This window comes from Mytilus trossulus, chromosome 9, assembly GCF_036588685.1.
Source record: "Mytilus trossulus isolate FHL-02 chromosome 9, PNRI_Mtr1.1.1.hap1, whole genome shotgun sequence".
NCBI classification, from domain to species: domain Eukaryota; kingdom Metazoa; phylum Mollusca; class Bivalvia; order Mytilida; family Mytilidae; genus Mytilus; species Mytilus trossulus.
The window spans coordinates 14,621,148-14,693,236 of record NC_086381.1 but is presented as its reverse complement, the minus strand read 5'-3'; the positions used below and the strand labels follow the sequence as shown (position 1 = coordinate 14,693,236).

The window sequence follows — 72,089 nt, the reverse complement described above, 5'->3', positions numbered from 1 at the left end:
GTTATCAATGCAGTTCATGACCTGCATTGAAAAAAAAAGAAATATGAGGTCATAACGCAGACAAACATCATTTCAATTTCAGTATTAAGGGGACATTTCTTTTTATCTAAATCTTACACTTTCCAGATAATTCTCTGAGGTGTATTATTTTTCCTCCCATGCCTCACTGTACCCTCTCTCCTAGAATCATTCATTGTATTATATCAATTAACAAGCTAAAGTACCTTAGTGTTTTTTGGTAATCTCTATCCATATATTCAGCATTTACATACAATATATCTAGATATGTTACATATTATACATAAATATTAACAAATCAGTGGTAAAAAGTATAATGACAAAGACATCAACACAAAATTAAAAAGATAAATGCAATGACAACTTTAGTCGCTTGCACAAGAATATTTCACTTTAAAAAGTTTTCCAAAACATTTCTCATAAATTTTACTCCACACGTGACATATTCACAAAGGTCATTTGTTTAAACTGTTTATTTGAATAGTTTTATAAAATTGACATTACTATTTACATTTTAAAGTAAATTCCTTCTTGTTAAGATATCTCACTATACATAACTTGACTAAAGTGCTTGCGTCTCAGTATTTATCATGAAGTGCAACCTCTACTTAACTGTGAGGGTTTCCAAACCCCTTATCAACCCAAAGGATTCTTGTTATTACAATAATAAAGCATGCAAAGAAAGTAGAGATGAATAAAATACAAATCATTTAAACAACTTGTTCTTTTTCTTAACAAACAGGTGTCTATCTTTTCTCTGTACTTTCACTTTCACTGTTGTTGTACATCTACTGGTCATTGTGTAGGTTGTGTTTTAACGTGTTGATTATTGCTAAGTAATTCTTCTGTAGACGTATTTTATAAGCTGGAACATCTGGTAGTTCTAAAATAATGTAATAAATGTGTTATAAATAAAATATTCAGTAACATGTTTTCTTACTGTCTTTTCATTCTCTACTATAACAATAGCTTCCAGGTAAAACCAATACATTGATTAAACTAACAAAATTTAAGACATTTGTAAGAGGAACATTTCTGCTTAAGAGCCAATTTGTTTTTATTTTACAGCATCTGTCTGTAGAACTAGGATACTCCGAAAGGAGGGTAATATACCTTACCTAACAATGACTTTACGGTTCAGCTGACAAGCAAGCTAACCAAAGATATAACCTTTAGCTACATACTCATTGAAATTGGCTGTAATAGTATGTATCTGATAATGCATAATGAAAATAGTTTCTTTTTGTATGAGATTGTATTTTGTAATTTACCCCTTGTTTCACATGTCAATGTGACGTAGTGTTTTTGAAATAAAGTATATTGTATTGTATTGTATTTAAAAAATATTATTTTTAAACCATTTACAAATGTCATGTTATATAGTTCAATGGATATTGTAAAGAAATATGCCATCAAAGAAAGCATTAAGTAGTTTCAATTCTATTTTTTTTTTTTTTTTGACATGCCTGATTATTTTTGGAAGTATGTCCAGTGCACACTGTTTTGTCAATATTGTCAACATCGCAATGTCAACTTTATAGTGTCGTTATTGTGTTAACATTAATTTCTATCTTTATGTTCTGACATTGTATACATCATGATGTTGACAATATCGTTTTTACATTTCAACATGTTGTGAACCAAGTCTTTACCTTTATGTTTACATCGTTCACATCGTATACATCGCAACATTGACAAAATCGTTTCAACATCGTGTTTATGTTGTATATCGACTATATAAATTTCTGTTTACGTCCCTAACATCGTTTTCATCGTAATGTTGATAATATCATTAATACACCATTTACATGATACATACATACCTCGTAATGTGTATCAAGTCTATACCTCTGTTTTTATATACATTGTGATGATGACAATATAAAAAAAAGTTTGTTTATTCATTTATATAATAATTGTTCAAGTTTGTAGATTACATGAATATAGTTTGCATTTTTTAAGGTCTTTTTAACAACAAATCTTTAAAAAAACATGTGATGTAATAGCTCTTATTTGACACAAAATAGTGCCAACATAGTTTATATGGCAATGTAAGCTATGTAAACACAAAATCTTTTTAACGTTTTCTTGTATACTAAAGATGTTAACGATGTCAACGATGTAAACAATATATAATAGTTAGGACAATGTAAACGATGTTGACACAACATCGTGTTAACATTGTATACATCGCGATGACAACGATGTGAACGATGTAAACAATACATATAAGGGTTCAAACAATATTTACGATGTTGACACAACATCGTGTTAACATTGTATACATCGCGATGTTAACGATTTCAACGATGTAAACAATACATATAAGAGTTGAAACAATGTATACAATGTTTTGTCTATCTGACGAGTTAAGCCTTTTTCAACTGATTTTCTTCTTATGTTGTACTGTTATACCACTGTCCCAGGTTAGGGGGAGGGTTGGGATCCCCCTAACATGTTTAAACCCGCAACACTATTTATGTATGTGCCTGTCCCAAGTCAGTAGCCTGTAATTCAGTGGTTGTCGTTTGTTTATGTGTTACATATTTGTTATTTGACTAAATAAGATATCTCGAAATTGAATAAATATAATAACGGCGTGCCATAATATTGCCCCTTATTTTAGCATTGTTATGAGCGTAACAAAAAACAATTTTAGGTACCTTAGCTATATTTTTCTATTCACAATTTGTTCAATGTCGTTTTGATACGACTCGATCATATATATATAAAATCAAGGACAAAATTAGATTTTTTTTAATCAGTGTCAAAATGTCAGTTATGTACAAGCATGCACCATTATTTATACAAATAAAAAACTATCCCAACAATTTCAAAATGTTAAATATAGACGTACATTTTTTTTTTATAATATTGCATATTCTTATAAAAACAAAATATAGACAAATTATGTATAAAAAAAAAACAAGATGGGCAATTTATTTCCAGATACTGACTTCATCAGCTGGAATTACATCTCTCTCCTCAAGGAGTCGTTTGATATGTTTGTTGACAGAATAAGTGGAAGTAACAAAATAATTATGTAATCCTGGCAACAAAGTGCTAACAGTGACATACAGGTTGAAAACCGCAGATATGGACTTTCAATTTATAATATGTACCGCACGTTGCTGCATATACTACACTATAAAATTGAAAATGGATATGGTTTATAAGAGATATATTTAAGTTTGATAAAAAGTAAAATCACAAAAATACTAAACTCAAAGGAAAATCGAATCCGCAAAATTATATGACAAAACAAACGAAAAATGAATGGACAACAACTGTCATATTCCTGACTTGGGTCATGTTCCTGACTTAGAACAAGCAATTTCAAATGTAGAAAATGGTGAATTAAATCTGATTTTATAGCAAACAAACTCTCACTTTGTACGACAGTTTTATCAAATTCTGTTATATTTACAATGATGCGTGAACTAAACAGACATAACAAATAAAATAGTCAAAAGATGGATACAGCACACCAGGGATCTCCATGATCTGTTTTATGACGACACATACACATCTTACCTGTTTTAGTGGTTGATGGCACTGAGCTTAATGAATCAGACTTCAATTTTTTTGAAAGATCTTCGTACCCAACTTTGTTCTTTAAAATTTTAATACATTCAGATTTATAAGTTCTCCCCTTTTAATCACTATATCTAGCATGGTGTTTTCCGGGTCTGTATGTTGTTCAATGATTCGTCTGTCCTCCACTGATATCACTAACTTTGTCATCATTTGATCCAAGATATCACTGAAGTGTAATTTGGTATCTACAATCGTATAAATTAACACTTTAAAAATGAGTATTATATACAATAGACAGCATTAAATAAGAAAATGTGGTCACAGGTGTTAATGAGACAGGTATTCGTCGACTTCATGACAATTCAGGTTATTGCAATGCCTTATTTGCTGGCAATCAGCAAAAACTCACTTATATCAGAAAATACGAAACTATTCAAATGAAACTGCGACCTACTGCTCACTGATGATACCCCCGCCGCAAGTGGATAATATTAATAGTGTAAAAATATGAAAGTGTTTGGTAAACAGGAAGTTGTCGAGTGATGAATCTGAAAATGCATCACACGGTATAGCTGACTTATATAAATCCTGAAACCAAATTTCAGAAATCCTTGTATTGTAGTTCCTGAGAAAAATGTGACGAAAATTTTCAACTTGGCTATCATGTGTAAAATCATACAAGTGTTCGGTTAACAGGAAGTTGTCAAGTGATCAATCTGAAAACGCATCACACGGTATAGCTGACTTAAATAAACCCTGAAACCAAATTTCAGAAATCCTTGTATTGTAGTTCCTGAGAAAAATGCGACGAAAAATATTCATGGGACTGACCGACTGACTGACGGAAGGACAGACAGAGGTAAAACAGTATACCCCCCCTTTTTTTAAAGTGGGGATATAAAAAGAAAAAAATACAAAGTCTTGGTTTCTACTTGATTGAACAAAATCAATAGAAAACAGACTGAAGTATGACATCACTAGAATTATCATGTATTGGTCACATTCATTAATTATTGCACAACTTTTTGGAATTTTGGATCCTCAATGCTCTTCAACTTTGTACTTGTTTGGCTTTATAAATATTTTGATATGAGCGTCACTGATGAGTCTTATGTAGACGAAACGCGCGTCTGGCGTACTAAATTATAATCCTGGTACCTTTGATAACTATTTGTTTACAAAACTTTGGACAAGAGGGAGAACTTTATAACAAGATTTACTTCCGGAGGAATATATTGATTGAGTGTATTTAATAAATCCTATTGAAGTTTTGGTACTCCAGGCATTTAATCTTTGTTGCTTATTTAATATTTCAACTTTATTAATTCGAGTGTACCTGATTAATTGTGTGCGTGCATCTTACTGTATGACTCCGTTATCGTTGATGAGTTATTTTGCATGTTTCCGGACTTATGAACTTCAAAGTCAAATAAGGAATGTGACATGTTTAAAGACGTTTATGTGAGCTCAACCCACCACTGAAATCAGGAAATACCTGATAGGATATGCAAGCACAGGAATATCATATCAATTGGGAGATATATAACCCGTATGCACGTGCTGCTGGAATATTGCTCCTTAGAAATGGAAGTACACAATTGGAAAGCTGAAATCATCTCTTTTGTCGTAACGTTTGTTTTTAACCGACCCTCATTGTCAATTTCTAGATCATGTAGATGTAGGTCAAGATATGAGTTATTCTGTAATGTAATATTATGTTCTTCTTTGATATGTATGTATCTACTATATTCCATAGGTTCTTAAATGTTTTGTAATAGAGAACTGTGCTCATTTAACTTTAGATCTAAATGCTTATAGATGAACGCAGTTATGTATTACACATTGCCATAGCATCATGTAACTTTTTAAATGTGGTTAAAACTGAGTTTAGTATTAAATCTATTAGGTAGTTCGTGCCTCGGTGACAGAAAATGTAACACCAATACATATCAGCTTAAATGTAACCTTACCTGCTGCACGTGGGTCTAACTGTATTTGTTTCTGTAGAATAAAAGAAGGGGGCTTTTAATAAAAGAAGGAGGCTTTTTAGAGTTTGAGATAGGAGTGCACATGCTAAAATGTATTGCCTGCTTTATTGACTATTATTTTTTTGTTGATATTTCTACAAGTACCACATTAACTTTTCATGATTCAAGAAAAAGAGTTCAATGTCATATAGATTAAGCCTGAAATACATATACATCAAATGTAATCCTTCCTTCCACAACATATAATTGACGTATTGCTTATACTATAAAAGTAACCTACCAAATCATGCCAACTTGATATTGACCAATAATCTATTAAACTGAGACCAAGGTCCAATAAACCCTGTCAGAAAGATATGTTCACCTTAAAATCATTCCATATATTTAAAATAGTTGACATATTGATTATAGTCTAATAAACAAGCGTACCAATGATACTTTACATTCCTCAAAAGACCATAAAAATACAGTGAAGGTCGGATGATACCTGTTAGACACACATATTCATGTCACAATAATTGCATACGCCAGATGTAGTTGACCTATTATTTGTAATGTAAGAAAAACAGACCAAAATCCAAAACTGAACACTGAGTAATGAACCTTGACAATGAGGTCAAAGTAAATCAAAACATGCAGACTAACATTGTACGACACTTCCATACACCAAATATAGATGACAAATTGCTTGTAGTTTAAGACAAATAGACCAAAACACAAAACCTTGATTAGTTAATGAGGTCAAGGTAAAATGCTAAATGTCAGGCTGACATACTTATTGTAAAATATTTCCATACAACGAATATAAGTAACCTATTGCATACAGAATTGTAAAAACAATCTAAAATACAAAACTTAACTTAAACCACTGCACAAAACGAAGTAAGGTAAGATGACAGCTGCCATTTGAACATGCACAACTCCTTATATACACCAAATAGTAGAACTATTGCTCATAGTATCTAAGATATGTACTTTACCACAAAAACTTAACCTTATTCACTGATTCATGACATGAGTTTGAGGTCAAGTGAAAACTGTATGACAGCCATTAGAACCTTGCAAGGTACGCACAAACGAATAAACGGACACACAGACAAAACACAGTATACCCCTAGGTAGAGCATACAAATAGATGTCACTATTATGTCAAATGTCCACTACTAAAGTTTGGAATCACTGTTTAAATTTTCAATCACGATCATTGAAACTCCAGGCATTGAAAAAATACTAAAAGTTCTCCTGTGAAAAATAATCCCTTTATATTATGTAAACATAATTGATAGGAATGACAGTGCCTTCTATGGAGCCTTAATCATTCATCTAAACATTTTTTACAAAATTGATAGAGACCACCAATAACCTAAGTGATATACTTAAAATATCAGGTATAAACGACAAGAAGGGGATTATGTACAATGTGATGCCGTCAAACAAGATATGATCTGGAAAGAATCGGTCACCGGAGAAAGGAGATGTCTTCAAAACTGGTAGGTTCTTTTAAAATCAATTTTTTCCTATGTTTTTTTTTATAACGCTAAGTATTCGAGAATGTGCGAGATGTATTTATTTATTTAGAACAATCGAAATATATTTTTATTAGAAAAGAATATTTGAGATATTTTGTTGTTCTCTGTCTTATTCCTAGTACGGGAAAGATTCCAGTATAGGAGTTTTCGGGAATTGCGAGATATATTTATTTATTTAAAACAATTGAAATTCAATAATATCTAAAAGGAATCCATTTTAGATATTTTGTTAGTTGGTAAACGAAATGCAAAATCAAATTGAAATAAAAGTTGAAATTGTCTTTGCAATTGACCGATATTGAATAAAATAAAATAAATATATTATTATACTCTTTTGTAGTCAGGAATATTAATTGTAGGGTGATGTTGTTTACCGAACCTGTAAATTTAGATACGATCTGGGTAAAGTTATCTTTCCACTAGATAAACTTATTCTTAAGGGTTATCAATTCAACAATTATTAAATAGTTGTATTTTGTTTTAATTGATATGAATATTGCTTTTGATATCAGTAAATTAAAACAAACCCAATAACTTCAACCATAGATTGAATATAGTTTAAGCTAGCAGAAAAGTCAATCTATAAGGAAAATACAGATAGATAGGAATTTTGTTTTACAAAAAAAAAATGATTAAAATACTGTAGTTTAATGCTAAACTCCTTTAATGTCATCCAATTGTTATGGGTTCATTTTGCTGTATTATGTATACAGTATGCTGATATATATTATAGTTTGGTATAATAATTCAAAATACTGAAGTAATTCAAAAATTGTCAAGTTAAGATTTTAGGTTAAAACACATGAAAAAGAAAGAAGCTAGAGGCTCTAAATAGCCTGTGCCGCTCACCTTGGTCTATGTGAATATTAAACAAAGGAAGCAGATGGATTCATGACAAAATTGTGTTTTGGTGATGGTGATGTGTTTGTACATCTTACTGTACTAAACAGTCGTGCTGCTTACAATTATCTCTATCTATAATGAACGTGGCCTAGTAGTTTCAGTGGAAAATGTTAATAAAAATTTATAAATTCTATGAAAATTGTTACAAATTGACTATATTGCTCCTTAGGGGGTCAATTGACCATTTCAGTCATGTTGACTTATTTGTATATCTTACTTTGCGAAACATTATTGCAGTTTACAGTTTATCTCTATCTACAATAATATTCAAGATAATAACCAAAAACAGCAAAATTTCCTTAAAATTACCGATTCAGGGGAAGCAACCCAACAATGGATTGTCCGATTCATCTGAAAATTTCAGGGCAGATAGATCTTGACCTTATTAACAATTTTATCCCATGTCAGATTTGCTCTAAATGCTTTGGTTTTTGAGTTATAAGCCAAAAAACAGCATTTTACCCCTATGTTCTATTTTTAGCCGTGGCAGCCATCTTGAATTGACTCTACTGTCGTAGGTGGAGCATAAAAACAGCAAAATGTTCTTAAAATTACCGATTCAGGGGCAGCAAACCAACAACGGGTTGTCCGATTCATTTGAAAATTTCAGGGCATATAGATTTTGACCTGATAAACAATTTTACCCCCTGTCAGATTTGCTCTAAATGCATTGTTTTTTTAGTTATAAGCAAAAAACTGCATTTTACCCCTATGTTTTATTTTTATCTTTGTTGGTTGCCCGGGTCACCGGACACGTGAGATAAAAAAAAGAAAATCATCAATTTAGGACAATTGCTCATTGTTAATGAGTCATCTAGTAATTTTAATGCAAACAAGGAGTTAGATCTTGATATTCTAGTTCAAAAGAAGAGGACCATAGAATAGATTCTCTATAGCGACCGATCCTAATTGATAACAATATATTTAAAGCCCTGTTTACCAGGTAAGCAAAAAGAAAAGACAATAATAACATTAATATAACAACTTGAATATGTGTCAATGTTGATAAAGAATTTTAATTTTCCATTGCTGACGGATATCTTTGACTAATCATGTATTTTTCATGGATGTCATTCAACATGACATCCGTCGTATAATCAAGTAGAGGCTCTAAATAGCCTGTGTCGCTCACCTTGGTCTATGTGAAAATTATACAAAGGACCCATTTGAATTCATGAAAAAATTGTGTTTTGGTGATGGTGATGTGTTTGTACATCTTACTTTACTGAATGTTCTTGCTGCTTACAATTATTTCTATCTATATTGAACTTGGCCTTGTAGTTTCAGTGGAAAATGTTAGTTCGAATTGACAAATTTTATGAAAACTGTTAAAAATTGACTATAAAGGACAATAACTCCTTATGGTAATAACAAAAAACAGCAAAATTTCCTTAAAATAACCAAAGCTCTAAATGCTTTGGTTTTTGAGGTATAAGCCAAAACCTGCATTTCACCCCTAAGTTCTATTTTTAGCTATGGCACCCATCTTGGTTGGTTGAACAGGTCACGGGACACATTTTTGAAACTAGATACTCCAATAATGATTGCTGCCAAGTTTGGTTTAATTTGGCCGGGTAGTTTCAGAGGAGAAGATTTTTGTAAAATTACTAAGATTTACGAAAAAATGGATAACAATTGACTATAAAGGGCAATAACTCCCAAAGGGGTCAACTGACCATTTTGGTTAAGCCAACTTATTTGTAGATCTTACTTTGCTGAACATTATTGCTGTTTACAGTTTATCTCGATCTTTAATAATATTCAACAAAATAACCAAAAAAAGCAAAATTTCCCTAAAATTACCAATTCAGGGGCAGCAACCCAACAACGGGTTGTCGGATTCATCTGAAAATTTCATATCATATACATTTTGACCTGATAAACAATATGTCAGATTTGCTCGAAATGCTTTGGTTTTTGAGTTATAAGCCAAAAACTGCATTTTACCCCTATGTTCTATTTTTAACCATGGCGGCCATCTTGGTTGGTTTGCCGGATCACGCCACACATCTTTTAAACTAGATACCCCAATGGTGATTGTGGCCGAGTTTGCTTTAGTTTGGTCTGCTAGTTTCAGAGGAGAAGATTTTTTTAAAAGTTAACGACAACGGACGCCAAGTGATGAGAAAAGCTAAAATGGCCCTTTGGGCTGAGTGAGCCAAAAATATGATGAGTATTCAAAGGATTTTATCTAATCTTAAAATAATAATAATCAAATCAAGCTATTGCCTTTTCGATATAGAACGTTGACAATATAATGTTATTTCCTCTGTAGAAACTTACAATCAAATGTGTCTATTTAGTATCAAAAGTCACTTACCTTTGGTGCTTTTTTGTGTTGATTTGACCATTCGTCAATGAACATGTGTTGAATTTGACATGCATCACATTGATATTCTTTTATAGACTCTTCCATAAAATTGTTTGGTCCTGTCACACACTTTGGCCTAGTAAGGCCACATTCCCAGGTTTTCTCAAATTTAACATTTGACATCTTGAATCTTGTATGCATGATTGCGTTTAATTCCTTTGTCACAAAGTCCGCAATGTATTTGTACAAACCTTTTTTAATGTCTTTCCCAAATTCCCATACCTGAATCTGAATAACATTTGGACATGTCATTACAAGTAGTTTTCTACATTTGTTTGCCTCTTGTAACTCAAAAACAACAGTGCCTTTGAAAAGAGCAATTTGTCTTTTTTGCTGTTCAGTGACAACCCTCTCTGCAATGTTATACTTCCTGCTGAGTGAAGCGATTAAATGATTATTCAGATGTGGTGGTAGAAATGTAAATTTGAAACACAACCACGTGGATCTTTTACATATATCTTTTGGAACATTAAACATTTCATAAATGTCACCCTCAGGTTCTACTCTGATCATACAAGGTACATAGTAGTAAGGGTTTTGATCAGCACCTGATTTGTTGGGACGTATAATGATATCAAATTTCTCCATTACATTCAGGATATATTCTTTATGTTCATACAAAATAGTTGTCTCTTTTTTAAATATATCTTCTAAAACGTCATAATTTAATTTGCCTGTATGGTAAAATTCATTCCACCTTATTTGATTTTTAGTACTAGCTTGAAATTTCCTTGCTGTTACTATACATTTAAAAGCATCAGACAACCATTGTGTATCTAAAATAATATTCTCTGGGAGATCTTTGAAATAAACTAAAGATCGGAGTTCGTGGTGAAATTCTAGAAATAATATCAGTTCTTCTTCAGTTAATGGCTTTGGTGTAACAGAAGAAATGTTCTTCATTTCCTGATAGGTGATAATCGGTAACTCTTTCTTCTTGTCTTGAAGTCGTTGCTCCAGTTGTATAAATTTTAACGGATAATCTTTGTTCCATGTCCTCATTTCTCTGGCTAAGTTTATAATGTCTTGTCTTATTTGCTGGAATACACTGTGATCATCTTCTTTATTAGAAATAAAGTATTCACTCCTTATATGTCCACGTTCATCATCTGGCAGATTCTCGGTGTACACCAACAAACTTTCTCTGCATGCCTCCTCAACCTACAAAACATACTATTTAGGTTCTTGGTATTTTGTGTGGTTTTCTATTGCTTTAACAGTTTAAGTTTTTAAAGAAGAATATTAGAAACAAGAATGTGTCCAAAGTACATGGATGCCCCACTCGCACTATCATTTTGCATGTTCAATGGACTGTGAAATTTGGTAAAAAATCTAATTTGGCATTAAAATAAAAAAGATCATACCATAGGGGACATGTGTACTAAGTTTCAAGTTGATTAGACTTCAACTTCATCAAAAACTACCTTGACCAAAAACTTTAACCTGAAACTCCCATTTTCATTTTCTATGTTCAGTGGACCGTAAAATTGGGGTCAAAAGTCTAATTTGGCTTTAAAATTAGTAAGATCATATCATAAGCTACAAGTGTACTTAGTTTCAAATTGATTGGACTTCAGCTTCATCAAAAACTACCTTGACCAAAAACTTTAACCTGAAGCGGGACGAACAGACAGACAAACGGACCCACAGACCAGAAAACATAATGCCCCTCTACTATCGTAAGTGGGGCATAAAAACTGTTATTGCAGCTTAATATTATGAAAATAATACAATAATACATACTGTTATATTATATCTTGTTGAAATACTACAATTTATGTACCCTGTGTGTAATTAAGGTGAAATACTATAATTTATGTACACTGTGTGTAATTAAGGTGAAATACTATACATTTATTTCCTGTGCCTGAGGGAGATATGAAGATTTGTTCACCCAAGAATATCCATATTTCACGAGGGCTCTGCCCGAGCGAAATATGATTTTTCGAGGGTGAACAAATCTTCATATCTCCCGAGGCCAAGGGAAATGAATGTTTTATTCCACTGCCTTAGCTTTGTATACTATCTGAACTTCAAATATTAGTTTGAATACCAGCATTTTTTCAGACTTATGCTTGTTTTTATTACTGAACACGACATACATATTGATAAACAGTACGGATAAACATTGATTATTTAATTAGTCTTTTTGTTTTAACGTCTGAAATAAATTTAAACACGATAATGATATTTGCTATTGCTATTTAGAAAATAAGAAGTTCAAGACGTTATGTACATAAACCGTGCATAACGTCGCACGATTTAGGTCCGACATGTCAGAGGGGAATATAATACTCAGAATTGAATATGAAGTTTTGTTCGACGTCACGTGTCACTGTTTGTAATTAAGGTGAAATACTATAATTTATGTACACTGTGTGTAATTAAGGTGAAATACTATAATTTATGTACCCTATGTGTAATTAAGGTGAAATACTATAATTTATGTACACTGTGTGTAAAAAAGGTAATTTACGTACACTATGTGTAAGGATTTAATTTCCATGAAGGTATATTTAACAAAACTGCTCTAGCTGTGATATCTTACCAACTTTACTGATCATGATTGAATTTTTATGTTAAAAGTCTTTAAGTTTAAGGTTAAATTATAGGGATACATATTGTCTTTTATTGAATAAACTTAACACTATCGCAAGGTCCATGAAAAGGAAAAGAAGTGTCCAAGAAAATATGAACCTTGCCAGAGGGACATGTACATCTTATAATAATCCTATCCACAGATGACATCTTTCCTGCCAGTATCTGAGAAATAGGTGAAACAACAATCACTTAATATTGATCAATGAAAAATATAAATGGTAGCAAGGTCAGATGAACCCTTCTAGACAGATAAGTATCCCTAGCAATCACTATTATGGAAATCCAGGTCCAGGATTATTGCTTCTGCACTTCATACAAAATATTTTTTTATACCCTTAAAAAAACACAAAAAGAATTTTTAAATAATATTGGTATGATTCCACTTCATAAACAAAATAATATAATCCTTTAATAAAATGGTTTGCTGAGCGCAGCCTGATACGACCGTAGAGGTCAAACCCTGAACAGTTGGGTCAAGTTTGGACACAATATTCAAGCTTGATACTGTCTGAATTTGGATTGTAATCAAATTTTTGACATAATATAGGTTTCTGACACAAAATAAATGTGGTCAAAGATCTTAAAAAATTGAAATGGGACATTTTATTTATTTAGAATGGTCTGATATCAAAAATCTAACAATATGGTTAGATTCAGCATATGAAAAAACACCAAAAATTTAATTTTAAGTGAATTTAAACAAAGTTAAATTTTGGACCCTATAAACCTTATGGACTAATTTGAAAACAGGGTCCAAAATAAAAAATATAAATGCACAATAAGATTCAGCATATCATACATCCGCAATAATTCAGTTTTTGATGAAATCAAACAAAGTTTAATTTTGGACCCTTTTTACCTCAATGTAGACCAATTTAAAAATGGGGCCCAATATCCAAAATAGTAATACAAGGTTAGAACCCCCAAAAATTAAAGACTTTAAATTAATCCCATTGAAATTGGTTAAAAAATTTGTATTTATTTTCAATTAAAGATTTCTTGCTATTGCGCAATGCATTGCTGTTGTGCAATACTGTTCAATTTATAGCTTGCTGTTCAGTGTGAGCAAAGGCTCCGTGTTGAAGACCGTACTAATAATGGTTTACTTTTATAAATTTTGACTTGGATGGAGAGTTGTCTCATTAGTACTCATACCACATCTTCTTATATCTACCAATTGAAGATTTCTTGCTATTGCACAATACTGTGCAATTGAAGATTTCTTGCTATTGCGCAATAATGTGCTATTGAAGATTTCATGCTATTACCCAATACTGTGCTATTGTGCAATACTGTGCAATTGAAGATTTCTTGTTATTGTGCAATACTGTGCAATTGAAGATTTCTGCTTGAAGCTTTTTAAAAATTTGGAAGAAAAAAAATATAAATCCCCAAAAAATTGAAAAAAAAAAATCCCCTCCCCCACCCCCTTGGAGAAATTACCCCAATCCCAGCCTTCCCTTTGTGGTATGGAACCTTGTAGTATAATCCCAAACTTCCTGTTGTTAAACCTTCTGGTAAAATTTCATAGAGATCCATTCACTTAAAACTAAAGTTATTGTCCGGAAACCAAATGTGTCTTCGGACGACGACCACAACATGATAGCATTATACGAACGCAAAAAAAAAATGCGGTCATATAAAGAGCAGAACAAACAAATGAAACAATATCAATGTGTCTAAATTTATACGAATGTGTAAACATCATATACCGTGTCTGCTTCTGAGGTCACAGCATCTTTCCATGTGCCAACAATAACTACTGGTGGATCAAGATCACCTGACATAGTCGTCTTGTCATCAGATTTAATATTTTTCTCTTCCAGTCTACTGTAGCAATGTATTGAGTCAATCCAAAGTCGGAATAAAGCTATAAAGTCAAAGTACAACGATTTTAATTTGAACCACACATGTGACATCATGTCCATTTTAAATAGAATAAAATCATCAAATGAATGATAAATACACATTTTACTCCTTCAAATATACATATTACAATCCACCACTTTGACACTTTAGTAAGGCTTTACATATCAGCCCATAATGCAGAAGCTAGATTACATTTAACAAAATTTATAATTACAAATGAAATAATTTATTAATAGATATAGGAAGATGTGGTCTGAGTGCCAATCAGACAACTCTCCATCCAAATAACAATTTATAAAAGAAAACCATTATAGGTCAACGTACGGCCTTTAACATGGAGCCTTGGCTCAAACCGAACAAAAAGCTATAAAGGGCCCCAAATTTACTAGTGTAAAACCATTCAAACGGGAACACCAACAGTCTAATCTATATAAAAAACAAGAAACGTGAAACACTTATAACTTACATAAACAAACAACAACTACTGTACATCAGATTCCTGACTTAGGACTGGTGCAAACATTTGCAGTCTGTTTGAGGACAGGAGTTTTGGTAAATATATCTTTAAATCTAAGACAAAAAATGAACTATCATTTTATAACTTACTGATTGATCAATATGATATATTACCTTGTGCATTAGGGTCATCAGCTTCATTGAGTTTTGTAACAACAAGATACATTGCATCTTGGGACAGAAAGGTTTGATGAGTGTGGTAAAATTCTTCATCTCCCGCAAAATCCCATAGCAAAAATGTAGCATACTCCTCTTTGTCATGTACATCAACTTTAGATTTAGCGGTTAGCATAGTTTCGAAATCCCTTGCTGCTTGTTCAGAGGGCTGCTGGGGAGTTACTTGAGGTTCTGATTGAGGTTCACCTACTTCTGGAGGTTTTATTATTTTATGTTGCTTGGATGCTGTCTCTGATTTCTTTGATTCATCAACAGATGCTACTGGTGTGTTGTCCTTAATGGCTATGTGGGATTCTACTTGTTCTTGATTTGTTCTTTTGTCCTGAAGTTTTCCCATATATTCTTTAAAAAGTCTTGCTTGAGTTTCTTCATAGTTTTCTATGATTAGAAAATAACAATATTAGTTTTTGTCTTATATTTTGTTTTAAAAGAAATGAGAAAAAAGCTTAAGATAAAGGTATAAAATAAGCATTATACACGGCGAAAGATACCAAAGATATATGCCATTAAAATAAAAAACAACGGAAGGCTAACAGCAAGAAAGAAAACACAACATAGAAAACTAAATGGTTTAAGAGAAAATAAAAAATGCATTAAACTTGGCACCTTTTAAATTTTCGTTGAAAAATATTATATATTTACTATCAGTATTAAAAATTTAACAGTTTCACAAATATTCCCATTTTGCAATGTGTTGATCTTTCTTGGATAATCTATTTAAGCGTTTATCATCAGCTTTCAGTCATCAATTGAAAATTTTGTTTTTTATGTATATCAATGCGTGTTACAATATGCCTTGAAAATTTTCTCTCTATAACTATCACATTTTCTGCAAAATACTAAAAAAAAAAGGTAAAAATTGTCTCTCCAGGCCAATAACTCCTATATCAATGATGAATAATTTGTAGAAATTATTTCTGTTTAAAGTATCTGTCTACCTATCGTTGCTTCTATAAATAACTAAACTGTTGACAGAGAGATATGTCTCGCCTAGAAAAAGACACCTGCACTTTAGCAACATTTTTGATTAATTCAAAGTTACTGGACCATATTAGGTAAAGGATAGCGCATCAACATGATCTTCAAACTGTGATGTACTGATATAGAAAATAGCATTGTCTTACATTACAAGTTCATATCAAACATTTATTCCAAACTAACTTAACATTGAGAACTGCTAATTTATTCAAAGTGACTGGACGACAGAGCTTCAAAAAAGTCTTCAAACTGATATATAGATATAGGAAGATGTGGTGTGAGTAGTACACGATTTCATACAAACTAACATTGATCAATCACAAGTAGATCCTATCAAACTTACTTAGCAGAAAACTTTGTCACTCATGATAGTTGTCAAACTGATATACACTGATAATAATGCAACTTAATATTAAATATCAACGATCTTTCTTAATTAGTAGTTGCAATCAAACTAACTTAAGCAGAAATTTTAATAATTGTTGATGCATCCACCCCAGCCATCACCCGAAAAGCAACCTATAAGTTGCAGGCGAGACAAAAATTGTTGATGTAAAGTTTGATTCAGATTGACCTAGTAGTTTCAGTGAAGAAGATTCTTGTAAACGATATATGCACATGGTTCTATGGGTCAGGTGAGGTGAAAATAAATAGGTGGTCTAGATAAAAACAATAAATTTGCACAAAATGGCCATTTAAGAGAAATCCTTCCTTTATTGGGTCCTTTAATAATGTTGTTAGAAATGAAAAGGTGTAAATTTTGACATCCAAAGGAATTTGCTAAGGGGTAAAATGAACTTTTAACAATAGTGCAAACACTAAAATGTCTAGTCTGAATAAAATGCAAGAAAAGGCTATCAAATTCCTGAAAGGAATTGCACATCTTGACCCATCTGAAATAGAGATATTATCAGGAATAATTAAAGTATCACAGTACTTTGGTTTGATGAGGTTTATGTCACATGAATCGTTGTCTGACTGCCAGGAATGTCTTAAAACAAAACTTTACAGAAAAAAAGAAAAAAAAAACAATAGATATTTGCAAGACTATACCATCGGACCATTATGATCAGTATATATACCAGATAAGGACAAACCAATTTTTTTAATTATCAACATCATACCATCTAACTTATTCCATATACCATCATCTGACATTGCTTTGCATTTAATTTTGTGAATTTCGATTCCATTTGTACTGGTTACATCTGTTATGTCTTCACCAAACAATCTTCTAATCAATGACGTCTTTCCTGCACCTTTTTTCCCAACAACTACTAAACGTATGTCTCTCTTTTTCTCAGAGCCTGACTCAAGTAATTTGAGGTACAAATCAATAGATCTTTTGTCAGCCATTACTTTTATTTCAGTTGGAACCATATCACCTAAAACGATATTTTTCATAAATGTTTTATTAAAGCATAACATAACTTTACTCATCTATACACATATAACTATTCTTTTGAGTGCCTGTTTTCATTGTATGTTAGTTTTAGAAGTTTTTTTATAGTTTTAATTGGAAGTCTTAGTGAGTTGAATTGTCATGATTCGTTCAAAAATTTAATATTTAACTTAAGACCTAAGCTCGGACATACAGATGGACACGAGTAACACATATAATGCCCCCTTCTCTTCTATTTGGGCTCACAAATCATAACAAAGTAAACAGCTATACAGCAAGATTTGTCCTTTTTATTCATATCAAAATTGGTGAAAAAATCAAACAGAAAATTAAAGTAGCATACCCTAAAAAAAATTTCGTGATTTGTCTCCTTGTTATAAAAAAATCTTTTTTTCACACAATAAATTCTTTGATAATTTAATACTTTGTATACACATAATACCACTTAAGTTTTTACACATTCATTCTATGGTCATCTACTTTTTAAATCCACACAAATGATTAAGCTCAGTCACTTGTTGAAAAAAGAAACATATGTCCAATATCACTACACAAAGATTTCCAAACAACTATTTTTTCGCAAATTGGCCCAAAATAGACTCAGTAAAATCAAAAGCACTTATATTAATACCCAATAACTTATATTCCATATGATCTGCATTTTTGTTTCATATACTGTGGAATAAATAAGCATTAGCACATCTTATTTCAATGGAGATTAGTTTGTCCCGCCCCTTTCAAATGTAGTCAATTGGTCCGAGTACACAGTTATCGTCCCTTGATTTTTGTTGTCGATTTTCGTTGTCCACGAATAAAGTCCCTAGTGTGGACAGTGTGTTACTTGCCAATCTTTTTTTATACCCCTTCCAAATTTATTTCTTCATATTTTATGCCTCAAATAGCAAGTAGTGGGATAAAATTACACTGTGAACAAATTTAATTCATGAATTTTAAAGTAAAGTAGTGATTTGGTCCAGCTGAAAAAGGTTAAAAATAAGCATTTCTGAAGCTGTCAAAAGATTTCAAGACCCATGGAACATAAAATTGTCCATATTTTGAGTTAGAGCCGATGAATTTTCTATAATTTTGATTTAATTTGTCCCAAAAGTAGTATATTTCAAAAATTCAGATACCTTTCATAAATTAAAGCCTTGTTGTGTTAATATTTTCGACTGTTTAAAGACACCTGCTACAAGTGAATCAACACCTATCATTTCTTCTTGTAAAAATAAAAAAGGAAAAAGGAGCACGTGTAAGACATGTGATATATTATGTTAATCACGACTCCTGATTTTACTTGTAATTTAAAACATCTAAAACATATTATACTAAATCTTTCGAGCCTCTGGACTGTTCCACGGACAATGTCATGTACGGAATCAAATGTACTTTGTGTGGACTACTTTATGTTGGTGAAACTCGTCAAACTTTGCGTAAAAGAATGAATCAACACCGGTCTGATAATAAAGATCCTCAATTTAGGGTTCTTTATAACCATTTTAATCAACCAGACCATGATCCTTCTTTATCTATGAAAGTACGCATCATTGAGAAAATTTATCACCACACAAATAGCCCTGTACTAAGTACTCCTTTCCGCAAAGATAGAGAAAATTTCTGGATAAGGGAGTTAGGGACTGCAATGCCATATGGTTGCAATGATAATTTTGAAGGAGTAGGAAATTTGTCAAGTCCTGCCTGCAGTGATGTTAATGTAATGAGTTTATTTAATACTACCATACGACAACAAGGTAGTCATGGGCAAAAACATTACCATCGGCCTAATGTAAAAAAGTCTTCCAAATCTAGATTACTCTCTGGGAGCTTTGATGACCTTCTTTCACATCTTCATCATCCACTAGGGTTACATTACATAAGAACTATTCTCTTTTCACTGCCAGTTACTTTTCTAAAACGTTTGAGAGACTATGCACTTGACAAAGGAGGCACCAATACATTTTCTGCAATATACAGACTAGTCAGTATTATATGTGATGTAGCTCTTTTCCGTCTTTTCAAACCAGTAAGATCGGAACCTTTACATGAGGAAAAGAGGAAATTTCTTCCTGTTGATTTTGCCAATAGAGGAATTGATGCAATCAATATCTGCAACGTTCTACATCACAAGGAGGTAACATCTAAAATTCCTATTTATTTTCAAAATCAGTCTGTTCCTATTGTATCCCACAGTTATACCAAAACCATTGCACCTAAAATATTTAACTATAAACAAGCATTGCAGGACCTTGACTTAAAACAATACATAAAATAACCTCCGACATGGGACTGTTCCCACTCGCCTTATAATTACAGCCCCTCTGGTCATGGTATAACTGGGGATCTAAACATAATTCAATTTGAAAATCTCTGAAAGGTGATTTCTCATAGTCCTAAGTTTAGAGAACCCCAACACATCAATTGGAACCATAACTTCAAAATAATTATGAATTCCATTGAGGACTACGACAGAGCATGGGCTAAGCGAGAAGAAATTGACCTGGACACTTTGTCAGAATGGGTTAAAACTATAAGAACTCTGATAAAACGTCGCATTCACAAGTTGAAAAACTGTGTGAACGATCGACCAAAGTCTGTTTTCAGAGACAAAGAGGCCATGAAATGTCTATCATCTCTTCATGATAAGTATGTTGTTGTTCCTGCCGACAAAGCTTCAAATAATATTGTCTTTGTATGCAAATCGTATTACTACGAATGTCTTGTAAAAGAATTGGGTATAAAGGAGCAATCAGGTAATCCCACATACAAAGACATATCATTTGACAAGGATGAGATTTTAGCAAATCATAAGTCCTTCATGGCTTCAATGAACATTACATTGAACACCAAATCGGAGGACTTACCTTGTTTGTATTGGATACCAAAGCTTCATAAAATTCCGTACAAACAACGGTATATTGCTGGCTCATCTTCATGTTCCACTCACATGACTAAAGAATTGTCCATTAGATTGACTAAAATTCTGTCCGCAGTTAAAGAGGGTCTTCAGAAATATTGAGAAACTGTTTACTCGCGTAGTGGTATTAACCATATGTGGATTCTTAAAAATTCTAAAGAACTTCTAGAAAATTTTAAATCTCGGCCTTTTTTCTGAAATTAGTTCTATCAAAACTTTCGATTTTTCAACCCAGTATACCATCATTCCCCATGTGAAATTGATAAAATTGCCTTAAGAAATAATCCACAATGCCTTTCAACATAAAAATGGTAGCATACGCTATAAATTTATTACTTTGGGATTTCATAAGGCATATTTCCTTAATAGTGACAAACAAAAAGGTAAAACATGCTACACGGAAGAACAAGTGGTCAGTATGCTGGAGTTTCTTATCGACAACATATTTGTTGAGTTTGGAGGTAGACTTTTCCAACAAATCGTCGGCATTCCTATGGGAACAAACTGTGCGCCTCTTCTTGCCGACCTCTTCTTATTTTCTTACGAATCAGAGTTCCTCCAGACACTTGTCAAAAACAAGAAGATCAAAGAAGCCAGATTATTTAATTTCACTTTCAGATATATTGATGATGTTCTTTCCATAAACAATCCGAACTTTTCTGATTGGGTTCAATTAATATATTCCCCAGAACTAGAGATTAAAGAAACAACAGACACGGCTTCCTCTGCCTCATTTTTAGACTTATATCTCGAATTTGACTTACACAGTCATCTCAGTACCAGAATCTATGACAAACGAGACGATTTTAATTTTGAAATTATAAATTTCCCCCACCTTAGTAGCAATATACCAACTTCACCTGCATATGGGATATATATTTCCCAACTTATTCGATATTCAAGAGCTTGCAGCTCCTACTCAGACTTTGCAAAAAGTCATCAGTGTCTGAGTTATAAAGAAAGTTAATGAAGCAGGGGTATGTCAAAGAACGTCTCGTCCTTTTTCTAAAAAAGTTCATCGGAAGGTACCAAGACCTTGTTGATAAATATTCCGTATCAATTTCACAAATAATAAATGATGGTCTTGATGTATAGATTCTGCGTACTGATGTTGTTTATCATCTTAACAACGTGTTTTATAGTTCTTTCATTTGTCTTTGTTCTATTATTGATGTTACTTTTACTGTTGAATGGTTTTATGTGATATCCGTTTGGCGTGGCTCTTGTACATCTCGTCAGTGTGTTTGTATTATCTTTCAACTTTTAGTGTCGTGCTTTGTATATGCAACTTTTTTGTATTTCTGTGGTTCTTATAACATGACTCTGTACTTCAGAAGATCCCGTAAGTATGATATTGTTCTAGTTTATGTCATTATGATATATTTCTATTATGAATTACAAAATACGTTGAACCATAAACGTCAAAATCATTCAATCACGTAGTGGAATTCACTATTTATGGATTCTTATATAATTATAAATTCTTTAAATAACTTTTGGACTATTTTCAATCTCGGTCTATCTCTGAAATTTATTTTTACATACTTTTGATTTTTTAACCCTAAAGCTAACGTTGCCTATGTAAATTTTATAATTAATTGTATGCACATTGAACGACAAATTCATTTATTATACTTCACGCTAAAATGCCATATTTTGATTGGCTAAGACGAGGGTGTCATTTTACTCTATCACATGGCTGAGCGGGTGACAATTTTTTTTAATGTTACCCTCTCGTTTAGACCAATCAGAAATCGATAATTCATAGAACAATGAATTGAATTTACATCAAGGAATTAAATACAATGCTTAAGTTCTACGTTTTGGCTCAGATTTTATTATCGACTGTTAAAATAAATAAAATAAAACATCTTGCTTGACTTTTTTTTTGTTTTCTAATGACCGTAACGTTGTTATGAACGTGACGTCATACAAACTATTTTAAAATAAAAGTAATCTGTAAAAGCCAATAATGACAGGACATTCAGTATAATAAATTAAATAGCACATAGCTGAGAGGGTGATAGAGCAGATTGGAACCCCTCGAAAAGGCATTGTCAACCTTGGCTTCGCCGCGGTTGACAATGTTTTCTCGGGGTACCAATCTGCTCTATCACCCTCTCAGCTATGTGTTATTTATATAGTGACGTATACAATTTTCTGACGCCAGACACTCAAATCAATTGTTTCTATAAACGCTATAGTGAACCTTTATACATTGGGATGAACGGAAATTTATGGACAACTTCTCCAAAACAGGCTAATAGGTTTTATATCTGTTTCCCTTTATTTTCACAATAGCAGCAAACAACTGCTAAAAATGCGGGAATCACATTCGATCATTTATGGAAAAAGCTTGTACAAGCTGCAGTGTTTTTTTGCAATATTTGATAAGGATCATACATATTGTCATGCCTAATGCCTTATACTAGTTTCCCCCACCTGGCATGGTCTTCAACAATGGTCAGTGTTTATTAAACATCGTCATTAATGATGAATATCTCTATGAATAGTTAGATGATAATTTAAATCATTTTGACAAACGTGTGGATCGTATCCTGCTGAACCTTTTTTTCTTTTTTTAAATTTCTATTTATATTATTTGTTAGAATTTTTAAGATAATGGACAAAACTATGTTTAAAGCTATCATTACATATGTATGTTAAAGGACAATAACTTGATTAACAAGTCGACAGAAAGGCCATTCTAGCTTATTTGCAGATTTTTTCTTGCTGGTCGAAAGTGTATGGTGTTTTTTTTATACTGTTTTCAGAAAAACTTGGTTGGCAAGCCGGGTCATCAGACATATATCTTAACTAGATATAGATACCCAAATAATGAAAAATCATAAAATGGTGTCCAGTAGTTTGAACTAGAGAAGAGGATAACTGAACTAGATGCTCTCAAGAGACTGTGTGACGTTCACCGTGGTCTATGAGCATATTAAACAAAGGACACTCTCTAACATTGTAGACACGAATATACCATGCCAAAAATCTCTATTTTGTTGATCTTGTATTTCTGATCTTTTAGACTGTTAGGTTATTGGACTTATTAATAGAAATAGCCTTGCTGATCATTTATGTGATTTAGAGTTTATTTGTCTAGATCTTGCCTTGCTGATCATTTTTGTGATTTAGAGTGTTTATTTGTCTAGATCTTGCCTTGCTGATTATTTTTGGTGATTTAGAGTGTTTATTTGTCTAGATCTTGCCTTGCTGATCATTTATGTGATTTAGAGTGTTTATTTGTCTAGATCTTGCCTTGCTGATTATTTATGTGATTTAGAGTGTTTATTTGTTTATATCTTGCCTTGCTGATTATTTATGTGATTTAGAGTGTTTATTTGTTTAGATCTTGCCTTGCTGATTATTTATGTGATTTAGAGTGTTTATTTGTCTAGATCTTGCCTTGCTGATCATTTTTGTGATTTAGTTTATTTGTCTATCATAAAGAGGCTTAACAGAAAAAGGTCTCTCTCTAAATATCATGTCTCTCTCTAAATATCATGTCTCTCTCTAAATATCATGTCTCTCTCTAAATAGCATGTCTCTCTCTAAATATCATGTCTCTCTCTAAATATCATGTGTCTCTCTAAATATCATATTTTTCATGATAAAAGCCAATAAACAGGTGTGCAATGAGCGCATTATATGCCCGTCACATTTTCAGAGAATTAAGTTCAATTACTTTTCAATGTCATATTAGACAGTTATGAAAATCAAAAGGGAGCTCAGGCCTCGACAATAACCTTGTCCGATTGTCCGGTACCAGAGGGAAAAAAGGTTGGACAAGTAAAAGCTGTATCATGCTTGTCCGTCGGGACAAGTACAATTATTCTGCAGAAAACAAATTTCATCCAACTTTGATGAACAAGTATAATATTAAACAAAAAACAAAAATTAATTTGACATGTTTCTGTATTCTTTTTTTTCAAATGCAAAACCTTTTTCTTCAACATGATTACTTGCAATGGATAATTTTTAAATGGTTCTTTGTCAGGCACTTTTTAACAGGTAAAAGGTATACTATTCTAGGAAACCAGTCTTACTGATCTGAATCAATGATGCACTTTGTAGATAAGGTAACTTTACCGGTCCTACCTCGAGCGCCCGGGAAAAGAAAAAGCGCCCGGGGAAAGGAACAAGAGGCTCTCAAGAGCCTGAATGGCTCACCTTAATTCTGTTGGTTAAATCTCTCATCAATGATTATTTTGGCTTTTCAATTTATCTAAATGTTTTTTGGATCGTCCTATTTTCTTCAAAAGCCAAAAAAAAATCATTTTCTCCTATGTTCTATTTTAGCCATAGAAGCTATGTTTCTTGACATACAAGGAAATAAAATATAAAATTTATACTAGATACTATGAAACTCATTTAGCCTAAGTTTGGCTGAAATTGATACAGCAGTTTCAAAGGAGAAGATTTTTTAAAGTAAGTCAACATGATGAACAAATTGTGAAAAAATCTTTAAAGGGCAATAACTCCTTAAGGGGTCAATTGACAATTTTGGTCAGATAGACTTATTTGTAGATCTTACTTTGCTGAACATTATTGCTCACTTTACAGTTTATCTCTATCTATAATAATAGATAATAACCAAAAACAGCAAAATTTCCTTAAAATTATCAATTCAGGGGCAGCAACACAACAACAGGTTGTCTGATTCATCTGAAAATTTTAGGACAGATAGATCTTGACCTGATAAACAATATTACCCTATGTCAGATTTGCTCTAAATGCTTTGGTTTTTGAGTTATAAGCCAAAAACTGCATTTGACCCCTATGTTCTATTTTTAGCAATGGCGACCATGTTTGTTGATAGATCAAAACTTCGGATACAATTTATAAACTAGTTACCATAAGGAACATTCAGTTAAAGTTTTGAAGTATTTGGCCCTGTAGTTTCAGAGAAGATTTTTGTAAAAGATTACTAAGATTTACGAAAAATGGTTAAAAATTGACTATAAGGGCAATAACTCCTAAAGGGGTCAACTGACCATTTCGGTCATGTTGACTTATTTGTAAATCTTACTTAGCTGAACATTATTGCTATTTACAGTTATCTCTATCTATAATAATATTCAAGATAATATCCAAAAACAGCAAAATTTCCTTAAAATTATCAATTCAGGGGCAGCAACCCAACAACAGGTTGTCTGATTCATCTGCAAATTTCAGGGCAAATAGATATTGACCTGATAAACAATATAACCCTCTCAGATTTGCTCTAAATGCTTTGGTTTTTGAGTTATAAGCCAAAAACTGCATTTGACCCCTATGTTCTATTTTTAGTAATGGCGACCATGTTTGTTGATAGATCAAAACTTCGGATACAATTTATAAACTAAATACCCTAAGGAACATTCAGTTAAAGTTTTGAAGTATTTGGCCCAGTAGTTACAGAGGAGAAGATTTTTGTAAAAGATAACTAAGATTTATGAAAAATGGTTAAAAATTGAGTATAAAGGGCAATAACTCCTAAAGGGGTCAACTGACCATTTCAGTCATGTTGACTTATTTGTAAATCTTACTTTGCTGAACATTATTGCTGTTAACAGTTTATCTCTATCTATAATAATATTCAAGATAATAACCAAAAACAGCAAAATTTCCTTAAAATTACCAATTCAGGGGCAGCAACCCAACAACGGGTTGTCTGATTCATCTGAACATTTCAGGGCAGATGGATCTTGACCTGATAAACAATTTTACCCCATGTCAGATTTGCTCTAAATGCTTAGGTTTTTGAGTTATAAGCCAAAAACTGCATTTGACCCCTATGTTCTATTTTTAGCAATGGCGACCATGTTTGTTGATAGATCAAAACCTCGGATACAATTTATAAACTAGATACCCTAAGGAACATTCAGTTAAAGTTTTGAAGTATTTGACCCAGTAGTTTCAGAGGAGAAGATTCTTGAAATAGTTTACGACGACAGACGACGACCGACGACGGACGACGGACGACGACGGACCCCAAGTGATGGCATAAGCTCACTTGGCCCTTCGGGCCAGGTGAGCTAAAAAGTGCACGGGGAAGGAAAATTAGCGCCCGAGAGAATAAAATAATAATATTTTATAACAATAATTTTTTTCATTAAAAAAAATAAATTATTGCTTGTTTTGTCCTTAATATACATGTGGATACGATGTCTGAAGTCTAATATTTTCGCAACTGCATGGTGAACTCTTTTTCATGCAGATGCTGATATACATTTATTATATCTTTTTTTTATGAAACTAGAACTGTTTCAATGGCTATGCTTATCAGGGTTTTAATGCTTATTTTTAAATTTAAAAAATCCTGCTTTTTACCCCCTTGTTTTAACTACAGTACATGTATAGTACTGCTTTATTTGCTGATCTATTATGTGTAACTCTTTTAATTTTGATTAAATTAATATTCATCTGTGAAATTTAAGTCGCCGTTTTTTTACATTTTTCATTTTGATATCGTTTTTGAAAAACATGCCTTTTGATGTCTTACATTTTATAAATCTTCCGCATAAACTGTGATCCATTATAATCAGTCCTTCGAAATAGTATTCATAAATTATATTATTGTTAAAATTGAAACATTCATACTTGTTTTATTACAAATGTCTACTATCTGAATTTGAAAATTACTTGTCTAAAATTCAAAACTAGAGGCTTTAAAGAGCCTGTGTCGCTCACCTTGGTCTATGTGCATATTAAAGGACACAAATGGATTCATGACAAAATTGTATTTTGGTGATGGTGATGTGTTGGAAGTTCTTACTTTTCTGAACGTTCTTGCTTCTTACAATTATATCTATAAGGAACCTTGCCCATTAGTAACAGAGAAAAATATTTTGTAAAAATTTACATAAATTTACCGAATTAATGAAAATTGTTAAAAATTGACTATAAAGGGCAATAACTCCTTAAGGGGTCAATTGACCATTTAGGTCATGTTGACTTATTTGTAGATCTTACTTTGCTGAACATTATTGTTGTTTACAGTTTATCTCTATCTATAATAGTATTCAAGATAATAACCAAAAACGGCAAAATTTCTTAAAAAATTACCAATTGGAGGGCAGCAACCCAACAACCGATTGTCCAATTCATCTGAAAATTTCAGGGCAGATAGATATTGACCTGATAAACATTTTTATCCCTGTCAAATTTCCTCAAAATGCTTTGGTTTTTGAGTTATAAGCCAAAAACTGCATTTTACCCCTATGTTCTATTTTTAGCCATCGCAGCCATCTTGGTTGGTTGACCAGGTCACGCCACACAATTTTTAAACTAGATACCCCAAAGATCATTGTGGCCAAGTTTGGATTAATTTGGCTCAGTAGTTTCAGAGGAGAAGATTTTTGTAAAAGATTACTTAGATTTATGAAAAATGGTTAAAAATTGACTATAAAGGGCAATAACTCCTAAAGGGGTCAACTGACCATTTCGGTCATGTTGACTTATTTGTAAATCTAACTTTGATGAACATTATTACTGTTACAGTTTATCTCTATCTAGAATAATATTCAAGATAATAACCAAAAACAGCAAAATTTCCTCAAAATTACCAATTCAGGGGCAGCAACCCAACAACAGGTTAGCCGATTCATCTGAAGATTTCAGGGCAGATAGATCTTGACCTGATAAACATTTTTACCCCATGTCAGATTTCCTCTAAATGCTTTGGTTTTTGAGTTATAAGCCAAAAACTGAATTTTACCCCTATGTTCTATTTTTAGCCGTGGCGGCCATCTTGGTTGGATGACCGGGTCACGCCACACATTTTTTAAACTAGATACCCCAATGATGATTGTGGCCAAGTTTGGTTTGATTTGGCCTAGTAGTTTCAGAGGAGAAGATTTTTGTAAAAGTTAACGACGACGGACGACGACGGACGACGACAGACGACGGACGACGGACGACGGACGCAAAGTGATGGGAAAAGCTCACATGGCCCTTCGGGCCAGGTGAGCTAAAAAATAATGTGCATAACTTATTTCATCAACACAAAGTTGTTTCATGCCAATGAAATATCTATATATTTTCCCTGGGTGCCTTTTCTGTTCCCCGGGCGCTATTTTTCTTCCCCGTGCGCTTTTTCTGTTCCCCGGGCGCTCCCGGGCGCATTTTGAGTAGGACCCAACTTTACAGGACAGTTCGTCACTTGGAAAGATTCAGCTCCAAGTTTAGCAGACAGTTAGGCACCGTATGAGACATATTTAGTTGACATGATTGATAGACAGTTTGGCAAGGCAGGAGACATTTCGGGACCAAGACAAATCAGTACCTCATTTTGCTACCTTATTTTGTTCCTTATAATAAATACCATACCGCTAATTTTTCACAAAAATATTGTTTTTTTAATTATTTATCATAAAATTCACAAAATCATATTTGATCATAAGTATAAAAAAAAAAAACAATACTTGCAATATGGTGACCTATAGTTATTAATTTCTATGTCATTTGGTCTCTTGCAGAGAGTTGTCGCATTGGCAATCAGACCTTATATATATCTTCTTCTTTTTATTATTTGCATTTGAATACACTTTTTTCAACTTAAAAACAACAGGATACAAATCCAATGAGTGTAAAGGCCTATCAGATGGTGCCGCATGAGTCTAATGAGACTGGTGAAAAATAGAACCTAAGTCCTGTGACATGACAAGTTGTACTTGACTCATATTTTTGAAGAGTATTTCAAAAGAAATGCATCCAATTCTGTTCTATTGTTTGAATTCGTTTTGTTCTACTTTAATGAACTTAAAATGTAAAAAGGGTATTTGTAATAAAAAAAAATTGGACAAGTAACAATTTCATTCGGACAAGTAAGTTTTGGTATGTACTTGTCCTACTGGACAAATTTAAAAAAAAGTTATTGTATAGGCCGTGGAGCTTACATCAATAGATATAAATAATCCATCAAAGTTTAATGAGAATTACTGAAAGCATTTTTGAGTTATTGTCCAAATACCGGGAAATCACCCCTTTGATAAGAACAAAACCCCAAAACTCGTAAACATAAAATATAAAATTTATACAATTCTAATGAGGCTCACATAAATAGATTTAAACAATTTACCAAATTTTTATGAGAACTGCTGAAAGTATTTTTGAGTAATTGTCCAAAAACTGGAACATTCCCCCTATTTTATGAATAAAACCCTGTAACTCGAAAACATAAAATCTAAAATGTATAAAACTTGTAAACTTGTCAATAGATATAGGTATAAATAATTCACCAACATTGCTTGCAAGTTCAGGTGAAAGCATTCTTGAGTTATTGTCTGAACACTGGAAAAATCAATCTTTTTCTAATGAAAAAAAAACCAAACTAAATGGAGCTCATGTCAATAGATATAAATAATTCATCAAAGTTGTATGCAAATTGGTTAAAAAGTTTTTTTGAGTTAATATCTAACATGTTGAAGTTGGATGGACAGACAGATGGACAACAGTATACCATAAAAAGTCCCATAAACAGGCGTATAGAAATGAAAAAAATCATAAAATTTGCAATTTATGGGCAATAATTTCTATAAGAATTTGTCTAACAATTTAGACTTTTATATGGACAATTGGTAGAGCTCATTATTCTGAACATATGTTTCCTTTCAGATTTTCTCTATTTATAACGGTAAAAAAAAACTAGACAAAACTGTTGATCCCTATGTTAAATTTTAGCAATGACATACATTTTGGTTGGTAGGCAGGGTTATCTGACACATTTTTTAACTAAATTATACCTTGATGATGATATTGGCCAAGTTTGGTTAAATTGTCTCAGGATTCAATTGATCATTTTGGTCTTGTGAACTTATTTGTAGATCTTATTTTGCTGTTTACAGTTAAACTCCATTCATTATAATATTCAAGATACTAACCAAAAACTTTAAAATTTACCAATTCTAAGGCAGCAACCATACAAAAGGTTGTCTGATGCGTCTTAAATTTCAGTTCAGAAGATCTTTACCTGATAAACATTTTTATAATTGTCAGATTTGCTTTCAATGCTTTAGTTTCAGAGATATAAGCCAAACACTGCATTGTACCCCTATGTTCTATTTAAGCTATGGCCGCCATCTGGCTAGATGGGCAGGGTAATTGGATTTTTTTTTTCAAACTACACATCCTGAGGATGATTGAGGCCAAGTTTGATTTTATTTGGCCCAGTAGTTTCAGAGGAGAATTTTTTTTGTAAAAGAAACAGAAGCTCACTGGCCGAGTAAATGGAAACCATTTTATAATGTGAAATTTAGTTATAGGATAAACTTGATGAACTTTCAACAACTGAATTAACAAGTGAAACTGCGAGCTACTGCTCACTGATGATACCCCAGCTGCAAGTGGATAATATAAATAGTGTAAAAATATGCAAGTGTTCTGTAAACAGGAAGTTGTCGAGTGATGAATCTGAAAATGCATCACATGGTATAGCTGACTTATATAAATCCTGAAACCAAATTTCAGAAATCCTTGTATTGTAGTTCCTGAGAAAAATGTGACAAACATTTTCAACTTGGCTATCATGTGTAAAATCATACAAGTGTTCGGTAAACAGGGTTTTGTCAAGTGATCAATCTGAAAACGCATCACACGGTTGAAATGACTTAGATAAACCCTGAAACCAAATTTCAGAAATCGTTGTATTGTAGTTCTGAGAAAAATGCGACGAAAAATATTTATGGGACGGACTGACTGACGGAAGGACGGACTGACAGACAGAGGTAAAACAGTATACCCCCCTTTTTTGAAAGCGGGGGTACAAAAAAGAAATCTAGAGGCTCTAAATAACATGTACGGTTCACCTGGATTTATATGCATCTGCAACAATGGACACCCTTTAACATCATAGACCAGAATATAAATCATGACTAAAATATCTCTTTCTGAGTTTATATGACCGAGAGTTTTTTTCTTTTTACAGTTTCGCTCTTTCTACTATAGTGTTGCCAAAATACACTATAATGGTTAACTTTTACAAACTGTTACATGGAAGGAGAGTTGTCACATTTACACTCATACATTTACATGTAACATCTTCTTATATCTATAACAAATATTTATTTAAGGGCAATCACTTAATTTCGACATGGGCTATAGTTTATAAACAGTCTTTAAACTAATATGAGCTGATAGTTATGTAACTTTCTAAAAAATATTGATCTATTACTGTAAATAACAAGTAGTTACTATCAATCTAACTTAATTCTAAGTGTTCGGTAAACAAGAAGTTGTTGAGTGATGATCATGAAAATGCATCACACGGAATAGCTGACTTATATAAACCCAGAAACCAAATTTCAGAAATCCATTTAATGTAATTCCTGAGAAAAAAGCGACGAAAATATTATTGGACGGTCGGACAGACTGAAGACAACCCATGTGTAAAATTATGTAAGATGTAAAGTGTTTGGTTAACAGGAAGTTGTTGAGTGATTAATCTGAAAACACATCACACGGTATAGCTGACTAATATATCAACCCTGATACCAAATTTCAGAAACCTTGTAATGTAGTTCCTGAGAAGAAAAAAATGACGAAAATTTTCAACTTGGATATGGCATGTGTAAAATGATAAAATGTTTTGTTAACAGAAAGTTTTTGCGTGCTGATTATGAAAACGCATCACACGGTAAAATTGACTTATATAAACCCTGAAACAAAATTTCAGATATCCCTGTAATGTAATTTCTTGAGAAAAATGGGACGACATTTTTCAGTTTGGATGCCATATATAAAATGATGCAAGTGTTTGGTAAACCGAAAGTTGTTGAGTGATGAATCTGAAAACCCGTCCCACTGTATAGCTGACTTATATAATAAACCCTAGACCATATTTCAGAAATCCTTGTAATGCAGTCTCTGAGAAAGATGCAACGAAAAATATTCATGGGACGGACTGATGGACTGATGGATGGACTGACAGATGAACAGACAGAGGTAAACAGTATACCCCACCTTTTTAAAGCTGGGTTATAATTAACCTAAAAGTGGTACACTACACTGTAATTTCTTTATTGATAAAACATGATTGTTTTAATTTACTTGTCTTGTTCTAAAAAAATGCACTATGGAATAACTGTGTTCTGATACGGAGAGTTGCTATTACATGGAACTCTCATGTTTGATCATATATTAGAATGAAGAACTGAAGGTTCTGAATGTTCTGAGCCATACCAATACCGCAATCTGTATCAGGAACAAAATATCTATTATAACTGCAAATATCTTTGACTTACTATTTGTGGTTCATCTTAAACTGACCTAATCACAAAGTTTAACATGTAAAATATACGCATACTTTTCAAAGTTAGCAGACCATGACTGTGGGAACAAAGGCCAAATGATCTCCATGAATATGAGATGTGCTTATTCTAATACACCTGCATATCAAACATTGTTGGTCAGCCTTAAATAGATCTAATCATCTAAATTTTAAGATTTATACTTAGTTAAAGTTGAAAGTTGATATACCAGGAGAAGGTTCGAAATTGACATTTTTAACAACTTGCCTATTAGGCAAGTGACCATGATACATTACTTGTACGAGAGCATGGAGATAGAAAACTAGTTGTCTAAATTTTGTTCTTGGTTCATAAAATGTTAACTGCCCTTTATGGATATATAAAATCATGTAAATGCATTTCAAAACAGAATAAAATGTAGCCCATTTGCAAAATTGCAAACAAAGCCATTTGCTCAACCTAAGTCCAAATATTTATGATGATATGTTTAAGCAAAGTATCAAAAGAACATTCCAAGACATCATTATTTGGATTAGAGTGACCAAAGAGAAAATTTGAAGAAGAATATATGGTTTAAGTCATCTGATAATATTTTTGTATTTTTCTTTGTTTATGTACACTTTGTACAATTGCTGTTTAAGTTGAATCAACACACTGTTTTTGGCAAGATGAAGAAAGATGCTGGGAGGTAATTTCATGATTTTTTAAGGGGTCAAATTTTCGGTTTTTGTCCAACAAACTATGGCACTTTCCCTTTTACAGTTTGTGAGATAAACCAGCTGAATCGTCAAATTCCAGCCAAGGACAATTGACCACCTACTGAGCCAAAAGTTTATGTTACGCTATTCTCTATCATATCTTTATACACCAACTATAGTTAAACTATTGCTTATTGTATCTAAGGACTTAACCATCAAAACATAATATTAACTAATAGACCATGAAAATGAGATCAAAGTCAGATGAAACCTGCCAGACAGACTTGTAAACCTTACAATAATCCCATACACACAATATAGTTGACCTGTTGCTTGCAGGAACATAGCGATACAGAAAACACAAAGACTTAACATTGACCTATGAACAATAAAATTAGGTTGTTAATTTTTTCAATTGAATTGTTCCATAAATTTCATGTATAAAGGGCCTACTATTCTCATTGCTGAAAGCGGTACGGTTGCCTATAATTGCTTACATCCACTTTATTTGAACCTTAATGCCGTGGATATTTGTCTCATTAACAATCAAACCACATCTCATTATTCTTATATCAAGGTCAGATGAAAACTGCAAAACAGACATAGACTATGCGGTATGGGCTTTGCTCATTGTTGAAGGCCGTACGGTGACCTATAGTTGTTAATGTTTGTGTCATTTTGGTCTTTTTGTGGGTAGTTGTCTCATTGGCAATCATACCACATCTTCTTTTTTATATATAGATATAAGATATGGTATGATGCCAAGGAGACAACTATCCATCCAAGTTACAATTTGTAAAAGAAAAACCATTATAGGTCAAAGTACGGTCTTCAACACAGAGCCTTGGCTCACATTGAACAGCAAGCTATAAAGGGTCCCAAAAAAGACTAGTGTTAAACCATTCAAACGGGAAAACCAACGGTTTAATTCTATAAATAAACTGTTAACACAGAGAAATGTCTCGCCTTTTTGTAATTTTGATAATGCAAATGTTGAAATTAAAAAAAACACTTAAGTTAGTTATGCTGTATTCAAAGTCAATGAACCATGACTGACGGTACATGGCTAACCAATTTCCATGGGAGTGAGATGTGCCAATGCTTATACAACTGCATACCATTGACTTAGTTTAAACATATTTATTCATAGTGGATTGGGAATATTGCAACTAATATTAATCCCTTTCCACTTTGCAGGTGCGAGTGCTACCCTGTAGCGGCATTAGACTGCTCTTTATTCGAAATCTACAAGGGTGTCTTTACATGCAAGAGATATGGCTGTCTCTTCACACGGGTCAGTAACTTATGTTTCCCCTATGACAGACTATCATCGTTTCTTAAGACCATACTCGCAAATGGTGTGAAAGAACAGTTGAAAATTCAGTTCCTGAAATTTTCTCCCCAAAACAGGGATCGATCCAGGAACCTTTGTGTTAGTAGTCTGGTGCACTAACCACTACACCAAGGCTCTATACCATAGACTTATCATAAGGTGTTCCCTTTAAACAAACCTAAACACAAACAAGTCAATGAACCATGATGAGGGGGTGATACTATATAATCTCCAAGGAAACGAGACTTGCAAATGCCAATACTTATGCATATCATTGACTTAACATTAGTGGTTCATCTTAAACTGATCTAATCACAAACTAACACACGTGAACTAAGCAAAAGCATTAAAGTCAAGAGACCATGACTGAAGAGCAGGGCCAAATATTCTCCATGGAAATGAGATGTGCTACTCCTTATAAAACTGCATACCAATTAACATTAGTCTACCACTAATGGTTCCCCTTGAACTGACCTAATAACAAACTTATACCTGTAAACTAAGCAAAAGTTTCAAGTCAATAGACCATGACTGAGGGGGCGGGGCCAAATAATCTTCATGAAAATAAAATTTGCCGATGTTTTTACAACTGCATACCAAATATCATTGACCTACCAATAGTGGTTACCAATAAACTGACGTAATCGCAAACTAATACATGTAAACTAAGCAAAAGTTTCAACATCAATAGACAATAAAAAGTTCAATTTCCAAAGGGTTGAAATCTTTGACAAACAGTCATCCCGATATACTCTGGATAAAACTAGATCATATGTTTTTTAGTATTAGTAGAGATGTTTTTGTAGCTGTAGTTTATATATCTCCTGAGTATTCAAGTTATAATAATAAAAATAATGATATAGAATCAATTTACTCTATTCTGCTCAGTGATGTAGAAAAATATAGTAGTATGGGTGACATCATAATACAAGGTGATTTTAATGCATATACAAACACCCAACTTGATTTTATTGAATTTGATAATGTAAATGAACTTGTACTTAAGATGATTCAGAATATCATCCTGATAGGGTATTGTCAAGGAATAATCTTGACCACAAACACACTAACAATAGTGGCAAATTATTATTAAATATGTGCAAAGAAGCCAAAATCAGAATTTTAAATGGCCGAACAATTGGCGATTTAAATGGTCAACCAACTTGTATAACATACAATGGTAGTAGTGTTGTAGATTACACACTTATCTCAGAAGAATTGATTGATTCAATAGGATACTTTGTAGTTCATGATTTTACTTCCCTTTCTAACCATCGCCCAATTAGTTGTGCAATGTTTGCTAATTTTTTATCAGTGCCGTGTGATTCACACCAACTAGACTCTTTGCCGGGTAAATTTCTTTGGACTGATGAAGCAATTGCTTCATACACAGAAAATATACAAAGTCAAATGTTTAAAAATAAATTGGCAAATTTTATAGCCAAAAGCTTTAATGACAGTGACTCGATTACCGAGTCATTTAATTCAATTTTACTAGACTGTGCTAAACAATCAGCTAAATTCATAAATAAAAAGCCCTTACAAAAAATGAAAAAATCAAACAGGAAACCATGGTTTTCACATTCCTGTACTGACTTAAGAAATACAGTTAAAAGCTATGAGAAACTAGTTAATCCACTCAATGGACAATATAGGAAATTATTTTATACATATAGATCAAAATTCAGAAGACTTTGTAAACATGAACAAACAATGTATAAACAAAAAATTTGTAAGGATATAAATGATAATATTGAAAAGAATCCAAAATCATTTTGGGCAATGTTAAATAAGTTGGATAAAATGCATGACAATGCTGACTCCTTTCAGGACATACCTCATGACAATTTTGTTCAATTCTTTAAAAAGTTAAACAAAAGTGATGATAACTGTAGTAGTTTCCATAAAACCATAATGGAACATTTCCAGCAATTAAAAGATAATATAGATAATGATCCATCTAATAACATTTTAGACGTAGATATCACTACAGATGAAATAATTAAGGCTATCAAAGCTCTTAAAAATGGGAAAAGTACTGCAATGGATTTGGTATCAAATGAAATGCTTAAATATGGAGGTCAGGCTATATTAAATCCTCTCACAAAGCTGTTTAATTTTATTCTAAATATTGGCTAGTTCCCATCTAAATGGAATGATAGTTTCCTAGTCCTTTTACACAAATCTGGAAGCAAAATGGACCCTAGCAATTATAGGGGTATTTCTATCACTTCTAACTTGGGAAAACTTTTTAATAGAGTCATTCATTCAAGATTACTGAAATTTGTTAATAACATATCTCTCATCAGTCAATATCAAATAGGATTTAAACAAAATTGTAGAACTGCTGATCACATATTTTCTTTAAAAACCATTATTGATCACTATAAAAGTAAAAAGAAGAAAGTATTTGCTGCTTTCATAGACCTACGTAAAGCCTTTGATACCATATGGAGAGTAGGCTTATTTTATAAACTTTTAAAATCAGGTTTACCTAAAAAGCTTTTTAAAAAAATTTCTGCAATGTATGAAAATACTACCACTAGAATTAAATGTTCAAATGGTCTTAGTACTGCATTCACTTCAGAGCGAGGTGTTAAACAAGGGGATGTTTTAAGCCCCACACTTTTTAATATTTTTATCGATGATGTTGTAAAAGATTTATTCAATGGTAGCTGTGAACCAGTTAGAGTTGGTGATTTGTCTGTAAATTGTTTATTATATGCTGATGATATTGTATTACTATCAGAAAGCAAAACTGGTTTGCAAGCCAGTCTCAATACTCTTAGTACATATTGCTCAGATTGGAAGCTACAGGTTAATGTTCAAAAATCAAAGGTTTTAGTTTTTAACTCTAATGGTAAAACATATCTAAATGAGTTTTTTTATAATGATAATGTCATACAAACTGTCTCCAAATATTGCTACTTGGGAATAATGTTAAAGTGTAATAGCAACTTTAACTTAGCTGTATCCTTACTAATGGAAAAAGCTAGGAAAGCATGTTTTAAGATTAAAAAAACAATTGGATTGGATAATCCTTGTAAACATTTAGAAAAATTATTTGATTCATTAGTAAGCCCCATATTGCTGTATTGTAGTGAGATTTGGGGTGTTTTTGATAATTCGGGAGACAATTCCATTTTGGAAAAATTCCATATGAAATTCATAAAAGAAATTCTAGGTGTTCATTGTAAAGCAAATAATGCTGCTTGTAGAGCTGAACTTTGCAGGCTACCGTTATGCTCAAAAATATCATTTTCTTGTATTAAGTTTTATGATCATATTTTAAGGTCTGAAAACGCACTTATATCCAAAGTTTTTCTGGCAACTGAAAAAAATAACCCCTGGACAAAGAAACTTTATTCTATTTTTAACAATCTAGGATTTTCAAACCTAGCTGGGGGAAACTTTTCTATTAAACAATATCTACCAAGTATTAAACAACGAGTGATTGATCAGTGCACACAGGATCAATCATCAAAAATTCATGATTCATCAAAACTAAAATTTTACCAACAATTTCATAATTCAAAGCAGCGTAGTTCTTATGTTGATGTTCTAAGTAATAGATTAGAAAGGTCATCTCTGTGTAAAATTAGATTGAGTGCACACAATCTTGCTTTTGAAAAGGGGCGATATCTAGGTTTAGCCACCGACGAACGAGTTTGTAATGTATGTAAATCAGGTGAGGTAGAAGATGAAAATCACTTTTTACTGAAATGTGAATTTTTTTCAAACTATAGATTTAACTTTAAAAATAAGATATTAAATATACTTCCTACATGTTGTAGTGAAAATCAGCTAAATATTAATAGTTGTATTAATAGTAATTCTTTAAAAGTCCTGAAAGCGACTAGTTCTTATATACATAAATGTCTGATGTATAGAAACGAGATTTTAGCTTCTTAATTATAACATATTTAAATACTAGTAAATGTATGCTGTATTCATTGTTGTAATGCACTGTAATATGGGCCTTTGCCAATTATTGTAATTGTGTTTGTGCCAATAAAATATTTGTATTTGTAATAAATATAAACTAAATATATATCACATGAATCAGTGGTCAAAACTGAATAAAATGACCAGTCACACTTGTATTTATATTGTACATAAACATTAAATAAACATGTTTTGTTGTGAAATGTCAAAACTTCCATTAAACCTGATATCTTAAAAAAATATTTTTTTCAAGAAATGTGTAAAATAATTATATCAATGGATTCAGTAGACCAAAACAAGTAAAATGAGACCCCACTTTATATGATTCTTACACATATTTGTTCATTAAACCTGTCTAATTAACAACATGATTTAGTGTAGATTAATAGTAATGTGATCAGACTAAGAAGATAACATACATCTGTGATGTCGATCTTACATCCTGTATCAATGAGGAGTCTACAGATCTCCAGGTGTCCTTCCCTGGCAGCAATCATTAATGCTGTCTGTCCATCTCTCTGGAATAATACAACTGACATCAAAACTTGTCTGATAAACTGGACAATGTTGTGTAATAAATATAAACAAAATATATATCACATGAATCAGTGGTCAAAACTGAATAAAATGACCAGTCACACTTGTATTTATATTGTACATAAACAATAAATAAACATGTTTTGTTGTGAAATGTCAAAACTTCCATTAAACCTGATATCTTAAAAAAATATTCTTTTCAAGAAATGTGTGAAAAAATTATATCAATGGATTCAGTAGAACAAAACAAGTAAAATGAGACCCCACTTTATATGATTCTTACACATATTTGTTCATTAAACCTGTCTAATTAACAACAGGAATTAGTGTAGATTCAGTATAATTGTTCATTTTAATAAACTATTTTTTTAAGAAACATGAAAAGGAGTAATTTTTTTCTAATTCAGAACAATAATACGAGTAAAATGAGACCCAACTTTATATAATTATTACACATATTTGTTCATTAAACCTGTCTAATTAACAACATGATTTAGTGTAGATTAATAGTAATGTGATCAGACTAAGTAGATAACATACATTTGTGATGTCGATCTTACATCCTCTATCAATGAGGAATCTACAGATCTCCAGGTGTCCTCTCATGACAGCCCACATTAATGCTGTGTCTCCTCTCTCCTGGAATAATACAACTGACATCAAAACTTGTCTGATAAACTGGACAATGTTGTGTAATAAATATAAACAAAATATATATCACATCAATCAGTGGTTAAAACTGAATAAAATGACCAGTCACACTTGTATTTATATTGTATATAAACAATAAATAAACTTGTTTTGTTGTGAAATGTCAAAACTTCCATTAAATCTGATACCTTAAAATTTTTTTTTTTTCAAGAAATGTGTGAAATAATTATATCAATGGATTCAGTAGAACAAAACAAGTGAAATGAGATCCCACTTTATATGATTCTTACAAATATTTGTTCATTAAAACTGTCTTATTAACAACATGAATTAGTGTAGATTCAGTATAATAAACAACAAATAAACAACCGTTTTTTTAGTGAGATGTCAAAACTTCCATCAGAACAGTCATTTTAATTTTTTTTTGTTTTTTTTTAAAGAAATGAATAAAATATTTATATCAATGGATTCATTACAATTCTCTGAGTAAAATGACATCTCACTTTATATAATCCTAACAAGTATTTGTTGATATAATGATTAAATATGTCTGATTAACATGATTCAGAATAATGATCAATTTTTTTAAAAAGTAACTTTTTCAAAGAAATATGAAAAATAGTTACATTTCCTGATTTAGTACAAGGAGACAAACAAAATGAGACCCCACTTTCTATGATTTTTGTCTAATTAACAATATAATTTTGTATATATTAAGGAATGTGGTCAAAGTGAAGCAATAACATACATGTGTGATATTTGTTTTACTTCCGCTGTTAAACCTTGGTGTAAAAAATGGTCTTGTGAAGAACTTTATCAACTATAATTCAAAACAAACAAAAACAATTAATGAGAGAAAAAAAATACCTTTATGCATTTTTTTCTCTCATTAAAACTGTTAAATAAAAAACAGATTTTGATTTAATATCGAATTCAGTATAATGATATAAATATCAGTTTCCATACAGATTTATAGATTATCGTTGGTTATCTCAACGAGATTAATTTTCTCGCTTGAGCCAGTTAGGCGAAAGCGAGAAAAGCAATCGAGTTGAGATGACCAATGATAATCTGTTTATCGCTATTTTACCTATGACGATGTTGTCAATTTCATGTCAATTTCATTAGCAACGCCACGTGGCTCCTTAGTTTCTAGCAATACTTTTCCATCTCAAGCGTGTAGCATGATATGAAAATTATCACAAAAAAATATCAAAGGAAAAATGCACAAAATAGCGATAAATATTATTATATTATTTCAGAAGTAACTTGTAGTTATGTGTTTTATACTGCTAATGTACAATCTGTTATGTTCTGGAGTAACATGTAGTTGTGTGTTTTATACTGCTGGTGTACAATCTGTTATGTTCTGAAATAACTTGTTGTTATGTGTTTTATACTGCTTGTGTACAATCTGTTATGTTCTAAGGTAACTTGCAGTTGTATATTTTATACTGCTGATGTACAATCTGTTATGTTCTGAAGAAACTTGTAGTTATGTGTTTTATACTGCTTGTGTATAATCTGTTATGTTCTGAAGTAACATGTAGTTTTATGTTTTATACTGCTTGTGTACAATGTTATGTTCTGAAGTATCTTGTATTTGTATGTTTTATACTGCTTGTGTACAATCTGTTATGTTCTGAAGTAACTTGTATTTGTATGTTTTATACTGCTTGTGTATAATCTGTTATGTTCTGAAGTAACTTGCAATTGTGTGTTTTATACTGCTGATTGTGTACAATCTGTTATGTTCTGATTTTATACTGCAGATGTACAATCTGTTATGTTCTGAAGTAACCTGTGGTTGAGTGTTTTATACTGCTTATGTACAATCTGTTATGTTCTGAAGTAACTTGTTACGTGTTTTATACCGCTAATGTACAATCTGCTATGTTCTGTAGTAACTCGTAGTTGTGTGTTTTATTATGCTAATGTACAATCTGTTATGCTCTGAAGTAATTTGTAGTTGTGTGTTTAATACTGCTTGTGTACAATTTGTTCTGTTCTGAAGTAATTTTTAGAACTTTGTTTGTTTTATACTGCTTATGTACAATCTGCTATGTTCTGAAGCAACTTGTTTTTATATTTTTTATACTTCTGTTATTATAGTTCTAAAGTAAATTGTTGTCGTGTGTTTATGTACAATATTCAACATTTTGAAGTTTTTGATAGTTTTCACTGTTTCACTGTGCTTTAATTTTAAGTAACATGTAATTTTGTGTCTTTTTTGTACATGTACCATAAAAGGCTGTATCTTCAAATGATTTTTCTATGAATTATTAAAATAAGGTAGTTTTGAATGTGACTATTTTACTTACATCTTGATAATCAATGACTGCACCATTCTGTAGGCTTAATTTTAAGGCTTCTATATCTCCATCCCTAGCAGCTGTAGTTAGTTTCTGTAAGTATAACATAGAAATTACATTTAATCTTGATAATCAATGTCTGCACCATTCTGTAGACATAATTTTAAGGCTTCTATATCTCTATTCCCAGCAGCTGTAGTAAGTTTCTGTCAAAAAACAGACAGAGAGGAATTATTTTAATATCATATAATTGTTGGGAATTTGCATTTTATATTATCAAGAAAAACACCAAGAGTGCACACACTGAAATGTCTTGCCTTCTTTACTAATCATTGATATTATGTTGATAGTCCTAAATAAAAAGCTTTATCACAACTGTCACATAAACTTAACATTAACCAAGAAAACTAAACATTGACCAATGAACCATGAAATGAGGTCAAGGCATGTACAGCTAACAATTCTTCCAAACAACAGATATAGTTGACCTATTGGTAATAGTGTAAGAAAACCAGACCAAAACACAAAAACTTAACACTGAGCAATGAACCGTGAAACTGAGGTCAAGGTCGAATAAAAACTGTGCGATTGACATATACATCATAAAATATTTCCATACAGCAAATATAGTTGACAGTTTGCATAATGTATTAAATAAAAAGACCAAAACTCAAAAACTGAACTTTGACCACTGAACCATGAAAATGAGGTCACGGTCAGATGACACATGCCAGCTAGACATGTACACCTTACAATCATTCCATACACCAAATATGGTAGACCTATTGCATACAGTATAAGAAAAACAGACCAAAACACAACCAGATGCTCCGCAGGGCGTAGCTTTATACGACCGCAGAGGTTGAACCCTAAACGGTTTGGGCAAGTATGGACACAACATTCAAGCTGGATTCAGCTCTAAATTTGGATTGTGATTAAATAGTTAACACAGCATAGGTTTCTGACACAGAATGAATGTGTTCTAATAAACTTAAAATTTTTGTTTTCTCTTAGAGCAATTCACTATGCTGTTGAATATTAATCCTCTCAAAAAAATGTTTGAAGAAATTTTCTTTTTATTTCAAATGAGAAAAATTGAACCCAATTTTTTTAATCACATCCCCCTTTCCCTTATTCCAAAACTAATCTCAATTAGAATTTCTAATGAAGTTTGCAACAATAACTACTCATTTAAATACATCATAAAATATTAAGATGTAAAACAACTGCTTGTTATCACTGAATGGTAAAGATTATTTTAATTTATCAGTTGGCAGTAAAAAGTGAATATACATTGTATATTGTATATAACAAAGATTTAAGTTGATTCTGGACAAAGAAAGATAACTCCAATTAAAAAAAAATCTTGCTATTGCAAAATATTGTGCAATTAGATATTTCTTGCTTACTATTCTGGACAAAGAAAGATAACTCTAATTAAACAAAAATTTGCTATTTCACAATATTGTGCAATTAGATATTTCTTGCCATTGCGCAATACTGTGCAATTGAAAAGACTTGCTATTGTACAATACTTAATATAATAATTTTAGATCCTGATTTGGACCAACTTGAAAACTGGGCCCATAATCAAAAATCTAAGTACATGTTTGGATTCAGCATATCAAAGAACCCCAAGATTTCAATTTTTGTTAAAATCAAACTAATTTTAATTTTAGACCCTTTACACTTTAATGTAGACCAATTTGAAAACAGGACCAACAATGAAGAATCTACATACACAGTTAGATTTGGCATATCAAAGAACCCCATTTATTCAATTTTTGATGAAATCAAACAAAGTTTAATTTTGGACCCCGATTTAGACCAACTTGAAAACTGGGCCAAAAATCAAGAATCTAAGTACATTGATAGATTCAGCATATCAAAGAACCCAACCGATTCATTTTTTGTCAAAATCAAACTAAGTTTAATTTTGGACCCTTTGGACCTTAATGTTGACCAATTTGAGAACGGGACCAAAAGTTAAGAATCTACATACACAGTTAGATTCGGCATATCAAAGAACCCCAATTATTCAATTTTGATGAAATCAAACGAAGTTTAATTTTGGACCCTTTGGGCCCCTTATTCTGTTGGGACCAAAACTCCCAAAATCAATACCAACCTTCCTTTTGTGGTCATAAACATTGTGTTTAAATTTCATTGATTTCTATTTACTTAAACTAAAGTTATTGTGCGAAAACCAAGAATAATGCTTATTTGGGCCCTTTTTTGGCCCCTTATTCCTAAACTGTTGAAACCGAAACTCCCAAAATCAATCCCAACCTTTCTTTTGTGGTCATAAACCTTGTGTCAAAATTTCATAGATTTCTATTAACTTAAACTAAAGTTATAGTGCGAAAACCAAGAAAATGCTTATTTGGGCCCTTTTTGGCCCCTAATTCCTAAAATGTTGGGACCAAAACTCCCAAAATCAATACCAACCTTCCTTTTGTGGTCATAAACCTTGTGTTAAAATTTCATGGATTTCTATTCACTTTTACTCAAGTTAGAGTGCGAAAACTAAAAGTATTCGGACGACGACGACGCAGACGACGACGCCAACGTGATAGCAATATACGACGAATTTTTTTTCAAATTTTGCGGTCATATAAAAACCTTACTGTAACCACTGAACCATGAAAATGAGTTCAAGGTCAGATGACACCTGCCAGTTGGACATGTACACTTTACAGTCCTTCCATACACTGAATATATACTAGATCTATTGCTTATAGTATCTGAGATATGGACCTGACCACCAAAACTTAACCTTGTTCACTGATTCATGAAATGAGGTCAAGGTCAAGTGAAAACTGTCTAACGGGCATGAAGACCTTGTAAGGTACACACATACCAAATATAGTAATCCCATTACTTATAATAAGAGAGAATTTAACATTACACAAAATATTTTTTTCAAGTAGTCACTGAACCATGGAAATGAGGTCAAGGACATTGGACATGTGACTGACGGAAACTTCATAACATGAGGCATCTGTAACAAAGTATGAAGCATCCAGGTCTTCAACCTTCTAAAATATGAAGCTTTTAAGACGTTAGCCGCCGTCGGATCACTATCCCTATGTCGAGCTTTCTGTGACAGGCTTGACAAAAATTGTTAACCTTCAAAAAATTATTGTTTTATAGAATCATGGACTAGATTTGGCATATCCTTGAATTTTCTTTCTTGTAGTATTTTCTGGACTTTGACCTTTGTCCTTTTAAAGACATGTAATACACTTAGTCCTTTTATTGCCCCTAGGTACTTTCTCATCCTTTTTCATATCAGCTAGTAGAAATCTCTCTATTAACTTACTTAAAGAGATACATATATAAATGTATGCAAACTGAATAAATGTAGATGTGGGATATAATAAAGCAATGAGACTGTAACCTAACAAGACAAAATGTGTGTTGTATCAGTCGGCTCTTTATACCATCAAATAGATTGGTCTTATTCAACTCACATGAACTTAACAATGGCAAGGGGAGATAACATTTATTTTTATTTTTTTATTTTGAAAAATTGTCCTAATATTTTTTTCAAATAACTCTACAGACCTACTTACAGTTACATATTTGACATTGTTAACAAGGATTCTGAAGGTACTACATAAATAATACACTATCTCCCACCAGGATCTTTTTTTCTCTCCAAACTCCTGCCCCCACCTCCCACCTCCTGCAAAAGCTGTCCACACCCTCAAACATCATGTACATTCATACTTGAAAAATAATCGCTAAATTTCTTAAACTGCATTTTTGTTTGTTTTCTTCAGTTACTGAATACTGATTCAAATGCTGTTTGTGTCACCCGTTTAATGAGTATAAATGTTTTTGAGTGCACCTTGCTTTGTCGCAGTTGTATATTTTTTTGTTTTTGGAATGAGTAGTTTGGTAGTTCACTTAGAATTCTACTAGTTTTTATCTAATTGTACACTAATGGGGAACAAAACTACAAATGACAAGGAGACTATTAAGTAAATCTTACCTTATTCCAATACTCCATTATAGCCTAAAAATAGAAAAGAAAAGTTATATTCAATATATACTGTTGAGTTTTAATTGAGGTATTTGTGTTATTGTCTATGGGTGGTAAAATACTGACCTAATATTTTCATCTTCTTATTTCATTCAGATAATATATAATAGCATTGAAACAGTCATTTATCTCAACTTTTCTGTACTATTTGAGGTTAATCAACTGAACTAAAAATCTTGAAGATCTGATCACATACCTAAATGAGGTACAAATGTATTCTACAAACAGGGTGTGACTCTTTCCATCGAACACCAGAACATCTATTGCACTTTCCCAGACCTAAGAATTTCAAAAGTTTTATTTACCAGCATTAAGACACACATAAACAAGAATGTGTCCATAGTACATGGATGCCCCACTCGCACTATAATTTTCTATGTTCAGTGGACCTGGAAATTGGGGTCAAAACTCTTAAAATTAGAAAGATCATATCATAGGGAACATATGTACGAAGTTTCAAGTTGATTGGACTTCAACTTCATCAAAAAGTACCTTGACCAAAAACTTTAACCTGCAGTGGGACAGACGCATTTTCTATGTTCAGTGGACCGTGAAATTGGGGTCAAAACTCTTAAAATTAGAAAGATCATATCATAGGGAACATGTGTACTAAGTTTCATATATATTAATATAAAAATAAGAAGATATGGTATGATTGCCAATGAGACAAATATCCACTGTCAACAATGAGAAAGACCCATAATAAATGAAAGACCCAAACATTTATATTCAATTGAGAAAACAAACAGCCTTATTTATCACAAAAGAATCTACAAAAACCAAATATGACAGACATGAACCAATAACAACAACTGATTTAGCTCAACTGGTTAGTACAAGGAATGTATCACAGTAACATATTCAATCTCATCGCAATATTCATGTAATATTAACCACTGGACGTTAAACACTATCACTTAATTTAGGTCATCGTTTAGCATGTTTAGTAAAAGTGCATGCAAAATCACACACTTAATGAATAGCATTTTGAATTTAATGTTTAGTTTTATCATGGAAGAATTATATTGTCAATATAATACTTCCATGGTTATATATAATTACATGGAGTATAAACATGTACACTAGTCTGAAAAAACAATTCTTAAATTTGATAATTATCTCATATTAATGAGATAACACATTTGATAAGTCCAGATGCTTATAATTCGATACAATTTAATAATAAAAAGTAATGAGCAGGTCTATGATTACCAGTACATATATATAATTTAATTTACAACTATCTTTTACATTGTTCATAACAACAATAATAAGAAGAAGACCAGGAATTATCCTCTCCAAGCTAGTTTATACACAATTACATTTAATGACATCCAAGACAGGAGATTTAGTCCACTTTTCATTTGAAGAGTTTTTGATGCTTTCGTCCAACTTTTATTGTTGGGTTACAGTCTCATTGATATATATCACACCTCCTGAATTCTTTCAATCAAGTCAATTGTGGAAATCAATTAATTAAAATAAAACAATCTGAAGGTTGAATTAAAATGTAATAAAAAAAAATGTAGGACGAAAAATACAATTTACTATGTCATTATATTCAATCTGTATCTACATTGACATCCGGTATTAAATCTGATCTCAAATTTACCAATGTGGAACAAACAATAAGAATGTCATAAAAATTCTTTAAAGATGACACTGGTACAGTGCCACTTAAAACTTTTTCAGTCTACGAATAGCACGCTCTACGTGTATTCGTACATGTGCAATACGTTTAGTAGTTGTGACATCTTCATTTGAAAGCTGGGGTTTGCATTTTGTAAATGCAGGAATGTTTAATTTTACACGACGAGGAAAAAGAAAATCTTCAATAGTAAATCCACGATCTGCCATTACTTTGTCTCCCGGCAATAAATAGTTTAAAAGTCCACTCTTTTCCATGATAAACTTGTCACAAGCTCTGCCACCAAAAGCTTTGGAAATAAACATGATTTGTCCATGTGGTGATATTCCAACTAAATATTTTGCGGTATTGTGCGACTTGTAATTACTGAAAGTTTCACTTCTAGTTTTCAAGTTCGTAGGTCGTTGTATAAATATTTCGACACAGTATATTATTACAGTGGTGCAAGGGCGGCACAGTCTATTATTACAGTGGTGCGAGGGTAATTTTCTCGGAAAGAATTGGGACAACATGCTCGTATTGTTTCCCTCAAGTCCATCCAAGCTTTAAACATTTTACTAGCTAAACTTTTAGACATTCCAAATCTACAAGTTAAGTCATCAAACATCAAGTTTAGTTTAAGTTTTATCAACACTAGTAGTAACTGGTTGGCGACTTCAAGTTGAAAGTTAAATGTATTTACTTCTGACATAACCTCTGCTAACGTAAAGAACACTTCTTTACTTACTCCAGTATATAACAAAGAATCACTGTCCGTTACTATACTTATTTTTCCGGTCATAGCGCTACTTTCAATTTTAACTTGAACCCCCTTTTCTTCAGTCAACGCTGTTTTCGTTTGAGTAAAGGCATTCTGTGTGTCCAACCAGGGATTTGAATACATGTGATCCTGTGAAATCATATAATCAGAATCGACAGTTCTTTTGTGGATAGTTGTCTCATTGGCAATCATACCACATCTTCTTTTTTTGTATAGTGTGTTCCAACTGATGCCATAGGTGGATTAACCAGATTAAAATCACAAAAAGCTTCTGGAAGCAGTTCAGAACTAGAAGGTCCTTCAGTCTGATTAATGTTAACAAACGTCTCAGTACTACTGCTTTCTTCCAGTAAACGTTTTCTTTTTCTACTCTCTGGTTCTTGTCTCGATAGTTTAAGTCTACTAGGGGTGGTCTGGCATTCATACCCAACATTTAATTTTGGGAAAGGATTTTGTTCCGTCAGAGCTCCGTCTAGAAAGTGATCCCAGCATATGAATACTTGCTTTGGAAGTGTTTTTCTATTTAAAGCTTTAATCCATTGTAATTGTTTTGTCTCATTAGCGGGCATAACATGTAGTTTAAATGGAACCAAACAAGAACAGTCTTCGTGATTTTGTCCATGTAAATCACACAAGAGTTCACATGCTGAAATGTCTTGCCTTCTTTACTAATCATTGATATTATGTTGATAGTCCTAAATATAAAGCTTTATTACAGCTGTCAAATAAACTTAACAGTAACTATAAGAAAACTAAACATTGACCAATGAACCATGAAAATAAGGTCAAGGTCAGATGAACCATGCCAGGCAGACATATACAGCTAACAATTCTTCCATACAACAAATATAGTTGACCTAGATTGCTTATAGTTTAAGAAAAACAGACCAAACTGTAAAAACTTTACACTGAGCAATAAACAGTGAAAATGAGGTCAAGGTCAAATAAAACCTGCGCAACTGACATAAAGATCATAAAATATTTCCATACACCAAATATAATTGACCTATTGCATATACAGTATTAGAAAAAAAGACCAAAACTCAAAAACTTAACTTTGACCACTGAACCATGAAAATGAGGTCAAGGTTAGAAGTCACCTGCCTAGTAGACCTGTACACCTTACAATCATTCCATACAACAAATATTTAAGACCTATTGCATAGAGTACAAGAAAAACAGACCAAAACACAAAAAATTAACTATAACACTGAACCATGAAAATGAGGTCAAGGTCAGATGACACTTGCCAGATGGACATGTACACCTTACAGTCCTTCCATACACCTAAGATATTAGACCTATAGATTGCTTATAGCATGTATAGTATCTGAGATATGGACTTGACCACCAGATCCTAACCTTGTTCACTGATCCATGAAATGAGGTCGAGGTCAAGTGAAAACTGTTTGACAGCCATGAGGATCTTGCAAGGTACGCACATACCAAATATAGTTTACCTATTACTTATAATAAGAGAGAATTTAACATTACAAAAAATTTTAACTTTTTTTTCAAGTAGTCACTGAACCATGAAAATGAGGTCAAGGACATTGGACATGTGACTGATGGAAACTTCGTAACAAGAGACATCTATATACAAAGTATGAAGCATTCAGGTCTTCTACCTTCTAAAATATAAAGCTTTGAAGAAGTTAGCTAACGCCGCCACCGCCGCTGGATCACTATCCCTATGTCAAGTTAGGCTCGACAAAAACGAAACGTTCCAATCATTTAATTTACCACCATTATTAGAACATTCATTAACAGCACAAGAATTTCCAGCCCCTTTCCTATATTTTTCGTTACTTGCCATGGTCATATAAACATGAAATATGTGAAACAAAAACGTTATAAATGACCAATAATTATATAGACTACATGTGTATATATAGATTATTGATTGCACGTGCGTTATTATTCACTAGTGCTATGGCCGCGGCACCACATGACCTCTTAATGGCAGCGCACATGTTTTCTGAGATAAGACGTGGATAAACCCGTCTATAGGAAGTTTATATAAGAGACAGAAAAAAAATTGCTCACAACATGTTTTATGTTTTTTACAAAAAAGCTCAATAAAAATTCAATCACTCCAAAATAAAATAAAGAATCATCACCAAAAACATACCTGCCAACTTTTCAAAATGCACATGGGGGTTTTGTGTGCAAGATGGCTGTCATAGTCATAAAAAAAACCTTCAAGGGGGCCTTCACATACATTTTAATGTTGTTTTTTTTTTGTTTTTTTGGCTTCTTCTATTTTATAAGCTTAAAGTCATTGTAAAATTAATTGTTTTGTTTAAAATTGTGGACAAAATTGCTCTTTCAAAATTTCAATTTGGGAGCCTCCATGGGGGAAATCATCCGCAAATAGTGACAGTTGGCAGGTATTCAAAATGCATACAGATCTTTAGATTAATATAACTAAGAAGTGTGTAAAGTTTAAAGCAATAATAATAAATCGTTTTTGTGATACGGCGCAACATGTGAAAAAACACACACCCCTGTTTTAATTACAAAGTCCAGTAACTGAAAATGTTTTAATCTTATTTTCACTAAAAAGTATACAGTTCATTTGACCATCATAAGAAACAACTATATTAAGTTTCATGAAATTTGGATAAGTTGTTCTCAAGTAACGGTGGGACATGTTTACGCCGGACAGACGGAAGCCTGACATTTGTATACAATAATACTTCCGGTCAAAATTTTGACGGGCGTACCAAAACTTGAAAACTGATTTGCTGGACTGACTGATGGATATACAGACAGACATAGACAAACAGACTGAGGGAGTGCAAACCTAAAGTCCCCTTCGACTTTGTCGGTAGAGAAATAAAAACCCACTGATAGGTCTATAATTTAAAAATGCTTGTCAATGGTTGAATACAATTTTGACCTCTTTCATTGAATGGTTGCTGTCTCATTGACAAAGATATCCCAAGTTGACTTCTTAGTCAAAAACTCTTATTTTTTTAAGCAATTTATATGCAAGCCGTTTTGCTAAAGTTTATAAGAAATCTTATATAGTTTATAAGATATCTTATATAGTTTATAAGATATCTTATATAGTTTATAAGATATATTATATAGTTTATAAGATATCTTATAAAGTTTATAAGATATCTTATATAGTTTATCAGATATCTTATATAATTGTCTTTATAAGATATATCATAAACTATATAAGATATCTTATAGACTATATGAGATATCTTACAAACTATATGAGATATCTTATAAATAATATAAGATATCTTATATAAAAATTGTTTATAAGATATCTCATATACTTTATAAATAAGATATCCTATAAACTTTAGAAGATATCTTATAAATTTTAGGAGATATCTCATAAAAATAAAATTATATAAGATATCTGATATATTATATAAGATATCTTATATATTATATAAGATATCTTATATATTATAGGAGATATCTTATATATTATAGGAGATATCGTATTTAGTTTATAAGATATCTCCTAAAGTTTATAAGATATCTTATATAGTTTATAAGATATCTTATATAGTTTATAAGATATCTTATATAGTTTATAAGATATCTTATATAGTTTATAAGATATCTTATATAGTTTATAAGATATCTTATAAAGTTTATAAGATATCTTATATAGTTTATCAGATATCTTATATAATTGTCTTTATAAGATATATCATAAACTATATAAGATATCTTATAGACTATATGAGATATCTTACAAACTATATGAGATATCTTATAAATAATATAAGATATCTTATATAAAAATTGTTTATAAGATATCTCATATACTTTATAAATAAGATATCCTATAAACTTTAGAAGATATCTTATAAATTTTAGGAGATATCTCATAAAAATAAAATTATATAAGATATCTGATATATTATATAAGATATCTTATATATTATATAAGATATCTTATATATTATAGGAGATATCTTATATATTATAGGAGATATCGTATTTAGTTTATAAGATATCTCCTAAAGTTTATAAGATATCTTATATAGTTTATAAGATATCTTATATAGTTTATAAGATATCTTATATAGTTTATAAGATATCTTATATAGTTTATAAGATATCTTATATAGTTTATAAGATATCTTATAAAGTTTATAAGATATCTTATATAGTTTATCAGATATCTTATATAATTGTCTTTATAAGATATATCATAAACTATATAAGATATCTTATAAACTATATGAGATATCTTATAAACTATATAAGATATCTTATAAATTATATAAGATATCTTATAAAAAAGTTGTTTATAAGATATCTCATATACTTTATAAGATATCTTATAAACTTTAGAAGATATCTTATAAAGTATATAAGATATCTTATAAACTTTAGGAAATATCTTATATAATATATGAGATATCTTATAAAAATGAAATTATATAAGATATCTTATATATTAAAGGAGATATCTTATATATTATATAAGATGTCTTATATATTATAGGAGATATCTTGAAAAATCAAATAAATAGCAAAACGGCTTGCCATAAATTTACATTGTAATGATTGCAATGTTTTGTTATAGACATGTTAGTTTAGTAATCATGAAATTATGTCACACATTTTTTTGTTTCTCATATATTCTCTTTATAAGATATCTCATAAACTATATAAGATATCTTATAAACTATATGAGATATCTTATAAACTATATGAGATATCTTATAAACTATATAAGATATCTTATAAATTATATAAGATATCTTATAAACTATATAAGATATCTTATAAATTATATAAGATATCTTATAAATTATATAAGATATCTTATAAAAAAGTTGTTTATAAGATATATCATATACTTTATAAGATATCTTATAAACTTTAGAAGATATCTTATAAAGTATATAAGATATCTTATAAACTTTAGGAGATATCTTATAAACTTTAGGAGATATCTTATAAAATATATGAGATATCTTATAAAAATGAAATTATATAAGATATCTTATATATTAAAGGAGATATCTTATATATTATATAAGATATCTTATATATTATAGGAGATATCTTGAAAAATCGAATAAATAGCAAAACGGCTTGCCATAAATTTACATTGTAATGATTGCAATGTTTTGTTATAGACATGTTAGTTTAGTAATCATGTAATTATGTCACACATTTTTTTGTTTCTCATATATTATACATGATATATACAAAAGTAGATGAGTGCAAAATGTTAATCCTGTTAGCTCTTTATTATTTCCCCTTTAAGCACTTTAACATTGTCAATTGAATTTCATTTGATAAAATAAATAACTTAAGGATTCAATACAATATGACTATAATATTCACTTACCTTTACTAAACGTGTATTAAAGCGACTGGACTTGAATCAAATAAAAACGAACAGTAGATCTTTAAACTGAAAATATAAAATAGCTCAATTACAGTTTCAGATGAATATCAGTTGAACCATTTCTGAATATATTATGTATATACTTTTTTAGCTTGTAACAAGTATCTTGTCATGAATGAAAGAGATATAACCTTTTGTATATAGTACCATACATAGCTTGGTGTAGGAGTTTTTAGGACAAATTCATAAAAGCATGAAGGCCTGTTATTAGCAAGGTTGTCTAATGGGAGTTATTTTTGTGTCATGTCACTGTATTATTAGCCAGGCTGTCTAATTGGAGTTATTTTTGTGTCATGTCACTGTATCATTAGCCAGGCTGTCTAATGGGAGTTATTTTTGTGTCGTGTCACTGTATTATGAGCAAGACTGTCTAATGGGAGTTATGTTTGTGTCATGTCACTGTATTATTAGCCAGGCTATCTAATGGGAGTTATGTTTGTGTCATGTCACTGTATTATTAGCCAGGCTGTCTAATGGGAGTTTTTTTTGTGTCATGTCACTGTATTATTAGCCAGGCTCTTTAATGGGAGTTATTTTTGTGTCATGTCACTGCATTATTAGCCAGGCTCTCTAATGGGAGTTTTTTTTTGTGTCATGTCACTGTATTATTAGCCAGGCTGTCTAATGGGAGTTATTTTTGTGTCATGTCACTGTATTATTAGCCAGGCTGTCTAATGGGAGTTATTTTTGTGTCGTGTCACTGTATTATGAGCAAGACTGTCTAATGGAGTTATGTTTGTGTCATGTCATTGTATTATTAGCCAGGCTGTCTAATGGGAGTTATTTTGTGTCATGTCACTGCATTATTAGCCAGGCTCTCTAATGGGAGTTTTTTTTTTGTGTCATGTCACTGTATTATTAGCCAGGCTGTCTAATGGGAGTTATTTTTGTGTCATGTCACTGTATCATTAGCCAGGCTGTCTAATGGGAGTTATTTTTGTGTCGTGTCACTGTATTATGAGCAAGACTGTCTAATGGAGTTATGTTTGTGTCATGTCACTGTATTATTAGCCAGGCTGTCTAATGGGAGTTATTTTTGTGTCACGTCACTGTATTATAAGCCAGGCTGTCTAATGGGAGTTATGTTTGTGTCATGTCACTGCATTATTAGCCAGGCTGTCTAATGGGAGTTACAATGTATTTTTGTGTCATGTCACTGTATCATTAGCCAGGCTGTCTAATGGGAGTTATGTTTGTGTCATGTCATTGCCTTATTAGCAAGGCTGTCTAATGGGAGTTATTTTTGTGTCATGTCACTGTATTATGAGCAAGACTGTCTAATGGGAGTTATGTTTGTGTCATGTCACTGTATTATTAGCCAGGCTGTCTAATGGGAGTTATGTTTGTGTCATGTCATTGCATTATTAGCAAGGCTGTCTAATGGGAGTTATTTTTGTGTCATGTCACTGTATCATTAGCCAGGCTGTCTAATGGGAGTTATTTTTGTGTCATGTCATTGCATTATTAGCCAGGCTGTCTAATGGGAGTTATTTTTGTGTCATGTCACTGTATCATTAGCCAGGCTGTCTAATGGGAGTTATGTTTGTGTCATGTCACTGTATCATTAGCCAGGCTGTCTAATGGGAGTTATTTTTGTGTCATGTCATTGCATTATTAGCCAGGCTGTCTAATTGGAGTTATTTTGGTGTCATGTCACTGTATCATTATCCAGGCTGTCTAATTGGAGTTATTTTTGTGTCATGTCACTGTATCATTAGCCAGGCTGTCTAATGGGAGTTATTTTTGTGTCATGTCACTGTATTATTAGCCAGGCTGTTTAATGGGAGTTATTTTTGTGTCATGTCACTGTATCATTAGCCAGGCTGTCTAATGGGAGTTATTTTTGTGTCATGTCACTTTGTTATTAGCCAGGCTATCTAATGGGAGTTATTTTTATGCCATGTCACTGTATCTATAAATCAGGCTCATATAACCAGCTGATAATTCTTTTACACAAAAGTGATGATGTATCTGATGATGGGGTCCATCCATATGTTCTGATGGTTTGCACCCAAAACACATTCGCACCCCCACACGTTCGCCCCTTGGCTACGTTCGCACCCTTTTTTATTCAAATGCTGGTTGAATTAGATTTTTTTTAGATACATATATATCAAAATATTTATATATTTTAATGAATAAAAATTCGTGAATTTTTTTAATGAAATATATTTTTTGACTGTGATTAGATGATTAATAGTCAGAGGTACTACTTATAAAGTAATTTTTATTTACTTGAGGAAGTTAAAATAAGTATACACATATACAATAATTTGTAGGATACTTGTACAAGTGAATTTTAGTTACTTGTACATGTATATGTATAGGTAAAAAAAAATGGCTTAGTTATGTCCCTTAGACATTCAGAATTTTTTACTTGTATACAAATACAAATAAATAAAATATTTTATTGGCACAAACACAATTACAATGAATACAGCATTAGTAGTTCAATATGTTATAATTAAGAAGCTAAAATCTATACACCAGACATTTATATATGGACCATAATTTGCTATTGGGCTCCGTTTCCTATAACTATAGAAAAGTGATAAAATGTGAATTACTGACGTTACGCACGATACTGGTGTCACCAAACGTAACGTCGAATTACGACGTTTTCTACATGGAAAAATGAAAAGTTGAAAAACGACGGCATTGAAAGACTGAATTTGATGTTTTTTAATTCGATTGTATGTTTGTTTTGTTTATTTCCCTTTCAGTTTACGTTAATTGTTTCTTTTGTATGTCTTTTTTTAATGTTTGTTTGTTTACTTTTTAAGAAATATACAAAATATAAGAGCAATTCAAAGACAAAATAACTCGTTCAATTTTATTCCGAATAGTCTGTTATAAACTGCTTTGCTCTGCCAGTCCAATTATTTCTTCGTGAATGGCCAAGGACAAATCAATTACGGAGTCCGTCAAAATATCATTTGTTACATATAAGACAGATTTGACACTCACAATTACATTTTTACGTTTAATTAAACTGTACGATAAAGGTCCTGTTTTTCTGTAATATAATCCACGAATAACGGTAGTTCCTTCTGGGTACTGACCCTGCCAATCGTCAGTTTCCGAACTTTTCAGTTTTTCTTGACATGATCCTGCCTTCATTAGATAAAAGTCCTTTTTACAGCAGCTATGGAATTTTTGTATTCTTTTATTCTCTCATTTTGTTTCATTTCGTAGTATAATTTATTTCTCTCACTTTTTTGTTGTTTTTTCCTTTCTCTATACATTTTTATTTTGTCAATTTTACCTTTTGATTTCATGATGGAACCTACAGTTGCAAAAATATCTTTAATTTAAAACACATCGCAAATTAAATACGTCGAATTGACGCATAAGAAAGGTGACGTTAAAAAAAGATAATTTACGTTGAAATACGAAAAAAGACGTAGGTGACATTTTGTAAGTCTCAGAAAGTTAGAAATATTATTAATTAACTAAACGGCTATACCAATACAATGGGTACTATTTTAAAGCCTAATCCATGAGCAATCTGATAAGCATAAAGTACAAAGTGTGAAAGCTTCGCATTCTGAACTGAGATGACACAATCTAAGAAAATGTGTAAGGAAACGTTGAATGTAGAATAAGGGGACATTTTGTAAGACTGAGAAATATGGCTTGTTTGGTTTTCAAAACAAACACGATTTTGAGCAAACTTTTATACGTTGAAGTATAGTTTACGAGCCGTCTTCCTATATTTTTAAATAGTGTTAGTCATTTAAAATATTGCAATTATTTAGAGAAGAAACTTGTATATGCAAATCTAGTGACGTTAAAATCAAATGATTACAATGCTTACCTTTATTGTTTTCCGCCACCATTTTGCCTATTGACATGACTTTTTCGCCAAAAAAGACGTCACAATTAATTTGTTAGTTATGACGTTACTGAGTGAAATTTGGCCGAATTATGCAATGTTTGCAATATTTTTAAGAGATTACTAGAGTGATTACGGTAAAATTTTGTTACATCTTACAAGTTATTTTCATAACAATTTTGGTTTAAACAGGCGGATTGACAAACACACATTTTATAAAACGAATATCTAATTTAATAATGATAAAATACAATTAAAACGGAATATTTTGGTATATAATGATACAGTTTTGTTTTACTAACTGAAGTCCATATTCGCCATCCAAATGTTAATACACGTCAAAGTAAGAAGTGACACCAGTATCGTGCGTAACGTCTACTGTAAGAAAAGTTGTAACTACATCTAAAGATGCCATTATTTTTATCAACATACAAGTGTATGTTTCTCTTCCCTAGAAAAAAAATTGAAATATACGAATTTCAAAGATTCTACAACCGTATTTTTGTGTCGTTTCACGCGTTACTTTTTGCTTCCGAAGAGCATAACGCTGACTGATTTATAGATAATCGTCACTGGCAAATTCGAAACTTTTGCTTTCAAATAACAAAGAACATCGACCAATAAGAATAGTGAGAAGAAAATGCCGAGAACTTATTTATGTATTTATGTAGCAGATGTAAGAACAGTGGCGTGACTTTTGTGTCCGATTTCGTAACGCAAATTTTAGATGATGTAATCAGCTTTGTTGTAATAGAATTCTTAAAAACAATATGCAAATATGAACTCTCGCGAGATGTTCAAACAGGTAAATCAGAAATGATTAAAATTCTTGTTTTGATCTTCGTAATAATTAAGTAAGAAAATGACATTATCGTTATGCGTTACATTTCACACGAAACAGAAGTCCAGTTATTTATTAAAACTGTTTTTGTCCTTAAGTTCTAATCATTTCTGGTCATACGTGAAACATGTGACTAACATGTGATCACGCCATTACGGCCGGATGTACGAAATACTAGGTCTAAACACTGTTTTTGTTTCCAACGGGATGTTAGCAAACATAATCTGTAGACATGTTTCGTCTTGTTAAAAAGAGGAAAATACAATTTTTAAAGAGATTGCGCCGGGGGTCTATTATTTTTCCTATGTGCATAATGTTACATACGATCTTGTGTGAAAATAAATGCCCAATGACTTGACAAAATCGATTTCAAATTTGACCGACGTTTAAACACACTACGTTTCCCAATAACAATGTAAAGGGTCCTTGGAAAATTCAATCAAAATTAAGTCTCTTATCATGGTGCCGATGTTCGTTGGATTGATTTTGCTTCAGCAGTAAATATTACTGGATATTTTAGGTGAATAAAGATAATTAAATGAAAAATGCATGTCAATATACCGTTACACTTGGAATGTACAAAGTTGGTAACTTTGTCACAATTTATAATTATTTTTTTCTATTCATGTTCTGCAAACACTTTTCAGAAACGCAATAAACTTGTCAAAGGTAGTAAACTTTTACCAGGCATGACTTGAAAGGAAGTACTTTATTGATTTTAGCCCACTAAAGTAGGTTAAAATGTGGAAACCATGTAGATTGTGTACAGGTCACAAATATCACATGGTGCCTATTTTAAAGATTTTAATTCAAAGTTAAAAGTTTTTTTCTTTACTGGATTTAAAGAATTTTACATTGCCAATGATTTGGAATAAATTTTATATAACTGGAATTTCAAAACCAAATATAAATATATTTTTTTGGCCAAAACATCAAGATACAACGATTATGGTATCCTGTATCAATGAAGAAAATATGGAAAATTCTGAATAAATTGTACTAATTGTTTTCAAAACAAGCACATATTTAGGAGTTTTATAATACTGTTACATTTAAGATGGATTTTAAGAAAAAGTATACTGTTCAGATTATTTTAAGCAGATTTTGCAATAAAATAAAACTAAAACAAGAGGCTCTCAAGAGCCTGAATCGCTCACCTTAATTTTTTTGGTTAAATCTCTCATCAATGATTATTTTGGCTTTTCAATTTATTTAAATGTTCTTTGAATCGTCCTATTTTCTTCAAAAGCAAAAAAAAAATCATTTTCTCCTATGTTCTATTTTAGCCATAGGAGCTATGTTTCTTGACATACAAGGAAATGAAATATAAAATTTATACTAGATACTCTGAAACTCATTTAGCCTAAGTTTGGCTGAAATTGATACAGCAGTTTCAAAGGAGAAGATTTTTTTTAAAGTAAGTCAACATGATGAACAAATTGTGAAAAAAGTCTTTAAAGGGCAATAACTCCTTAAGGGGTCAATTGACAATTTTGGTCAAATTGACTTATTTGTAGATCTTACTTTGCTTAACATTTTTGCTATAAACAGTTTATCTGTATCTATAATAGTATTCAAGATAATAACCAAAAACTGCAAAATTTCTTTAAAATCATCAATTCAGGGGCATTATACCTGAAAAAACAGTTACCCAATTCGGCTGAAAATTTCAGGACAGGTAGACCTTGACCTAATAAATACTTTAACATCTTGTCTTATTTGCTCTAAATGCTGGAGTTTTTGAGATATAAGCCAAAAACTGCATTTTACCCTGTGATCTATTTTTAGCCATGACGGCCATGTTTTTGACGAAATAAAAAATAAAGCACAAACTTTATTTTATACACCCTACTGATCATTCAGTTGAAGTTTTGTTGAATTTAGTTGAGTAGTTTAAGAGAAGATTTTTTAAAGTTAGCAAATATGAAGCACAATTAAAAATTGTCATTAAAGGACAATAACCCCTTAAGGGGTCAATTGACAATTTTGGTCATTTAACTTATTTGTAGATCTTACTTTGTTGATCATTTTTGCTGTTTACAGTTTATCTTTATCTATCATAATATTCAAGATAATGACCAAAAACTGCAAAATTTCCTAAAAATTACCAATTAAAAGTGGCAGCAACCCAACAATTGGTTGTTTGATTCATCTGAAAATTTCAGGGCTGATAGATATTGACCAAATGAACATTTAAACTCATGTCAGATTTGCTGTAAATGCTTTCGTTTTTGAGATATAAGCCAAAAACTGCATTTGACCCCTATGTTCTATTTTAAGTAATGGCGGCCATGTTTTTTGAAGGATCAAAAATCAAAGCACACACTTTGTGCAGGATAATCTAAGGAACAATCATGCTAAGTTTTAACCAAATCCATTCAGTAGTTTCAGAGGAGAAGATTTTTTAAAGTTAGCAAATATGATGAACAAATTGTGAAAAATTGTCATTAAAGGACAATAACCCCTTAAGGGGTCAATTGACAATTTTGGTCATATAACTTATTTGTAGATCTTACTTTGCTGATCATTTTTGCTGTTTACAGTTTATCTTTATCTATAATAATATTCAAGATAATGACCAAAAACTGCAAAATTTCCTTAAAATTTCCAATTAAGTGGCAGCAACCCAACAATGGTTTGTTTGATTCATCTGAAAATTTCAGGGCTGATAGATATTGACCTAATGAACATTTTTACCCCATGTCAGATTTGCTCTAAATGCTTTCGTTTTTGAGATATAAGCCAAAAACTGCATTTGACCCCTATGTTCTATTTTAAGTAACGGCGGCCATGTTTTTTGACGGATCAAAAATCAAAGCACACATTTTGTGCAGGATATACTAAGGAACAATCATGTTAAGTTTCATTAAAATCCATTCAGTAGTTTAAGAGGAGAAGATGTTTGAAAAATTGTTAACGACGACAGACGACGACGACGGACGCCAAGTGATGAGAAAAGCTCACATGGCCTTTTAGGCCAGGTGAGCTAAAAATGCTTTCGGTTTCTTATGGTTTCCTGTCACTTTTAAAAAAAACTTTAATATAACATTGAAAATAGATTTTAAATATTAACATGAAGCAAGTAACACTAGTAATGGTGTTTATTTATGCCTTTTGAATTATATTGTGCAAAATAAAGAAAATAAAGATTGGTTTCCTGTTAGGTTTCCTGTCGTGAAACGGTGAATCAAAATGTATTAATTTTTTCTCGAAAAACTCAATTATTCAATTCATACTATTCTAACACCAACACAACCCACAAAATAAAAGTTAAAATTTTAGAACTTATAAAAAAGAATACAAAAAGAAACCAAAGGCCGAATACCAAATTATGGTCCATACAGACCTGCCAACTTTTGAAAATCTCCATGGGGGATTTAGTGCGCGACCAGATTGGCGTTTCTGTGTGCACTGTTTCTTACTCTTAAAATAGTCTCATGTCTCTTCTTATTTCTTTTGGTATACTGATGATGATCTTATAAGCCTTGATTTCTTTTATTTGCAGGATTCTTGTACTTATTTTAAAATTGACAAAATAACTTAAGAATAGAGAAAAATGGCATTAAAAAATAAAGGATACTTAGTGAAAACCCCCTTTTCCCCCTCCAAAAACCTTCTTATCTTTGGGCCATGCCTCAAAAGACCTAAACCTATATGTCCTAAAGTTAGAAGGATAAAATTAATACAGATTTTGATTAAGTCTATCAGTATTAATGAGAAAATGGATAAAAGTTGAGTTATCTTTTTTTGTGTTCGGAGGTGGTCTTACCAGCGGAGGTTTATTCACAGTAGAAGAATACAAAATGGCGTCGATTTTAAATCAACAGACACATGTCTGTTTTCAAAAATTAAATGAATTTCAAGATAAATGATGTTTTTTTAAGAGTTCATTACAGTTCTCATCTTTAAGTTTATTACGATTTTGTTATGGAACTACGGTAAACGTTGCAAATTGTGCTCGTATGATAAATTGATTAAAAATGAAAGGCCAACTGACCGACTTTCTGTTTACAAATAATAATATTAATTAATTTTGAGGATTGTAATTACCCATCAGGTAATCCGATTACTTGCAACAACAAATTATGACACCTGTTGTGACTGTTGATTAGCGTAGTATTGTAAACTTGTCATAATATGTCCCCGGGTAAAATTATAGATTATCAGAAAAACTTCAAAATCGGTAACCAAATATTTTTTTCAGGTATATTTTGCCAAAAATCGGGATTTTGACTTGTTTTAGAATCCCGATATCGGGATTCGGGTTGAGGGATGAAAATCGGGATGATACCGCGAAAATCAGGATAGTTGGCAGGTCTGGTCCATATATAAGAACTAGTCACTTTCAGGACTTTTAAAGAATAACTATTAATACAACTATAGCTGATTTTCACTACAACATGTAGGAAGTATATTTAATATCTTATTTTTAAAGTTAATTCTACCCAGCGGGCACTCAACGTTGATTCAACGTTGAAACAAGGTTGTTTCTCAACGTTGAAACAATGTCAAATTTATGTTTGATTTTGAAAATTGGAATTAACGTTGACATTTCAACGTTGAAGTTTCAACATCCATTCAACGTTGATTCAAGGTTGAATAGTAGTTGAAAGTATATTAATGAAATTAATTATTAAGCTGCATACACATTTTTACCTGCTCTCAAAATTTTTGCTGTTGTTAGATGGTAGGCAGCCTGAGTGTACACTTTTTTTAATGTGTTTTTCTCTCACCAAGATACATATAAACCAAATAGATAAGCTAAATGGGAAAAATCTAAATAAATACATCAACTGTTACTGAAACAACATCCCCGACACCACAGAAAGGATCTCCAAACAGAGAGGAAAGAAGATGTTGAAGAAAATAATTCTCACAAGTTGAAAGTAGTTTTTTTAACGACCAACAAATGTTAAGCCCTTCTTAAAAGAAGTATATCCCAAGAATCATGAAGACATAATAAGATCCAACTTGTGTTCAGGATGATTGCTATACTTATTACAATAAGAAGTTGCTGCATGACTGCTATTAAACCACTCACGGGCAGACAAATCTCCACAAAATCCAAAGGTCCTTGATTATATATACAAATATGTTATGTATATACAACTCGTCTAAACATCAACCCAACAATGTTAGATCTGTAAATTTGCTTTCGCAAATTTTTGGTTCTTCCCTCGCCGGGATTCGAACCCATGCTACTGTGATATCGTGACACCAAATCGCCTGCACTGCAGCCGTCCCGCTAGACCACACGACCACCTGGGCTCTCAAATAAAAGAGCTTTCGGTGGCCATATGTTACCTTTCCACGTCAGTTTTAATCTAGCGGCGTACTACAGTACATGATATATAAGGCATGAAGATGTTATTGTTACAGATCAGCTAAATTATCTATAGTAAAGGATCCTACAAATTAATGTAAGATACAGTCACAGAAAATAATTATATTCATAAGTACGTCTGAGTCAGTGACAACCCTACAACAGATGTATCCATCGGATCGCCATCAATGATGGTGATACATGGCTGTGTACATAATGTATATACAACTCGTCTAAACATCAACCCAACAATGTTAGATCTGTAAATTTGCTTTCGCAAATTTTTGGTTCTTCCCTCGCCGGGATTCGAACCCATGCTACTGTGATATCGTGACACCAAATCGCCTGCACTGCAGCCGTCCCGCTAGACCACACGACCACCTGGGCTCTCAAATAAAAGAGCTTTCGGTGGCCATATGTTACCTTTCCACGTCAGTTTTAATCTAGCGGCGTACTACAGTACATGATATATAAGGCATGAAGATGTTATTGTTACAGATCAGCTAAATTATCTATAGTAAAGGATCCTACAAATTAATGTAAGATACAGTCACAGAAAATAATTATATTCATAAGTACGTCTGAGTCAGTGACAACCCTACAACAGATGTATCCATCGGATCGCCATCAATGATGGTGATACATGGCTGTGTACATAATGTATATACAACTCGTCTAAACATCAACCCAACAATGTTAGATCAAATATGTTATGTATATATAAATATAAATATTACCCTCACACCAATAGTTGGTATAAACCATTAAATGAATACATACTCAGGAACAATATCAAATTAAGTAATACAATCATATTTCTTTTGATACAATATTTATTTTATAAATTCATTTGTTATCTTTGTCTCTGTTTGTCCTTATTGCATGTCATGATTCTTCCACCACTTCGAGATATTTCTGCGGTAGACTTTAAGCAGGAGGGGTCTTTATCAGATGTGTATTTCCCAATGACATCTTTATACTTTTGCAGTATATTGAACCTCTGGAAAAAATCAGATTATGATAAATATAAAGTGTATGTCGTGAAAAGATATCTTAAATTTGAGCTTCTTTCAATTTGTTCCTAGAAGCATTGAAAATAAACAAAACCATAAAGACAAAGCACATATTGTAATAAGGTTTCTTTAATAAAAAATATATATTAATGTTTACTAATAAAATTGAGAATGGAAATGGGGAATGTGTCAAAGAGGCAACAACCCGACCAAAATAAAAAAAACACAACAGCAGAAGGTCACCAACAGGTCTTCAATGTAGCGAGAAATTCCCTCACCCGGAGGCGTCCTTCAGCTTTTGTAATTAAGATTGTTTTACATTGTCTTATCGGGGCCTTTTATAGCTGACTATGCGGTATGGGCTTTGCTCATTGTTGAAGGCCGTACGGTGACCTATAGTTGTTAATGTGTGTGTCATTTTGGTCTTTTGTGAATAGTTGTCTCATTGGCAATCATACCACATGTTCTTTTTTATATTGTTAGTTTTTTGTTAATGAAGAAGCTCCAACCTGAGTTTTGTAAGACTTTGGGTTTAACTAAAACAATGAAAACACTTTACCGATGATGGTTTTTTTTATTGATGACTGCCCAAGTCCATTAACATGAAAAAATAGCTTAAGTCGAATAGTTCAGATATAAAGATAAACATACATGTAAAATAATATATGGTACATTTTTTTGTATGTAAGGTTAACAAAATTAGAATAAACAACAGATAAATCTTTGAACACAAATGGTATAAAGTTATACAGACAAAAAACCTACCTTTGATGATTTTAAAGACTGGCATTCCCAAAACTGATTTTTGATTTTGCTCCACTTGATGCACTACAGCCAATGATTTGTTTGACAAGAAACTGTAAAATAAATAATGCATGTTATGATAATGGACTGCAAACCTTCAGCGCAAGGTTACGTACACATTAATGTAAACACTTGCTTATCCCCCCTTTTTTTTCTTTTTTTAATCTTTAAGCATAATTAATGTATCAATTTTAACCTTAACTTAAATATGAAACTAAACATGCTTTTCGCATTAAATGCTCTTAAAAATAGCATAACTGGAGGAAATTATTGTATGATGGCTCTTCCACGTGTTCTGATCTGTTTGCAAGGAATGTTGACGTTATATTTTTCTCTGATTGTGCAATATGGATACTAATTCAGAGTTTCTAAACACAATTAATAAATATGAAAAACCGTGATAGCAACATACAAACATCTACATACCATAAATATGCGTGATAAATGGAAAGTTTCTCTGCAACCTCGTCCTTTGTTATTCTTTTTGAAATACAGGAAAGGCGCGTTTAAATAATGCGCATGGGCAATCTGACTTCCTGTTCAAATCCCGCGAAAATATGAATGAAAGAAATCGCGATCATTGTAGATAATTAACTTGCTATTTCAAATTTCTTTACATATTATCCTTATGTTCCAAGTAACATTATGTGAAATAAAATAAATAACTCACATTTCTTATTCCCTAGAAATTCAGTATCAAAGACTTACCCCCTTTTTCTCATAACGTGACACAACTCAAGTTTAAATAGTGATCAATAGTTGGTACTATACTGTTTTATCAATGTGAAAACGAAAATTCTATTTCATTCTTTTCTTTATAAGTGTATACTATTACGGTTGTGCATGTATTACCATTTGATAATGCTTTTTTTTTTATATAGGCCTACCCGATGAGTAAATAAGTTAACGTTGATTCAATGTTGAATCAACTTTCGAATTTCAACGTTGAAATTGTCAACGTTAATTCAACGTTGAATATTTGTTTATTTCTCAACGTTGAAAATGTTACGTTGTTACAACGTTGAATATACGTTGATCACATTTCAACCTCATTTCAACGTTTATTCAACGTTGAGTGCCTGCTGGGTATAGTTGGAAAAAATTTCACATTTCAGTAAAAAGTGATTTTCATCTTCTACCTCACCTGATTTACATACATTACAAAGTCGTTCATCGGTGGGTAAACCTAAATATCGCCCCTTTTCAATAGCAAGATTGTGTGCACTCAATCTAATTTTACACAGAGATGACCTTTCTAATCTATTACTTAGAACATCAACATAAGAACTACGCTGCTTTGAATTATGAAATTGTTGGTAAAATTTTAGTTTTGATGAATCATGAATTTTTGATGATTGATCCTGTGTGCACTGATCAATCAATCATTGTTTAAATTAATACTTGGTAGATATTGTTTGATAGAAAAGTTTCCCCCAGCTAGGTTTGAAAATCCTAGATTGTTAAAAATAGAATAAAGTTTCTTTGTCCAGGGGTTATTTTTTTCAGTTGCCAGAAAAACTTTGGATTTAAGTGTGTTTTCAGACCTTAAAATATGATCATAAAACTTAATACAAGAAAATGATATTTTTGAGCATAACGGTAGCCTGCAAAGTTCAGCTCTACCAGCAGCATTAATTGCTTTACAATGAACACCTAGAATTTCTTTTATGAATTTCATATGAAATTTTTCCAAAATGGAATTGTCTCCCGAATTATCAAAAACACCCCAAATCTCGCTACAATACAGCAATATGGGGCTAACTAATGAATCAAATAATTTTTCTAAAAGTTTACAAGGATTATCCAATCCAATTGTTTTCTTAATCTTAAAACATGCTTTCCTAGCTTTTTCCATTAGTAAGGATACAGCTAAGTTAAAAAAGTCATCCTATCTCCTTTCTTGAATTCTAAGAATTTCTTTACTCTAATAGAATTTTAAATTGTCTGCCCTTTGCAGATGTCTTTACTAATCATTAAGGTGTAATTTCATGGACAATGAAAATCCCATTTGTCCGTTATCTTCAGAACACTGCTCATTTACAAGTCCCCAAGGAGCAATCTTTGAAGGCCTTGAGCAAATACTTAAGATCTTTGCGCAAACAGTTTCTTTGTTGAATTAATGAGATGAAACATTGAACTCTAATAAAAAAATATGAGCTAACCTGGGAAAAATCATTAAAGCATGATTTTACATCACAAAACTTAAGAATGTTTGTGGGATTGTAAGAAAAATTTACTTAATATACCAGTGAATTTTTCAGAAAATTAAGGGGAGATTATTTAAACATTATAATTAACTTAAATGTGTAAAAAATTTTTACTTCCTCAAGTAAATAAAAATGACTTTTACAAGTAGTACCCCTGACTGATATATTAATTATGATTTATTTAAGATTACTGTTCTAAATTGATATTAACAAAGATAATTTGGTATTATTGTTATGTGTCTGGTGTTAAGTAAAATACAACTAGTTAGTTTGGTACAAGTAAAACAATGAAGACTTTTAATGAATAAAATGAAAGATAACTATTTTTACCAGTTTGTGACGAGTTTGATAGCCATTTGGATTTTTCTGCCCTACTTTAACAAGTCTAATAGACAAATGACTTAGTTTTTGACAGAGGCTGATTTATAAATTAAACTGAAACATTTTTTTTTGATTTAGAGGGTTTTCAAGGGCTTTTTGTAGGAAAAATTTGGTTGATTATTTAGGGAATCACTGAAGCATGACTGGAGATGGTCCCCTCTTGGTCAGTCAGTGCCCCTCCCCCCCCCCTTTATGAAAATTTCTGGATCCGCCATTTTTTTTTAATCATGACAATATTTATTATCAATTCTGTCCAAATAATTCACAAAAGAAAACCTGTTTACGTTTTTAGAATGTCACTATTTTATTTTAAACTATAAAAAAACAAATTTTCTTTATTTAATAAAACAAGAGTGCACACACTGAAATGTCTCGCCTTCTTTAATAATCCTTGATACTATCTTGATAGACCTTAATATAAAGCTTTATTACAACTGTCACATAAACTCAACATTAACCAAGAAAAGGAAACATTGATCAATCAACCATGAAAATGAGGTCAAGGTCAGATGAATCATGCCAGGCAGACATGAACAGCTAACAATTCTTCAATACAACAAATATAGTTGACTTATTGCTTATACTAGTAAATAAAGAAAATCAGACCAAAACACACAAACACTTAAAACTTAGCAATGGACCGTGAAAATGAGGCCAAAGTCAAATAAACCCCACCGACATAAAGATCATAAATTATGTCCATACACAAAATATAGTTGACCTAATGCATAAAGTATTAGAAAAATAGACCAAAACTAAAAAACTTAACTTTGACCACTGAACCATAAAAATGAGGTCAAGGTCAAATGACACCTGTCAGCTAGACATGTACACTTTACAATCATTCCATACACCAATTATAGTAGACCTATTGCATATAGTATAAGAAAAACAGACCAAAACACAAAAACTTAACTATAACCACTGAACCATGAAAATGAGGTCAAGGTCAGATGACACCTGTCAGCTAGACATGTACACCTTACAATCATTCCATACACCAATTATAGTAGACCTATTGCATATAGTATAAGAAAAACAGACCTAAACACAAAAACTTAACTATAACCACTGAACCATGAAAATGAGGTCAAGGTCAGATGACACCTGCCAGTTGGACATGTACACCTTACAGTCCTTCCATACACCGAATATACTAGACCTATTGCTTATAGTATCTGAGATATGGACTTGACCACGAAAACTTAACCTTGTTCACTGATCCATGAAATGAGGTTGAGGTCAAGTGAAAACTGTCTGACAGACATGAGGACCTTGCAAGGTAAGCACATACCAAATATAGTTATCCAATTACTTATAATAAGAGAGAATTTAATATTACAAAAAATCTTTACTTTTTTTTCAAGTAGTCACTGAACCATGAAAATGAGGTCAAGGACATTGGACATGTGACTGACAGAAAGTTCGTAACATGAGGCATCTATATACAAAGTATGAAGCATCCAGGTCTTCTACCTTCTAAAATATAAAGCTTTTAAGAAGTGAGCTAACACCGCCGCCGCCGGATCACTATCCCTATGTCGAGCTTTCTGCAACAAAAGTTGCAGGCTCGACAAAAACACTATCAAAAGGACGATTAAAATAAAGCTTTAGAACTTATTCAGCACAAATCCTTTGATGCGAACGTGTGGGGTGTGAACGAGAATGGAGCGAACGTGAATTTAGGTAGCAATACACAGTTAGGAGTTTAGTTTCGCATTATGGCCCCTGTGGATTTTTCAAATAGGAAAGTTATTGTGTAATAAAATTCATTTTTAGACAGATGAGTGCTAATATAGCCTTCAAAGATGGTTTATAAGAGCATCAAGATTATTTTTTACATGTTTTATGGGCCGTTTTCTGTTTGACAGTCCGTATTTTCATAGCTAGACCGGCCATCGGTCCAGAAATTAATGTACTGTTTACAAACACTCTTTTTCTACACGAAGTTTTTGACGCAATTTTACAAAAAAATGAGACGAAAGACATATGATTTTCATTGGATTTGCTGAATGATATATGTACACAGTTTCAGAAAAGGTATTACTTCAAGCGATTGAAATTCTACTTTTAGTCAAATTTTGGGGAAATATGTGACATCTTTGTGTCATTTCAAAGCTTTTCAGACTTAATTAGTCTTCATTCAATGTGAATTTTCCTAAAAACGTGAAAACTCCAGATTTTTCCTCAAAATCAATAACAGCCTTTATATCAAAATCTATGTTAATGTTGACAACATCAGCATTTAATTCTCGTGGTTTAACGTGTCTTGAATAATTCAAGAGAATTGTGTCGTAAAGTGTCCTTGAAAACTGATAGTTCATCCCAGATACTGAATGCAGTAGCAAAAGAAATTTCCAAATAAACATTATCGTTCAGTATTAATTCCGTTGATATATTCTATTTTGGACAAACATGCACTTCTTGTAGCTTTCTAAATGGCCATGACTGATCATCAAGATTAGAAGGACACCATACATTTATTACCTCAATATACCATGCAACAGTATTATCTTCAAACTCATGTCACGGTTTACTTAAAGAGTCGTGTCAAATTTTCTTCATGCCTACCATTGCTATTGGATATTCTTTTACAAAATTAGACCTCTTCAACATAAGTATTGATTAAGATTAATTCCTTACATGCAATTAATACCCATTCATAAACATTGTGCTATAATAATACGTGTCAACATATTTACTGAGTGTTTAAAACATAATGATTATGTAAACCAAAGTAATTTTACTTGATAAAAATGTTTCTATTCAAAAGCTTTTAATGTAATTTACATGCGACTTCGAAATAATACAAATTATTCCATCTATGGACTAAGTCTTTAACGTCTTACTTAGAACTGAGGTACCTTTCGAATGCAATTCCTTTGCATTATTTTTATTCTGGTAGAGTCAAACTTTTAAACCAAATATTGGTACTTATATTTATAAAATACTTTGTTAAGACTTAAAGTTATTTGTGGAAGCATAATCTTAGCAAAATTATACTGGAAAATTACACCTACTGTAAGAAGACTGAGGCCAAAGGAAAAGTACCGTAAAAAAAATTGGTTACTACACACAAATCTACTATTTTATCGTCATGTATAGTGTTATTAAGAAGAGCAGATTGAATCACTTATCGATTGTAATTTGAATGCCAACTAGAAATGTTTGATAAATATATATGGAAGTGTTTAACGACCTTGACTGGCTTTTCAGCCCTCGCACGGTCGGCTCGGTACCCGAAGACGATTGGTGAGCATTTGAATATTTTGTGCCGTGGGTCAGGAACGGGTAGCAAAGGACGCCAAATGGAGGC

At 31.9% G+C, this 72,089-nt stretch overlaps 2 protein-coding genes and 2 long non-coding RNA genes across 4 annotated transcripts; all 4 read right to left on the bottom strand.

The window, feature by feature from the left end:
* Positions 1 to 3,633: 3,633 nt before the first annotated feature.
* Positions 3,634 to 17,843, bottom strand: LOC134684319 (uncharacterized). Its single transcript, XM_063543606.1, has 6 exons — positions 17,612 to 17,843; positions 15,447 to 15,887; positions 14,660 to 14,817; positions 10,296 to 11,507; positions 5,526 to 5,556; positions 3,634 to 3,800 (listed from the first exon to the last, which is right to left on the bottom strand). The coding sequence occupies exons 1-6, from the start codon at positions 17,841 to 17,843 to the stop codon at positions 3,634 to 3,636; spliced, it is 2,241 nt and encodes a 746-aa protein (XP_063399676.1).
* Positions 17,844 to 38,997: 21,154 nt separating this feature from the next.
* Positions 38,998 to 49,537, bottom strand: LOC134684318 (KN motif and ankyrin repeat domain-containing protein 2-like). The gene is made up of 6 exons (XM_063543605.1): positions 49,163 to 49,537; positions 46,510 to 46,533; positions 42,522 to 42,605; positions 40,090 to 40,188; positions 39,432 to 39,530; positions 38,998 to 39,033 (listed from the first exon to the last, which is right to left on the bottom strand). The coding sequence occupies exons 1-6, from the start codon at positions 49,535 to 49,537 to the stop codon at positions 38,998 to 39,000; spliced, it is 717 nt and encodes a 238-aa protein (XP_063399675.1).
* Positions 49,538 to 57,192: 7,655 nt separating this feature from the next.
* Positions 57,193 to 58,259, bottom strand: LOC134683615 (uncharacterized). Its single transcript, XR_010101063.1, has 2 exons — positions 58,187 to 58,259; positions 57,193 to 57,655 (listed from the first exon to the last, which is right to left on the bottom strand). It is a non-coding gene; the product is annotated as an uncharacterized LOC134683615 (long non-coding RNA).
* A 6,924-nt stretch (positions 58,260 to 65,183) lies between these two features.
* On the bottom strand, positions 65,184 to 66,721 carry LOC134683613 (uncharacterized). The gene is made up of 3 exons (XR_010101062.1): positions 66,612 to 66,721; positions 66,147 to 66,238; positions 65,184 to 65,368 (listed from the first exon to the last, which is right to left on the bottom strand). It is a non-coding gene; the product is annotated as an uncharacterized LOC134683613 (long non-coding RNA).
* Between the last annotated feature and the right edge of the window lie 5,368 nt (positions 66,722 to 72,089).

Excerpts from the sequence above, each read along its gene's own strand:
- LOC134684319 (XM_063543606.1), bottom strand. The coding sequence starts at position 17,843 with ATGGCTGACAAAAGATCTATTGATTTGTACCTCAAATTACTTGAGTCA. Across the intron at positions 15,888-17,611 it reads TATATGGAATAAGTTAGATG|AAAACTATGAAGAAACTCAA; the intron begins GTATGATGTTGA and ends TTCTAATCATAG. Across the intron at positions 14,818-15,446 it reads TGATGACCCTAATGCACAAG|CTTTATTCCGACTTTGGATT; the intron begins GTAATATATCAT and ends TTGACTTTATAG.
- LOC134684318 (XM_063543605.1), bottom strand. The coding sequence starts at position 49,537 with ATGCCCGCTAATGAGACAAAACAATTACAATGGATTAAAGCTTTAAAT. Across the intron at positions 40,189-42,521 it reads CAGTCATTGATTATCAAGAT|GAGAGAGGAGACACAGCATT; the intron begins GTAAGTAAAATA and ends GTATTATTCCAG. Across the intron at positions 39,034-39,431 it reads GTAAGATCGACATCACAGAT|TGCATTACAACAATGAATAC; the intron begins GTATGTTATCTT and ends CCCATATTACAG.